This window comes from Chenopodium album, chromosome 12, assembly GCF_948465745.1.
Source record: "Chenopodium album chromosome 12, dcCheAlbu1.1, whole genome shotgun sequence".
Classification (NCBI taxonomy): Eukaryota; Viridiplantae; Streptophyta; class Magnoliopsida; order Caryophyllales; family Amaranthaceae; genus Chenopodium; species Chenopodium album.
The window spans coordinates 31,719,010-31,791,098 of NC_137845.1; the positions used below are offsets into that span (position 1 = coordinate 31,719,010).

The 72,089-nt window shown below is 40.5% G+C and overlaps 2 non-coding genes across 2 annotated transcripts; both read right to left on the bottom strand.

Annotated features, from left to right (window-relative positions):
• Positions 1-19,118: 19,118 nt before the first annotated feature.
• On the bottom strand, positions 19,119-19,224 carry LOC145573493 (small nucleolar RNA R71). The gene has a single exon (XR_014097500.1). It is a non-coding gene; the product is annotated as a small nucleolar RNA R71 (small nucleolar RNA).
• Positions 19,225-32,428: 13,204 nt separating this feature from the next.
• LOC145573494 (small nucleolar RNA R71) lies at positions 32,429-32,534 on the bottom strand. The gene has a single exon (XR_014097501.1). It is a non-coding gene; the product is annotated as a small nucleolar RNA R71 (small nucleolar RNA).
• Positions 32,535-72,089: the final 39,555 nt, after the last annotated feature.

Consider the following 72,089-nt stretch of genomic DNA (forward strand, 5'->3'; position numbering starts at 1 on the left):
ACCAAACTTGCTCCCCACTCTCACTCCCATAACCGGCCACCTCAACCCCATAGCCCACAATTAAATTGCTCCATGTGGCATCCACACTTGGGCACCAAGGCACCCAAGGTGGGCTGCCATGTGCTACGGCCCAACAGGCCACGCACCAAGTGCGGGCTGCTTGGCCGAGGCTAGCTGCCAGCACGTCGCGCAAGATGTGCAGGCTACTAGCTGCTACCTGCTAGCATGCCTCGCACATTGGTGCGGGCTACTAGCTGCGGCCTGCTAGCGTGCCTCGCACATTGGTGCGGGCTACTAGCTGCCACGGCCTAGCAAGCCACGCACCAATTGTGCGGACTGCTAGCTTCCGTATGCTAGCACAGCCACGCACACTAGTGTTGGCTGCTAGCTACGGTATGCTAGCCTAGCCCCGCACTTAGTGCGTGCTGCTAGCATTTTCCGTGCCCCTAGCACTCGGTTTTCCGATGCTAGGGGTACTTTGGTCATTGTTGATTTATTATTATTTTCACGTCTCGTCTTTTTACTATTTTCGACTCGCTTCCAACGCTCGATTTTGACGCTCCAAGCTCGAATTTCCGACGTCTAAATATTAATTACTCGGTCGACTTATTAATTGATTCCTAATTAATTCGTCGCTTCGGCTCGTTAGTTGCTTGGGTGTGACCCGAAGGGTTCAGTCAAGATTAAGCTGTAATAATAATTATGCATTAATATTATTGATCGGAAGCGGCCTCCACCCAGGCATTCCGATCAATTGACCTTACTAAAAAATTAGCTTTCTAATAATTTCGAACCCCCTATCGGAATAATACTCTTGTTCGAAGGACACTATTCCTTTCAGTACTTATGTGCGGCTGGTGCTGCTAGCCTAGATAGAGCCGCGCCAGCTGCATAGCCATGCACACCCAACACCCTTAGCTTGGTGTGGTGCGCATGCTAGCACCTCTTGCCCCTAGCATTTTGGTTTCTCGGGGCATTTCGATGCTAGGGGTATTTCTGTAATTGTTGATTAATTATTGATTTTAACGTATCGTCTTTTATTAATTCGACTCGACTTGTGACGCTCGGTTTCGACGCTCCTAGCTCGATATCCTACGTCTATGTTCATAATACTCGACTAATTCATTAATTCTTGCCGGATTAATTCGTCGTGTCGGGTCGTAAGTTTCTTGGGTGTGACCCGAAGGGTTCAGTCAAGATAAAGTTGTAATGTTAATTATACATTAATATCACTGATCGGAAGCGGCCTCTAACTAGGCATTTCGATTACTTGACCTTACTGAATAATTAACTTTCTAATAATTCCGAAACCTCTATTGGAATAATACACTTGTTCGAAGGACACCATTCCTATCAATCTCCCACTTGTCCTTCGAACAAGTGCGCTTTAAGTGTATAGCCTGTTTCCTATGTCACTTAATGTCTCTTTATGAAATCTAAGGTAAGATTATTCGTCATCGTTATCACGTCCAAATGTGTTTCTCAAAATTCAAGTTCGACTGTCAAGAAGCAGATGATTTCTAAAATCTATCTGAGCACGGGCATGCATTTTTACAGTCTCGCTCTTTGAGAGGCCTTATAAACAACAAAGACATGTTCCCTATTGTTAGTAGGGGGACATTCCCTATCTTGTACAGTCAGCGTCTCTTACTAAGAGGACCTAGCCTCCTGAGTGTTGCCGTTATAATCCCCATGTACGGCAGATGTTTGACGAACATCAAAACGGACTAGTACTCAAACAAGAGAACTGACAATACTCATGGTCGAGGAAAGAGGTTCCGATAACCATAATGAGAAGTGTACTTATGACGATTTTTAAATCTATTAATGTATTCTCATAGGTCGATCCGGTATGGTTCTAAACCAATACCCGTGCAAATGATTTATGACAATTATGTCCTTGTAGCACAATAAACGGTGTTATAAATCAAACTACACACTAATCTCAAGTGGTCATTAATCTTCCATCACTTAAATGACCTCGATTAGGGATAATTTCGATTACAATATTCAATGTTCACTTAATAGGTGTTTCTTTATCAAAGACTGGTCTTGATACCCTATTTTGAATATTCTCAAAATCGAATGGACTCATAATTTAATTCTAAACCACAGTTAAATAGTTTTGTAGAATAATTAGTAATAATTTTTATTCCACTATGAAACTTTACATCGTTTCATCTTATGATAAATGGTTTTCCCAAATGTTTTAAGAGTAATACTCTTTATAAAACATTTATAGAAATCACACCCATATTTAATATGCTTGATCTCTTTCGTGCAATTTTGAACGTTTTCATTCACTTATTGCATAGGTTTAGTTATAATTACTTTGTGAATCTCAGCATCTTCATTATTGATCACTTTCATAATAAGATGATAAAATTTTAGAGTGTTATGGATTATCTGTGATTTAGGATTTATTGTCCAAGTGATGGCTACCACTCATTTTCATGATTAAGATCTTCAACTTGACAACCTACAATCATCAACGTTCAATAACGAACTTTCCATTTAATATCTTCCTTATTATTGCCTTTAAGGCAACTTCTCAACATATATTTAGTAGACTTCCTGATGATGCTTTGCGTGGGTTTCACACCAAACGGCTCAAAATGATTTGGGATACCCTAATCACTTGTGATCGTGGAAATTTACCTTAAATTTCCCCACATTACACATGGATGCACATCCATGTTAGTATTCTCAAGCCACGACGCTTCTTAGCTCGTCTTTATAAATGGCATCCTTGTTAAGGATCTGATCCTTGTCAAGGTTTACCTTGCAACATCAATGCTCAGATTATATTTGTTTCCATGCATCAAGAACTCATCCTCATATTTAACCAAGTGCTTTGGATGTTCTTGATCATAATCTAACGATCTATTACATAGATTCAAGTTGATTGGTACTATATATATATTTCATATGCTCTAAGCAAGTAAGTCGTGTGACAATTCCATATCGCATGGTACATGATGAATTTAATTGTAGAGTGATTCTTAATCTTATTCCATCTATGTTACATTTTAACTCATCCAGTTTCACTAAGACTTGCTAAACTGTGTGCTATGTGATACGGTTAAAAGTCTCTACTAGAGTCTTTCTTGTTTGACTTAGTATTTAGCCTAACTTATACTTAGTTCAAACATTTATATAGTTTTATACATGTGGGTCGAAAGCCTTTCAAAGTCTTTCAATTCATGTTTAACACGGTAAATTCCTTTACTCGTTTAAACATTTTATTAAGTCTATACAACAGATCTTAATTCCCAATGTGTACTAAGTATCGTCTTTAGCTTAGTCCATTGTGGAAAATACTTTCAAATCTAAGCATTTGCTTTTGATAGTTATTTCACAATAGAGTTCATAAAATTCTTTTTGGACCTTACAAGATTGACTCTTGCTCCCACTAAACTTTTTATCCACAAGAATTTCTATATTTCTCCATAAGTCAATCATTTATTAACTTTATGAAAAAACACGTTCCAATTCCTTTATGCAATTCTTCCTTCAATCCCATAATGGATTTCTTGATTTTGCTTTCAAATCTAGAATTATTTAGATTTTCAAAACCCTTAGACTACTTTCATAGTAACTTCCAAAATCCTATTTTAGGAAGGCAGTTTTTGTATCTATTTTTCCATATTTCATATTTGCAATTTTGCTATAATAATTACGAAAAGACTTGAGCATTCGATTGGTGAATAGGTTTTTATGCATATACATTTCCACATTTGTTAGTTTTCTCTTTGAAAACTTATTTGCGATCGATGGGTCTTTCACCCTTCATGCAAATTAATCAAGTTTTAAACATGATTTTCAAACATGGAGTCTATTTTGGATTTTATGGCTTCTAACCATTATTCAGAATTTGGAATTTTCGTAGCTAGTTTACAAGACATTTATTCCCTTACTAACTAATAGTAAATAGTATGCTTGTAAGTCTTAGGTTTATTTCTAACTTAATATAAATTTATAGGATTCAATCCAAACCTTTGGTGAATTCTATGCCTATACGGGGCAATTGCATCAAACACTGAGTTTCAAGGCGCTTTCAAAGCCCTTTGATTATGTTGATCTTACTCTAACTTTTCTGAAGTTTTGTGAGTAATGAATTCTCTTTTAAGGCACTTGTAAAGTCCTTTTGAGTATTCTTGATCAAGTATTCTCACGAAGCCCTTTTAAGGTCTTCCGAGATTCTCAGTTTTAGTTTGTTGCTAATCTCGATGGTCATCGAGTTTATTTTCCTCCCACTAGTCATTTTGGAAATGTGTTATTTTCCAGAAAGACCACGTAGAGCAACAAACACTATGTTCTCAATTAGGTTGTGGAGGTAATGCCCGTAGTCTCACTTACAAAGAGACATGTATATTGTCTTTGGATAAAAGTTCGTTGTGAAACAAACAGTTAGCTCTCTCTTGAGCTATCTTAGCCTTTATTAAGCCCTTAAACTCCCACTGAGCCACCTAGCTCTTGCTAAGCCGGTGAGCTCCCACTGAGCCACTTAGCTCACACTGAGCAACTTAGCTCCCACTGAACAAGTGAGTTGCCACTGAGGCTAAGAGCCTTAGACATATACTTGAAAAGACGTTTAGAAGTTAATTCTATCCATAACTGAATATGGTGTCCTTTCTTCGCTTCGACATTTTATTTATGTAACATTAGTCTTTTGTGCAAATCTTTAAGAGTTTTATAGGAAGGGATCTGATTCATCATCGTTCGAGTCATTTTCAAATGGCATCGAGTCTCCGTGAAGACATACGATGATCTCTACAGAGTTATTTATGAAAATTTCCATTTCATAGCTTTGAGATAGTCACACTTGGCTCAAGCAAATATCACTTGATCTAATCTAGGCATTGTTTGATATCTTGCCAAGTCGATTCTATACTTCACTGAACTTTTGAGCTACTCAAGATCAACTTTGTTCACATTTGATGAATATAGCCATATTCTTTCAAATTCTTCGTGAAACGTTAAAGTGATTGAATCCTCTTTAGCTTTCGGAGTCAATTGTCTATACCAAGAACAATAGTTCTTTACTTTGTCGGTTTCAACAAGTAAGACTTGCTTGTCTTAAAACAATTCCGAATCGATCAACTGTCAAGAGCCTATGTAGCCTTGAGTACGATCTTGTTAATGTGACATTGCCAAAGATGTTCGGAACACAAATCATGCCAATGATTTGAACTTTGTGAGTTTTCATGTTAGGGAAATATTTGTTTATAATCAAGCATTCTTGACTCATGGTTTAGACAACCATGCCATTCAAATAAATTCGCAACTATTGCTCTTTAATTTGAATGTGAATCTTTCCGTGTGTTAACGGATTGGTTTGCTGATTATGGAACATAATAACCATTTATTTGTTCCAGCTTTAGCTTAAAAGGTTTTAAAAGAAAGCATACGACCTTATAACTGATCTAGCTCTTCTTGCTTCATTTTAAGCATGTTAGTTAATAACTTAGCTTTACTTAAATGGTTTAAGGTCACTTTCAAAGTGGAACACTCAAGCAGTATCTGATACTTGTGAAGATAATGACTTGCTAAGTTAACTAAAATAACATGAACTCTTTAGTAGAAATGGAGTCTTATCCCTTTTCCTTTTTCCTTGTTTCCTATATTTCTTATTTATTTATCATCTCATAACCTTTAAGAATCGTTTCTTTAAGTGTTTTGACTTTTATACTTTGTTAGGCATGATTAAGCATCTAGTGCGCCGTAAAACAAAGTTCCACCTTCTCCTTTAATTCGTACTAGAATTAATACATCAATGAGTTGTACTCATTAGTGTATGAAGCGAAAAGATATGTTGGTTGTCAACTTCTGACAATTTGAGTTCCCCACTCAATACTTCATGATTATAAAAACTACCTAGTATTTTGAATACATGATGTCCAACCATCCTTATGAACTTAGTTATAAAAGTAATTTTATGAGAATTGTATTTTAGAAATGCCTTTTCTTTCTTTGAGAACTATTCTCCAAGATTTCCTTTACCAATCATTGAAAACAATATAATTTGATTTGAGATTCTACAAATATAAGTGCAAATTATAACCATTTATCAAGAAAATAACGTAATAAGTTTGAAATTTAAAAGCATTCATGCAAACTTCCAATCTTATTAAGCGTCTTATCCACGCATTAAAATATGTCCCCATTTGGCGAGAATAAGGCAATTCCAAGATCCAAAGAATCAATGAGTGATTAAGCATGCTTTAGCTTGTCTTAACACTTATTACTCTAAGGTAAGCAACTCTTTGCTAATGGCTCCAAGCCACTCTTGGTTAGATGAATCGTCGCATCTAATGCTCTCTCAACAATTTATCCTCTTTGGCACGACATGTTAGGACTCCATCACTCATATCGTTAAGTATAACCAAAACCAACATGTATGCGATGTATTGCTTTGTCAAACCCATCAATATACCTTATGTTCCTAGGAGTAATAGTGATGCCTCGCTTTGGCGTAGCCCATCACTACTCTCATTAGGCCGGTAAGTGTTGTTTTGGAATAGCGAGTTTTACTTAATATTTTAGGGACCTAGGGTTTCTATGTTGGTTGATTTAAGTGAACTTAATTAATCATCACAACATTCGAAATCCTAGACATGCATCTAACATATTATTCATACATATAAGCATAAATATATATCGAAAACATAAGTAAATGATGTATTTCGCAACTAGCATGACCCCATGAGTCTTCAAGTCTTCAAGGGTCTTGAATTGCAACCTTATGGCTTTGTCTTCCAAGAAACACCGTCTTCAAGACATAACCAAAATAATGCAAATACTAGTATCTACGATTAGGACTAATCTAAATATTAAGGTACAAAAATACTCAACGGTTTGCAAACCGTATTTAGATTTACAAAAATACATGACGAAACGCGGTCCGTATTTTCTATCTAATCGGGCCCCACTAGTTGCCATTTCATAAAACCTGTGAGAGAATATACATTCCATTCATCCATCCACTAGATGTGAATGTCCCATGCATTTTACAACGATAATCAAGTAACAATGCACAAACACGCGTAAACTAGTAACTAATTTAGGTGGTTAATCCGATCAACTTGCCTAATTAAAACTTGTCAAAGTTGTTTAACCGATTATGTGATTAAGCGCAATTAAAATTTGAAGCTACCACTGAATTTCGCATCCAACTTAATTAATCCAATTAATTAAGTCGGTAAACTCAAAATTTTACCAAAATAAAATTGTGCAAGTGCCGCTCAAAACCGAGGCCTAGCCTCCAAAATTTAATTAAAATAATTTAAGCATAATTAAATAATTAAAACGGCAAAACCCAAAATTAAAACCCCGAGAGACAAAATGCATCGACTGTCCTAGGCTAGCACCCCTTAGCACTTATATGCACGCAAGTGGTGGGCGCTGCCTAGCAGCCCTGGCCTTGCATGCCGAGATGCTGTGAGGCACTGCCTGGAAGCGCGCACTCGATGCACGTCTAGCTGTAGTTTCTTAGCACTCCTGTTGCGCCTTGCATCCTATCACATGCCCCTCGCACACCAAGCCAGCACTCTCCTAGCACCACATGCACCAAGCGCACCAACCAACATCCTTCGGCAGCCACATATGGGCTGCGCGAGCAGCCCTGCTGCCCGAGAGAAGCTCGTGGCTATTGTGCCTTAGTTTGCGTGCTTGTGCCTCGGGATTTTTTTTCGATTTTGTGTGACGTTTCTAATCAATTCTAAATTAATTTTAGAATCAATTTATTAAGCAAAAATAAAAAATTATAACAAGTCCAACTTAATAAATTCATTCAAGTGCACAAAACCAAAATTATTTCCAAGAACTATTCTTTAATAAAATTGGTTCAACTTGATGCAACAAAATGAATAAGGGCTATTCTCATTATTAATTTAACCAACATAAATTAATCATGAGATTTGACAAAATTAAAAAAAAAGGGAGTTGGAATTATGAACATAAAAATTAAAATAAAGATTCCAACTTTAACTTGTGAATCCTTGAAAAGTTATATCTTCCAATATGAAGATTAATTAAAATTCTATCACAAGATTGAAACATTATGATTCCAATCAACTTAATAAATGATTAAATAAAAAAGGTTCAATAAACATACATGGAATTTAGTAACACAAAGTAATTATGCTCAAAAGTGGTTTAAAATTGCAGAAGCATAAAGGAAAGAACCATATGCATAATCACAATTAATATGCCATTAAGATTCAAGGTTTAAAAGATTTAAAATTTTTCGTTAAAACGAAAAATCCCTCGAACAGGCATTTCTGGGAAGAATTTGGCTTTTTCGCAACCTTGAAAGAATTAGAATGTTTCCAAAATATTGATTCCACCCAAATTCACTAGTCTTAGGCGAAAATCTGGGTTTTGGTGCCAAAGTTCTTAATAAAACGAGATTAAGATTAATAAAATTGAGCTACTAATCTAATTAATATCACAACCAAAAATTAAATCCATTTTTAAACCCTTGAAAATTTTTAGTTATAAAAATAAATGAGCAAGGCTCTGATACCACTTTTGGGTTTCGATGAGTCCAACTTACCGTGGAATAAAACTCGACCCCCAAGACCCGCTCACAATTAATATAACTAAATGACATTAATAAAAAGAGAGAAAAGACGATGATACCCTTGTCGCGTGCTTCGCTCACACCCGGAGCTCTTACTTCAAAGCCAAGTCTTGAAAGCGTAGAGACCTCCTACGGTATCCACCTGCAACTCGACCCGACCGGTCTCTTACTTGGAGTTTATCCATGTCAGACCAAAACACTACTCGAGTATTATATGAACTTAAAGGTTTTCTCTCAAGTGGAGATGCCTTATTGAGTTCCTACTCAAGTGACTTTCTCCAAATCCCAAGGTGGTTATTTATAGAGAATGTCATGAGAGCTTTCGGGCTGCTTGTGCACTTGTGTGCGGCTAGTGCTGCTAGCCTAGCTAGCGCCACGCCAGCTGCCTAGCCATGCGCACCCAGCACCCTTGGCTTGGTGCGATGCGCATGCTAGCACCTCTTTCCCCTAGCACTCGGTTTGCTCCGGGCGTTATGATGCTAGGGGTATTTTAGTAATTGTTGACTAATTATTGATTTTACCATCTCGTCTTTTATTAATACGACTCGAATCGCGACGCTCGGTTTCGACGCTCCTAGCTCGATATCCGACGTCTATGTTCATAGTACTGAGCGACTCATTAATTCCTTTCGGATTAATTCGTCGTGTCGAATCGTAAGTTGCTTGGGTGTGACCCGAAGGGTTCAGTCAAGATTAACATGTAATATTAATTATACATTAATATCACTGTTCGGAAGCGACCTTTAACTAGGCATTCCGATCACTTGACCTCACTGAATAATTAGCTTTCTAATAATTACGAACCCTCTATCGGAATAATACACTTGTTTGAAGGACACCATTCCTTTCAAGCCGGTGGAGGATGAGCAAGCGGCTCATATGCTGTTAAGTTCACTCCACTCGGGTTATGTTACATTGAAAATGTGGCTAACCGCCAATGTGAACAAACTCTCTTTGATGGAGGTTATCCATGAGCTTCAAAGAGCCGATTCTTGCGAAAGTACTAAGCTCAAACTTGCTCTAAGGGCAAAGAAGAGGGAGTTCAAGAACAAGGAAAAGATGCAATGCTTCTACTGTAGTAGGCAGGGTCACTACAAGAGAAAATGCAGAATTGTTGGGTTTCGAAAAGTTCGACTTTCCGGGGAACAAAACCCGACCCCAAGACCCGCTCACAATTAATATAACTAAAAGAAATAAATAACAAGATAGAGTAAAAAGACCATCTTACCCTTGACGCGTGATTTGCTTGTTCGACGAGCTCTTAATTCGAAAGCTGAGTCTCGCAAGCGTGTAGACCTCCAACGATAGTCCACCCGCAACCACGACCCGAAAACGGTCTCTAACTCGGAGTTTAGCCGAGTTCGGACTTAAAAAAACTACTCGAGTTTTATGTGAACTTAAAGTTTTCCTCACTATTATGGAGATGCCTTTTTGAATTCCAACTCAAGTGAATAATCCCAACTCCTAAGGTTGGTATTTATAGGCAAAGGCTCCCAAAAATTTCAAACATCTTTCCATGTGGGAGAAATGATAGTGTGAGAAAAATAAGCAATTAATTTAATTCTAAATTAAATTAAATAGTAACAAAAATACTCAAACAACACTTGGCAAGCACATGGGAGTGGTTAGGTGAGGACCACAAGGAGGACCACATGGTCAACTTGATCCCCAAGTAAAACCCCTTAACCAATCATGAGCAAGCATGACCGGTTCCCACTTAAACCAACGAGCATATGCCACGCTAGCACCCAGCCTTAGGCACCAAGGTGTGCCACTCCGGCGGCCAAGTGCTCGGATGGGCCTGGCAGCATTCCCATATGCTTGTGCGGCCCAGCAGGCATGCCACACATGCTTCCGGGCTGCTGCTGCTAGGCGCGGCATGCACAGCGAGGCCTAACGAGCCATGCTCTGATGTTGGCCTTGCTAGTGCGCTGCGCATATGTTGGCATGCCTAGAATTCGTGGCTAGAAACTATACCTTTGCGTTGCACACAAGGCATGCTCGGGCAGCATGCTCGGCCATGCTAATCATGCTGAGCTTGTGGCCGAGTCTTCCTTGCGGCATTTTCCTTGGCTAGTTATATTGCTCTAGCCCTCGGATTGCACGGGGCATTCCGAGGCTAGGGATATATTTATAAATTGTTGTTTGTTTGATTTCCCGACTCGTCGATTCCTAAAATCGACTCGACTTACGACGCTCGGTTTTGACGACCCTAGCTCGATTTCCGACGTCTATGTTCATAATACGCGAGCTACTCATTAATTCCTTCCGGATTAATTCGTCGTGTCGGATCGTTAATTGCTTGAGTGTGACCCGAAGGGTTCAGTCAAGATTAAGCTGTAATATTAATTATACATTAATATTACTGATCGGAATCGGGCTCCAACTAGGAATTTTGATCACTTGACCTCACTGAGTAATTAGCTTTCTAATAATTCTGAACCCTCTATCAGAATAAGACACTTGTTCGAAGGACATCATTCCTATCAAGCATGTAACTAGAAGATGAGGCAAAGGGAAGAGAAGCCTCTACCTCGGGTATCTTCTTTATAAACTTACACTTGAATACAAGCCATTCATAAGGTATTAGATACCATTAATGACTCACTATATGCTCCTATTTCAGGAACCAAGTGAGAAGAGCTTACCAAGTGGATGTGGATATACAAGCGGAAGAAGAAGACAATCTTTACGGAAAGGCTTGTAATCACATAGTTTGTCTTAGCATAGAACTTGTTTAAGTTTTATTGTCAACCATACATTGATCTTTCGACGTTGGACGTCGTTTTGTTTTGATCACAAGACTATTGTTTCAAAAGTCTTGCCTATATGTTTATGGCATGACACGTTTATCTAAAATACTACTAAGAAAGCTAAGACCATTGGGTCAGATGAAACATACTTGTGGCATTGTCGTCTTGGCCACATTAACAATCAAACGCATCATGAAACTTCTACAAGAAGGTGTTCTTGACTCATTCGATTTACAATCGTTTGAAAATTGCGAAGGATGTTTACTAGGCTAGATGATAAAGCAGCCATTCTCCAAGTTATGAGAAAGGGCAAGTGACTTGTTAAGCCTAATACACACCGTTGTATGTGGACCAATGACCACAACCATAAGAAACGACCATCGATATTTTATCACCTTCACAGACGACTATAGTAGATATTGATATATCTACCTTATGTCGTAGAAATCTGAATCGTTTGAGAAGTTTTAACAATTTCAGAGTGAAGTTGAAAACCAGCTTGGCAAGAAAATCAATGCCCTTCGATCAGATTGAGGTGGTGAGTACTTGAACCAAGAATTCGATGACCATCTGAAAGAAAAGGGTATACTTTCAGAATTGACACCTCCAGGAACTCCACAATGGAACGGAGTATCCGAAAGGAGAAATTGAACCTTGCTAGACATGGTGCGATTAACAATGGGTCTTCTAACCGCGGCACTAACACTGAACCGTGCTCCATCAAAAGCTGTAAAAAAGACTCCATAAGAATTATGGACGAAGAAACCTCCCAGGTTGTCTTTTATCAAGATATGGGGTTGCGAAGCATATGTCAAGAAATTAATTTCTGACAAAATTCACCCCAAATCTGACAAGGTCTTCTTTGTGGGCTACCCAAAAGAAACCAAAAGGTATTACTTCTACAACAAATCCGAGCACAAAGTGTTTGTTGCTCGTGATGGTGTCTTTTTGGAAAAGGAACACCTTTCCAAAATGACAAGCGGGAGGAAAATCGAACTCGATGAAGTTCGAGAGGACGAGTAACAAAACCAAATTGACAGTCAAAGTGCTCAAAAAGCATCTATTGAAGTTGGTCAAAACGTGCAAAGTTAAACCGACAATGAAATTTCTTAATCCATCACCCTACGTAGGTCGTAGAGGCCAAGGTCTCAACCTGATAGGTATCTTGGTATCATATTAACCGAGAATCAAGACATCCTATTAGTTTATGGAGACGAACCGGCAACCTACAAGCAAGCGATGGCGACCTCCGACTCCGCTAAATGGTAAGAGGCCATGAGATTTGAAATGGATTCCATGTTTGAAAATCAAGTATGGGACTTGGTTAACTTACCCGAAGGTTACACACCTATCGGATGTAAGTGGATTTTCAAATTGAAAACCGACAAAGATGGAAATTTATTCATTTACAAAGCTAGACTGGTAGCAAAAGGTTAAAGGGAAATTCATGGTATTGACTATGATGAAACCTTTTCTCCCGTCGCATTGCTTAAATCCGTTCGGATCATCCTAGCGATTGCTACATATTACAATTATGAAATATGGCAGATGGACGTCAAAACCACCTTCCTTAATAGAATTTTGGAAGAAATTGTATATATGACACAGCCTGAAGGTTTTGTTGACCAAAATAATACTGGGAAGGTATGCAAGCTTAAAACGTCCATCTATAGGCTAAAGCAAGCTAGTAGAAGTTGGAATCTGCAATTCGATGAAGCCATCAGTAAGTTGGCTTTATCAAGAATCTAGATGAGTCTTGTGTTTACAAGAAGGTCAATGGGGGTGACATCGCCTTCCTAATCTTATATGTCGATGACATATTGCTCATTGGAAATAGCATTTCGATGCTGGTGTCTGTAAAGGCCTGGCTTGGAAAATGTTTTTCAATGAAAGACTTGGGAGAGGCTTACTACATATTGGGCATCAAGATCTATAGGGATAGATCTAAGAGGATGATTAGATTAAGCCAGAGTACTTACATTGATAAGGAACTGGCTCGATTCAACATGTAGGAGGCCAAGTGAGGTCACCTGCCTATGTCACATGGCATAACCCTAAGCAAGAAGTAGTGTCCAAAGACACTTGATGAGTGGGAAAGGATGAATCAGATTCCATATGCTTCGCTTAGTGGATCGATCATGTATGCCATGATATGTACTAGGCCAAATGTATCGTATTCCTTGAGCGCTACGAGCCGATACCAATAAGACCTAGGAGAGGCGCATTGGACTGCGACCAAGAATATCCTAAAGTACCCGAAAAGGAACAAGGATAAATTCTTGGTATATGGTGGCTTAGATGAATTAGTTGTTGAAGGTTATACCGACGCAAGATTCCAAACAGACAGAGACAATTTCAAATCAAAGTCTGGATACGTATTCTATCTAAATGGAGGAGCATTTAGTTGGAAGAGTGCCAAGCAAAGCATAACTGCAGATTCTACAACTGAAGCCGAATACTTGGCAGCTGCTAAAGCAGCTAAGGAGGCAGTTCGGATTCGTAAGTTTGTTGGTTAACTTGATGTTGTACCCTCCATCAAGGGTCGAATAGCCCTCTATTATGACAACAATAGAGCTATTGCTCAGACCAGAGAGCCAATGGATTATCAGAAGGTCAGGCATGTCAAGCGGCGATTTTACATGATAAGGGAATGAAAGTTAGAGGGTGAAATCAAAATTTGTAAAGTTGGAACGGACGACGATGTAGCCGATCCACTTACTAAAACTCTACCTCAAGTGAAGCACTACAAGAACATTGAGGCAATGGGAATCAGACACGTTGGTGATTGGCTTTGAATTCCCTGTTAAGTGTTTTAATTAATTTTGAACATTTTAATGTAAGACACTACGATGAACCATTCAAGCTTTGGAGTAATTTAATTTCATGCAATTTTATCACTCTATTTCTATTTAATTGTGGTTTAGGATTAAATATTGAGTCCATTAGATTATGAGAATATTCAAAATAGGGTATCAAGACCAGTCTTGGATAAAGAAACACCTATTAAGTGAACATTGAATATTATAATCGAAAATTATCCCTAATCGAGGTTATTTAAATGATGGACGTAGGGAAAAGTAGGTCATTTTCTACCCTTTCCTAGAGCCAAACAAAATTTGTAAACACTCGACCAACCTAATACGAGTATATGGTAAGTCAAGGGTCAAACCCAAAGGAATGAGTAGGTGCAAGCTATAGCCTAGGTCAAGCTACTTCGAAGATTGTAGAAAGATAGGGTTGGTAACTAAGGTATCGAGAAAGCTAGATAAATCAAGAAATTCAATGTACTAAACACTAGGGATATAGGTTTCACATGCAAGCTCAATGATTATGCTAATTGAAGGATTACTCAATCAATTCAAACATTGCAAAGGACAAACAATAGTTTCAATTAATGGAATTCAAGAGCTATCCCCTACAAACCAAGCTAGGGTTCACTATGAATGGTTAACTAGGAAAAATCACAATTGAATTCAATTAATTAAAGCAATTCTCAAATCAAGGTTCATGTCATTGAAATTTGCAATGCAATATAGATTAATCTCATAGGTTGATCACTCCTAGTCTAATTAGTCACATGCACAACTATGTCAACCAATTTAATTGCAACAATTCAATCAATCAAGGATCATCAACTAGCAAAAATCATCAACCAAGCATGCTTCCCCTTCTCCCTAGCAACTAATCTACTCACTAATCATGGTGAAATTGAAAAACAAAACAAATTCAATCACAATCACATTCATTTCAAGTTTAATCAAGAAGAAAATCAATCACTCAACAAATTCTAAAGTAAATAATGAAATTCAAATCAAACATTCAAGAATTTAAAGGAAATTGCAAATAAAGTAAATTCAAAGGAAAGAAATCTCACAAACTTCATTTATGTGAAGAAGAAATCCAAGATCAAGTTGAAATCAAAGATCAAATTCAAGTACAATCAAGTAATCGTAAGCTTCTCTCTCTACTATTTCTGGAAAATAAGTGTCAAGTACAAATTAAGTCGTTTTTTCGAAAAAGGAAAAGTTTAAGGGTATAAATATAAAATCAAGCGAAGGAGAGCGGGGCGCCTTGTGCGTGCAAACCACCTGGCCGCGCGCGTGCACAGGTGGGTCTGCGCACACGCACCACCAATGCTACGCGCGGGCACCCCTGCTTGGTGCTCGTGGCCTTGCTTCGTTCGCTTTCTCGATCGATCTCCACGCTCCCTAGCGTCCTTATCATTAGTGCACTCGAGGCGATGCTCAAGAGAAGGGCAGCTCCTTTATCTTCCTAGCATTTAAACACTTCGAGCTAAAGCATGCTTTCAAGGTTCTCGTGCTCGCGGAGATAACTTGAATTGCATGCTTGGATTCCCGAACTTAGCTCCATCAACTTCCTTGAGCGCGCTCGAGCTTCCTTCTTGATAATTAAACCTCGGGAAACTCAACACACCTACAAAACAAGTCAAAGAAACGAAGAAGCGAGAAAAGATAACCGAGAAATGAATAAAATAGAAAGAAAACCTTCAAAAACACATATTTCTCTAAACTTACACACAAACATGCAAAACAAGCATTATTATGCAAAACCACGAGCATAAAACTGCAAAGAAACCTAGCCTAAGAGTGCCATAAAGGACACTCATCAAATTCCCCCAAGCTAAACCTTTGCTCGCCCTCGAGCAAAACAAAATCAAGGGGGAGTCCCTTCTCTCCACCACCCCCTTGAACAGGTCTTGGAACTCTGACTCGTATGGGTTGCCTAAAGGCTCGAAAGGAAAATGATGACCTTATTTAGGCAAGCAAGAAATGAGAAAGACTACAGAATAGAAGAATATACACTAACTCATTTTCGTAGAGATTAACCCATAACTCTTATGTAAAGAGAGGCAAAGCATAAACAGAGAAAAGAAAAAGTGGTGCTTATACAATGGACTTTTGCACATGGTCAAAACACGAGAGGATATCAAACCTTCTAAAACAACAAAGGTAAGCACGTTCTAAGATATCGAGGGTTGATTGAAACATAGGACATGCTAAGTATAGAGAACTACCAAAACGCAATTCATTTTCATCTAAAAATAATTTTAGCACATTTTCCCAATTGACCTCAGATCTTCTTTTAGCAAGCATCTCTATAGTTCCTCGAAGGAACCGGAAAAACAATAAATTTGAGGTTCTCTCGACATCTTGATTTTGCATCCCCTCTCCTTAGGCTTTAACTCATAATGCCCTCCCTCGGTATATGACTCAACCACTAGATCAAAAGGGCTTTCCCAAAGGTTGTAACATAAAGGCAAAAGGTTGACGGTAGGCTTAATTTTTAGAATTTGGTGGTACACCTAAGTTGTGAAGCAAAGATTGGCCAAATTTCAACACCAAAACAAAGTAGTCACCAAACAAAAACAAACTAATACCCCCAAGCTTATTCAAAGTGATGAGTGGTATTTATACCACCCTTTTACCCTTTTCTTTAAGGGTTTTTCCCTTCACTTGACACTTGTTTGAGCCTTTTCAAGCACTTTGTTTTAGATTTCTTTGCCTTGTTCCTTTTTGTGTTTTCCCCTCCTTTTTACTTTGTTTTTGGCCTTGCTTTGCCGCTTTCCCTCTTTTCTATGCTTATGTTTGTGTATGAGTGTTTGAGCAGGTTTGATGGAGTGCTCGCGTGGTCCTGCTCGAGGCTTAGTCAACCTTTTGAGTGCATTGGAATAGCGGAAGAGAGGAGCATGGATTTGGAGAAGAGTCCGGAGCTATAAAGAGGAGCGCCCGCTCACCATAGAGGAGCGCCCGCTCCATTTTCTCGTCTGATCTCCTGATTTCCAGACTTATGGAGCGCCCGCTCCACCAGAGAGGAGCGCCCGCTCCATTTCCTCTGCTGATCCCCTGTTTCCCAGACTTATGGAGCGTCCGCTCCATCAGAGAGGAGCGCCCGCTCCACACCGGGAGCGCCCGCTCCTGTCTGGGAGAGCGCCCGCTCCAGTAAGGCGGCTGTTTAGATTAATACCCTCTGGAGCGTCCGCTCATCCTCGATGGAGCGGCCGCTCTCGTGGGTATTTCCGTGCATTTTAACTCATCTTTAGAGTAATGTGAGGGGCATATTAAGACCCCTAGTTTTGTAATGAGAACATTATGTACATTTTAGCCCTAATCTAGAGAGAGAAACTTCATTAGTAGAGAGAGAAAGTGTGGATTTCCATTGATGAACTTGGATATTGAAGAAGGAGCTTGCTTGAACCTTTGTAAATCTTCATCTTCAATTAATGAGCAATTTCTTACTCTCTTTCTTTGCTTTTGTATTTAGTTTTATTTGCTTATTTTGATTTTCCTTAATTGCTTATTGATCATGTTGATGCTTATTGATTTGATGATTGATATTGCCTTCAATATGATTTGTGAGTAGTCCCCTAGCCAAGGGTGTGGGGATGGTGTAGTTGTTGATTGATTCATGCTTATGATGTTGGGGTTTTGTTAATGGTGATTAAAGTCTTTGTGTGTTTGATGTTCTTTAATCTTCTTGCAAGTGCACATTGTTAGTTGATTAAAGGTGAATCTTTGCTAACAAGAAACGGAAGTTGACTTAGTTAAGATTCATTACTATCGATAGTTCTTTGATTGCACCTTCTAATATATGGTTCTAGTGTGGAAACATAGAGGCTATGTTAGGAGAATTTGATTGACCCCGGAAGGCGGTTAGATTAAGCTTTAATTCGATATTCTTACATGCTTAGTTTACCACTGCCTTGCCTCCGTGTTATTGCATGATCAATTGGCCATTACATCTACCTACTCCCCTTGGTGCTTAGTTATTTTGGTTTTGATCATTCTTAATCTCTAGTTTAATTTCTTAACTTTTCACACTTCTTGTTCCGAGGTAGCTTAAGTATTGAGTAGTGAATGTGGTGTTTATGCATGTCTCCTTGTGGTTCGACCCCTATACTTGCCTTTTACTTGTATTAGGTTTGTTTAGGTGTATAAATTATATTTGATTGAGGTGTAGTCGTTTGACGACGCGATTATTACCTTGTCAAATTTGGCGCCGTTGCCGGGGAGCTGGCTTCCATTAATTTTTCACTACTTCATTTGAGACTATCTCATTCCTTGTCTTTTAGTATTTGTTACTTCTTGTTACTTGTCAGTGCTTACGTTCTCCTTAGCTTTGTTGTATGAACAGAGGACGAACTCGCTCAAGGTCTTTGGTTCCCATTGATCCGGAGTTAGAAAGATCTTTGTCCTTACTTCGAAGAGAAGCGAGAGCGAGGAGTAGAAATTCTTACACCCCAACGAAAGAAGGAGTAAGAGAATTGGAAGATACTCCACCATCTTCACCCTCAAGTGAAGACTTAGATAGCCCTAATTCGCTATCAAGTCCCGATATCAACCCCTTTTCAAACTTTAAGTCCGGAGGTGAAGACGGTCCTAAAATGGGAGAGAATACACCTTTGAGTCGTCTTGGGGCTCCCGAAGCCTTTAGAGCCCAAAGTGGGATCCTAACTCCTACCACTCAAGCCAACAACTTCGAAATCAAGCCCAATTTGATTGCTTTGATAGAGAGGAAACAATTCTCAGGTGGAAAATTTGAGAGCCCTCATGAGCATTTAAAAGAATTTGAGAAATATTGTGACACAATCAAAGCCAACGGGGTGACTCAAGAGTACATCCGTCTCAAGATGTTTCCATTTTCTTTAATTGGGAGAGGTCTAGAATGGCTAGAGAAGGAGGTGCCCCCTAACTCTCTCACAACTTGGGACCAAGTGACAATGGCTTTCTTGAGGAAATTTTATAACCATAGGAAGACCGCCGAGGCTCGATCGTTGATCCAAGGCTTTCGCCAAAAGAGTGGTGAGACTCTAAGTGCGGCATGGGACCGGTACAAGGAGCTTCAACGTCAATGCCCACATCATGGGATACCCAAGTATCAACACATCCACACTTTCTATGGAGGTCTCTCACCTCAAGGGAGAACAAGCCTAGATGCCGCCGCCGGCGGTCCAATCATGAACAAGGGAGAGGATGAAGTGGAATGCATCATAGAGGAGGCCGCAAAGCACTATGATGATTGGTACGAAGGAGAAAGGGAGGCCACTTCTAGCAAAGGTGTCTATGCATTAGAGCAAGCCAACGCAATCAACAACCTTTCTTCCCAAATCTCCAAGATGGCCAAGCAAATGGATGAAATGATGAAAGAAAGGTCCAATCCTCATGGTAATACCTCCCCTTCAACCAAGGGAGGCAATGGTATGGCCACTTCTTTCCCCTCTTCTTATAATAAAATGCCTCAAGGATGCATGTTTTGCTCAAAATGTGAAACCTATGATCATGATACCTCCCATTGTGTGTATGCTTGCGAAGTTCAACCCCCTCCCTATGAATATGATGATAATGTAGAAGATGTCAATGCTATGAATTTTGTTCCTAGAATGGAAAATGTAGGGAACTTGAGGCCAAACCCCAATCAAATGGGGAATTGGAATCAAGGTGGAAACCGTGGTTGGAACCAAAGTGGTGGTGGTTATGATAACCAATACCATGGTGGGGGAGGCCCTTCCAATTTCAATGGAAGAGGCTACTCTAACCAAAGAGGGTATGGCTACCAAAACCAACAACCCAACTCCCGATACCAAGACCATCAAAATCAAAATTTTGGTGATCAAGGTAACATGGGAAATAATCGACAAAGCAATGTTCCCAACCAAGGAACCGGAGGCAATAGGGGCCAAAATGTTTCTAACTATGCCCAAACCAATAGGCCTCCGGGTTTCCATCAATCCCAACTTCCTCCACCTCAACAACCTCTTCAAATTGAGGCCCCTCCTAATGATCCCGTGATGGCTAAGCTAGATGCCATCATGAAGATGCATGAGGAGGAAAAGAAGAGGAATGAGGAGGAAAAGAAGAGGAATGAGGAGGATAAAAAGCGAACCAATGCTCATATGAAAATGCTTGAAACCCAAATTGCCCAACTTGCTTCCAATTCTTCTTCTTCTTCTTCCTCTATCCCTAGTCAAGGAGTCAACCCAAAACCTTTGTATGCCATGACAACAAGGAGTGGAAAGGTAGTAGGGAGTGACCCCTTAGTTGAGGAAGAACCTCGAAATGAAGTAGAGTTGGAGAGGGGGAGTGAGAGAACCAAGGAACCTTCTAATGTTGAGAGGGAGAGGGATGTTGAGGTGCAAAAGGAAAAAGAGACCACCCCCTTGCCCCTAAATCTCCAACCTAGAGAGGAGAGGCTACCTTTTCCCCAAAGATTTGTGAGACCTAAGCTTGATGCTCAATTTGGGAAGTTTTTGGATGTGATCAAGAACTTGCATGTTTCCCTCCCTTTTATAGATGCTATGAAACAAATGCCCCATTACTCTAAGTTTTTGAAAGATCTTTTGAGTGGGAGAAGGGAGTGTGAAACGGTGAGCTTGACCGCCAATTGTAGTGCAATCCTTTCCAACAAACTTCCCACTAAGTTGAAGGATCCGGGTAGTTTTTCCATTCCTTGTTCTATCAATGGGATTGAGTTTGACAAAGCTTTATGTGATTTAGGAGCGAGTGTGAGCCTCATGCCCTACTCCGTCTACCAAAAGTTCAATGTAGGAACCCTTTCCCCCACCAACACCACTCTCCAACTAGCGGATCGGTCTATTAAATTTCCCATGAGGAAAGTGGAGGACATCCCCCTTAGGGTAGGGAAGTTTACATTCCCCGTGGATTTTTACGTGCTAGAAATGGATGAGGATGAAAGGATTCCTATTATCTTGGGTAGGCCGTTCTTAGCCACCTCTAGGGCCATTATTGATGTGAAGGAAGGCAAAATATCTTTGAAAATTGACAATGACTCAATTGAGTTTGATTTAAATAGTGTCATGCAACAACCTTCCTCAAGTAGTGAATGCTTTAGAGTAGATGTTCTAGATTCCATGCTTAGTGAATTCTCTCGTTCCCATTTGTATGCTTCTAACGATCCCCTAGAGAATGTATTGTTGAATGATTCTAAGCTAGGTGTTCGCAAGGACGACATTCAATTCTATGAGGATTTGCTAGAGGAAAGCAAGAGCAAGTGCATGGATGAGAGCATGGAGGAGGAGGCTTTTCACACCCATGACCTCTTTCAAGTTGAGGAAAGAGAAGAGAACACCAATGGTAAGGGAGCACCGAAGGTAGACTTGAAACCTCTACCTTTGGGCTTGAGGTATGTATTTCTTGGTTCTAATGAGTCTTTCCCCGTGATTGTTAATTCCAACCTAACGGAGGAGCAAACCTCCCTCTTGATCAATGTCTTGAAAAAACACAAGAAAGCTTTAGGCTATACCATTGATGACATCAAAGGTATAAGTCCTTCTTTATGAATGCACAAAATTGATCTAGAGGGAGATGCCAAACCCGTTAGGCAAAGGCAAAGGAAGCTTAACCCTTCCATGCAAGAGGTTGTGCGGAAGGAAGTGGCTAAGCTTCTTGATGCGGGAATTATATACCCAATTGCTCATAGTGATTGGGTATCTCCCGTGCAAGTTGTGCCTAAGAAAGGGGGAATGACGGTGGTGAAAAATGATCATGATCAACTAGTCCCCACTAGGCTTGTAACCGGTTGGCGCATGTGCATTGACTATCGCCAACTCAACACAAGTACATGCAAAGATCATTTTCCATTACCGTTCATTGATCAAATGTTGGAGAGGCTTACAAAGCATTCCTTCTATTGTTTTCTTGATGGCTATTCGGGATTCTTCCAAATCCCGATTGACCCCAAGGATCAAGAGAAGACGACTTTCACTTGTCCCTACGGTACTTATGCGTATCGTAGGATGCCTTTTGGGCTTTGTAATGCTCCCGCAACATTCCAACGTTGTATGATGTCCATTTTTAGTGATATGATTGAGGATGAGATAGAGGTCTTTATGGATGACTTCTCCGTTGGAGGGGCCACCTATGAAGATTGTCTATCTAATTTATCTCGTTGCTTAGAAAGATGTGAGAGGGCTAACCTCGTGCTAAATTGGGAAAAGTGCCATTTTATGGTAGAAAGTGGGATTGTTCTTGGGCACAAAATTTCCCATGCCGGCATTGAGGTTGATAGAGCCAAGGTAGAGGTCATTGAGAAACTTCCTCCCCCCACCAACGTGAGGGAAGTGAGGTCTTTCCTTGGCCATGCCGGGTTCTATCGGCGTTTCATAAAAGACTTTTCTTTGATTGCAAAGCCTCTCACATCCCTATTGCAACAAGATAAAGAGTTTATATTTGATGATGCTTGTCATGAGTCTTTTTGTAGGTTGAAAGAGGCCCTTTGCACCGCCCCTATTGTCCAAGGCCCGGATTGGTCTCTTCCATTTGAGCTCATGTGCGATGCAAGCGACGAGGCTATTGGTTCGGTTCTTGGGCAACAAAAGGATGGGAAGCTTCATGTCATACATTATTTGTCCAAAACTCTCAACGACGCTCAACGAAACTACACAACCACCGAGAAGGAATTCTTAACGGTTATTCACTCATTTGAGAAGTTTAGAACCTACCTCATTGGTTCTAGGACAATTGTGTACACCGACCATTTGGCTCTCAAATATTTGATAGGGAAGAAGGAAGCTAAACCAAGGTTGTTGAGATGGGTTTTAGTTCTCCAAGACTTTGACTATGAAATGAGAGATAAAAAGGGTGCCGAGAACGTGGTGGCGGATCACCTTTCAAGGTTAGGCGGTGCAAGGTTCAAGGATGATGGTTTGCCAATTGAGGATGCTTTAAGGGATGATGTGCTATACGTTCTTGAGGTGAAGTCGGCTCCATGGTATGCGGATATTGTGAATTACTTGGCTTGTGGTGCCATACCTCCGGATTTCACTTCACAACAACGTCGAAAACTCAAGCACGAGGCAAAGAGATATATTTGGGATGAACCGATTTTGTTGAAGAGAGGGGTTGATGGGTTATGGAGGAGATGCGTTCCCGATGATGAGTTTCAAAGTGTTCTCCACATGTGCCACTCCTCTCCTTGTGGTGGGCATATGAGTGCTCAGAAAACCGCCTCAAAAGTTCTCCAATCAATGCTCTTTTGGCCTTCCTTATTCAAGGACTCATGGATATTTGTCAAGACCTGCGATAGATGTCAAAGGGTGGGGAATATTTCGAGAAGGGATGAAATGCCACAAAACCCCATCCTTGAGCTTGAAGTTTTCGATGTGTGGGCGATAGATTTCATGGGGCCTTTTATCTCCTCAAATGGGAACAAATATATTTTGGTAGCTGTTGACTACGTGTCCAAATGGGCGGAGGCCGTAGCTTCTCCAACAAATGACTCAAAAGTGGTGGTCAACCTCTTCAAGAAAGTGATTTTCCCAAGATTCGGTGTTCCGAGGGCAATCATTAGTGATGGGGGGTCACATTTCAAACACCACACCTTCGTGCGACTACTTGAGAAATATGGGGTATCTCACAAGCGGGGGCTTGCTTATCACCCCCAAACAAGTGGTCAAGCGGAGGTCACAAATAGAGAGCTCAAAGTGATCTTGGAGAAAACAGTTGCCAGAACGAGGAAGGATTGGTCCTCTAAGCTCATTGATTCTCTATGGGCTTATAGGACCGCTTTCAAGACGCCAATTGGGACTACCCCCTACAAACTTGTATATGGGAAGAATTGCCATTTGCCCGTGGAGATGGAGCATCGTGCTCATTGGGCGATCAAGCAAATCAACCTTGATCTCCATAGTGCGGGGGAGCAAAGGCTTTTAGAGTTACATGAGCTAGAGGAATTGAGGTTGAGTGCTTATGAGAATGCAAGCATGTATAAGGCAAGATCAAAAGCGTGGCACGACGCTCAAATCATTAAGAAAGATTTTGTCAAAGGGCAAAAGGTGCTCCTCTTCAACTCAAGGTTGAAACTCTTCCCGGGCAAGCTCCGATCAAGATGGAGTGGGCCATACATTGTTACGGAGGTGTTTCCATATGGTGCTTATGAAATTTCCCAAGAGGGCCACTCCCCTTTTAAAGTCAACGGCCACCGCCTCAAGCCTTATTTTGAAGGATCCCCAAGTGATGAACCGGTTTCAGTTACTCTAAGTGACGTGCATCGTCAATACAACCCTCCTTGATCAACCCGAGGAACGTCGAGCTAACGACGTTAACCAAAAGCGCTTCCGGGAGGCAACCCGAGTTTCTCGTTATTTTCTTTAGTCTTTTGATTTGTGGATTTGGATTAATTTGGATATTTGGTTACTTGGATTGTTGTTGTTTGATGTTGTAGGGTAGGAATGGAGTAGAATATGAGGCTAAGTGAAGGAAAGGAGTTCAAATTCCAAGGAATTAGAGGGCAAAACCAGTTGAATGGTGCGCCCGCTCCACCCAAGTGGAGCGTCCGCACCATTCCAGCAGCTCAGGTAAGTTTCAGACTAATGGAGCGTCCGCTCCACTAGAGGGGAGCGCCCGCTCCATATATGTGGAGCGCCCGCTCCATATATGTGGAGCGCCCGCTCCACATTGTGGAGCGTCCGCACCATAACCCCCAAAAAAAAATCAGAGCCTTTTCTCAGAAAAATGGAGCGTCCGCTCCACCCTTATGGAGCGCCTGCTCCTATCAGTAGGGAGCGTCCGCTCCCCCTCGTGGAGCGCCCGCTCCTTACGATTTTCCGAAAAAAAAACGAGCTTAAAGCTCGTTTTTCCCCCTTTCCTCTTCATTTTTCCCTCATTTCATACTCTCACTCAAACCCTAAGAAATCCACTTCCCTCATTCCTCACAATTTCTCACTTTAAATCACCCTCACACAATCAAAATCACAAATTTCACTCCAAATTTCACCTCAAAATCAACTCTTCATCTTTTAGTGTCGAGATCGGCGAATTTCATCCAATTTGGGTCTTTGTTCTTTGAGTTTGTTTGAAGCAATTTGGTATGAATTTCTTACTCTACTTCACTTAATTGTTGATTTTGTAAGTATAATTAGCCATCTTGTTTTTTTTAATTTGTGTATTGGAGACTCGAATTTGTTTAAATTTCATGACTACTTGTTCATTCATGTACTACTAGTTTATGGTGTTTGAATAGGTTGAAATTGAGTAGTATGTGTTTGAAATTGTCATGTTTGGGCTTTAACGTTGTTTGGATGAAGTTTGTAGTTGGTTTTGTTTGCAAATTTTCATACTTGTATCATGGGATAAATTTCGCTCATGCTAGCATAATTCTTGTTCTTGATGTTTAATTCAAGCTACACTACAACTATTCATGCTAGTATTGTTTGATTTGATATGATATTGGTATTTGTATGATTTTTGCCAAGATGAATTGTTCTATTGAGCATTGTGTTATTTGGATGACTACTCCTATTTCAACATGCTAAATCAAGCATTTAGATAGTGTTAATGCTTCCATCACCTTGTTTTGAATGTACAAATGTTTTGAAGTGATGATTGAACCCCTCTCACATGTCCTAATTTTTCCTAGTCTTTGTTCGTTGAGTGGTTTCCATTTCACTATTTAATGCCTTTTTTTTGGCTAGTTGTCTTGATTGTGGATGATTTATGTTCATGAGATGAGTATTTGAAGTTGGATTCTTTGTTGTTTGTAGGTACCTATCCTTTGTACTCCTTCTTGTTGCAAGCTCTTAGCATAAGTCATGTCTCGCCGATTAAGAGATATGTTGCCCGGGTCTTCCTCCCGCAAATCACAAAAGGGTTCATCCTCTCAAGCCGCATCTAGCTCCGCGGCGGTGCCCAGTACACCTCCTCAACCCTATAAGGTGAAGTTTGCTTCACCTTATCAAGAAAAGTGCTATAACGAGCTTTCCAAGCGGGCCGTTCGATCCACCCGTTTCTATGACAAGGAATGTTGTCAGGCTTTGGGCATCGATGCCGATGTCCGGGATATGGCCGAGTCCTTCGGGTGGCAAACCTTCCTCAACATCAAGGTTCCATCAAAATTCACCCACAACCCGGAGGCCGAGCCCAAGGCACCATTCACTTACCGGGAGCTCACCCTCGAATTCCTCTCTTCATTCAACCTTCAATCCATCGAGAGGCGAGGGGTGAAAGAACTTGAGCTTAACTTCCGTATGTTCAACAACCCGCGGAAGGTTCCAATGAGTGAGCTCAACCGGATGTTCGGGTGGGATCCCGAGGCCCCAGTGCATAGAGCCTATGACAACGAGAGGATGTGGCAAGGCTACGACGAGCAAGAGTGGTGGGGCACCATCACCCAAGGCAACACCAAATTCAAATCAAGATCGGCAAAGGCGTCGGAAATCATCCATCCCCGCCCTCCGGTACTTTCACAGGCTAATGGTGTATGCCTTATTTTCTCGCCAAGAGCTCGGGAAAATCAACCAAGAAGAGCTCGTTCTACTGTGGTTGGCCACCGACGGGTACATCAACTACGACCATGGGATGAATTTCGGGGGCCTCCTCACTGACCGCTTCCATGAGACGCAACTTGGTGTCTCCCTCACTGGTGATATTCAGTTGGGGGGATGATTACATGGATAGCCTACAAGTTAGGCTATGGAGCGGAGCTAGCCAAGCTTACCCCAGTCGATGAGCAGCCCTACTTGAACCTAGGGGCCCTCAAGACGGCCGGGATGATCCGCGAGGTGCCTACTCGCGTTGGGGGAGATGAGCGGGTTTGGATGGTCCGCGATTCTTCTTGGTGCCTCCTCCCGAACGACTACATCACCAACCCGCCGGAAGATGAAAATCAATGGCGCGTTCCTCGAGATAACCTTGAGGAGGGTAGCTTGTCGTTGAGGGAGAGAGCTCCCCGGGCCCCAAGGCAAAGGCGGCAACAAGACCAACAACAATTTCAAGAACAACAATTTCAACAACAACAATTTCAAGAACAACAATTTCAGCAACAACAACAAGGTTTTCAACATTTCGAGCATCAATCCTTCCACTATGGGGAAGGGTCTCAACAAGTGAACGTCCCCCCCTTTAGCGGGGGAGGTATGGCTTCTTCTTCCTCTTCCTCATTTAACATCGAGTCAGCTTTTCAGAATTTGTCTATGCAAGTAAACCGGTTGACGGAAGTCGCCGATGGGAACTCGGTTTACAACGCCAACATTTATGATTGGCATGTAAACCAAGGACATTTTGACCCACCGGTGAACTACCCGTATTTTCCGCCCCAACAGGGGCCGGTTCCTTCATACGAGGAACCGCATTCTGACGGCACTCCCCGTCAACCGGTTTGGCCCTATTGGTCCGGGCCGTCATCTCAAGGGACCCCCCGAGTGAACTACCCCACCTCTGAGGGGTATGATTACAAAGCACCGGGGGGGGGGGGGTGTGATTACCGTGGGGACCCCAACTACCCCATGTACACATCCGAGCCCCTTGTGATGCCCCATCCCTATGACCCTCTTCCGGACTACCAACAAGAGTTGTACCGGAACCGTGGTTTTCCACCGGGTTATACCGGTGGTTGGGACCCCCATGGCCCTCCTATCGACGTCGACTACGAGTGGCGTCCATATGGAGAGGGCTCTAGTTCTCACATGGAGGACTAGGGCCCTCGGGCCAAGTTTAGCCCTTCCTCCCACCTATTTCCCAATTTTGATCAAACCGAGGACGGTTTTCGTTCAAGTGTGGGGGGGGTGCCTATTCATTGTTTCATTTAAGGGCTTTGTTCTATGGGGCATATTCATGGCCAATAGGTGTCTCTTGCATATGTTTTTTTTTTCTTTTTTTTTTCTCGGTGTTGGTTGATGCTCACCTTCTATGTTCTCTGATTTGATGATAGCCTTGTGTTGTTTTGCTCCCATTTTCAAAAATCCAAATTTCCCCTTTAATCCAAACTCTTTTCTTCTTTTCTTTGTCCTTTTTCTTTAGTAGTTTTTGCTTTTATTTATTTTATTTATTTTATTTTTATTTTGCTTTCTTTTCTTCTTATTTTCCTTTTTCTCTTGCTACTAACCGAATATTTGCCGAGTTGTGTTGGATTTTGACATTTTGTAGGGCTTATTGGCGCGTCCCTCAAATTTTTCCAAGCAATGGAGCTTCATTGATAGTGGACTTGCGTTTTCTAAGCATATTTGGGTGACAAATTTCCCTTCTCAACTCTTTAAATATTTGAATGGTTGCATAGTTTAGTTTAGATTAGGAAGAAGTTGAATGGTTCGAGGTTGTTTGATTTGGTTCTAAGGAACCTGGGATCGTTGATGTTGTATTCAACGATCATTGTATGTCGATTGGGATTTATGTGATTTACATGCCTCTCTTTTGAACCGTTTTGATTTCTTCCTTTTTCCTTTGTGGGTTGCTTTTCTTCTTTCTTTTTGTGACATTCATAATCATGACAAGAGAAAATTTTTGAAAATTGAGAATTTGCTCCTTCATTTGGAAATGTGGACCTATATGCCTTTGTTATGACATATTTTTGAATGCTTACCTTCCTAGTTGAAGAGGGTCTTCACGGTCTGAGAGTGCTTAGGGTTGAACTAGACACATTTTAAGCTAAGGTAGCCCGGTTTAGAACTCTTGAGGACGTTTGAACCCCTAGTTCACGGGAAAGTGGTAAGATGGTGTTGCTCTCCGTAGTGAATAGGATTCTTTTGGTTGGTAATTGCTTAAATTCATATCCCATGTGAGCGTTTATTGTTCAAGCCTTCATCACTTTTGTCGAGCGGCATTTTGGATCCTTAACTATGTGTGTCTCAATCCTTGTGTTGGTATCTAGCTCCCAAGACCGTGATCATATAACTCTAGAGGAGGAAGAGGGCATCTCTTCTCATTTTTCTTTGTTTTCCTTGTGTTTTGTTACAAATTTGGTTTTTATTTTGCATGTACCTTCTTGCTAGCCATGTTGAGCCTTTTTCCCCTTTCTTGGTTAAACCACATTACAAACCTAGCGGCCTATGTCTTACCAACCCTTGTAGTTAGTGAAGCATCGGCTTGTGAGGTTCGGGTTTGAGAGTCTTTATTTTAAACAAGAAAGTTGTGCAATTTGGTTCGAATGAGGTCTTGAAAGTCTATTCGTGAAAAAAAAAAAAAAAATGTATGCAAAAGGTTCGGCAAGGAAGTTGTAATCTATGAAAACCAAGCATCTCCAAAAAAAAAAAAAAAAAAAAAAAAAAAAAAAAAATAATAAGAATTTGAAAAAATTTTGAGTGAAATGAAAATCTTGAAAAAAAGGAGAGTAGTATTGTCGTGTAATTTGTATTGAAGGTTGTGATTTGAAACTTAGGTTGGATTCTTATGTTGTTATTGAGAGATGGCCACTCTTATGCTTCACTTAGGAGTCTCCACCAAAGTTTTCAAATTAATTCCCTACCTTAACCTTTAGCCATGACATTGCAACCCTAACTAAGACCTTTGGACTCTAGAGGGGCGTGGTCAAGGAAACGGTGGAGGGAGATGGATTTCAACCCTATGGAGAGAGTACGCATAGTTGAGATGTCGGGATAACCTCATTATTCCACATAGAATTATTTTTTCCGGTTCCCTCGCGGAATCATGAGGAGCCAATTAGGGGATGAATTGAAGCTAGCGGAGAGAACGTGGACCGTCTTGGATGGGGCTAGGGTGGAGGATGAAATCATTAGTTCTCTATGCTTAGCTTAGGTTTGTCTTTTTCAACCTTGAGCATCTTAAAGCGTGTTTTCCCTCTTGAATTGAGAAAGGTAGGTATTCTTTGATCAATGTCATTATATTTGAGCCCGAATTGAGCATTTCTCACCGTGGTATTTGATCGATTGTCGTAAGCCTTGTCATGTTATGTTTGTTGTGTTTGCTCGTTGTTTTGATTCATCTTGCTTGAGGACAAGCAAGAGGCAAGTGTGGGGGATTTTGATGAGTGGTATTTATACCACCCTTTTACCCTTTTCTTTAAGGGTTTTTCCCTTCACTTGACACTTGTTTGAGCCTTTTCAAGCACTTTGTTTTAGATTTCTTTGCCTTGTTCCTTTTTGTGTTTTCCCCTCCTTTTTACTTTGTTTTTGGCCTTGCTTTGCCGCTTTCCCTCTTTTCTATGCTTATGTTTGTGTATGAGTGTTTGAGCAGGTTTGATGGAGTGCTCGCGTGGTCCTGCTCGAGGCTTAGTCAACCTTTTGAGTGCATTGGAATAGCGGAAGAGAGGAGCATGGATTTGGAGAAGAGTCCGGAGCTATAAAGAGGAGCGCCCGCTCACCATAGAGGAGCGCCCGCTCCATTTTCTCGTCTGATCTCCTGATTTCCAGACTTATGGAGCGCCCGCTCCACCAGAGAGGAGCGCCCGCTCCATTTCCTCTGCTGATCCCCTGTTTCCCAGACTTATGGAGCGTCCGCTCCATCAGAGAGGAGCGCCCGCTCCACACCGGGAGCGCCCGCTCCTGTCTGGGAGAGCGCCCGCTCCAGTAAGGCGGCTGTTTAGATTAATACCCTCTGGAGCGTCCGCTCATCCTCGATGGAGCGGCCGCTCTCGTGGGTATTTCCGTGCATTTTAACTCATCTTTAGAGTAATGTGAGGGGCATATTAAGACCCCTAGTTTTGTAATGAGAACATTATGTACATTTTAGCCCTAATCTAGAGAGAGAAACTTCATTAGTAGAGAGAGAAAGTGTGGATTTCCATTGATGAACTTGGATATTGAAGAAGGAGCTTGCTTGAACCTTTGTAAATCTTCATCTTCAATTAATGAGCAATTTCTTACTCTCTTTCTTTGCTTTTGTATTTAGTTTTATTTGCTTATTTTGATTTTCCTTAATTGCTTATTGATCATGTTGATGCTTATTGATTTGATGATTGATATTGCCTTCAATATGATTTGTGAGTAGTCCCCTAGCCAAGGGTGTGGGGATGGTGTAGTTGTTGATTGATTCATGCTTATGATGTTGGGGTTTTGTTAATGGTGATTAAAGTCTTTGTGTGTTTGATGTTCTTTAATCTTCTTGCAAGTGCACATTGTTAGTTGATTAAAGGTGAATCTTTGCTAACAAGAAACGGAAGTTGACTTAGTTAAGATTCATTACTATCGATAGTTCTTTGATTGCACCTTCTAATATATGGTTCTAGTGTGGAAACATAGAGGCTATGTTAGGAGAATTTGATTGACCCCGGAAGGCGGTTAGATTAAGCTTTAATTCGATATTCTTACATGCTTAGTTTACCACTGCCTTGCCTCCGTGTTATTGCATGATCAATTGGCCATTACATCTACCTACTCCCCTTGGTGCTTAGTTATTTTGGTTTTGATCATTCTTAATCTCTAGTTTAATTTCTTAACTTTTCACACTTCTTGTTCCGAGGTAGCTTAAGTATTGAGTAGTGAATGTGGTGTTTATGCATGTCTCCTTGTGGTTCGACCCCTATACTTGCCTTTTACTTGTATTAGGTTTGTTTAGGTGTATAAATTATATTTGATTGAGGTGTAGTCGTTTGACGACGCGATTATTACCTTGTCAAATTTGGCGCCGTTGCCGGGGAGCTGGCTTCCATTAATTTTTCACTACTTCATTTGAGACTATCTCATTCCTTGTCTTTTAGTATTTGTTACTTCTTGTTACTTGTCAGTGCTTACGTTCTCCTTAGCTTTGTTGTATGAACAGAGGACGAACTCGCTCAAGGTCTTTGGTTCCCATTGATCCGGAGTTAGAAAGATCTTTGTCCTTACTTCGAAGAGAAGCGAGAGCGAGGAGTAGAAATTCTTACACCCCAACGAAAGAAGGAGTAAGAGAATTGGAAGATACTCCACCATCTTCACCCTCAAGTGAAGACTTAGATAGCCCTAATTCTCTATCAAGTCCCGATATCAACCCCTTTTCAAACTTTAAGTCCGGAGGTGAAGACGGTCCTAAAATGGGAGAGAATACACCTTTGAGTCGTCTTGGGGCTCCCGAAGCCTTTAGAGCCCAAAGTGGGATCCTAACTCCTACCACTCAAGCCAACAACTTCGAAATCAAGCCCAATTTGATTGCTTTGATAGAGAGGAAACAATTCTCAGGTGGAAAATTTGAGAGCCCTCATGAGCATTTAAAAGAATTTGAGAAATATTGTGACACAATCAAAGCCAACGGGGTGACTCAAGAGTACATCCGTCTCAAGATGTTTCCATTTTCTTTAATTGGGAGAGGTCTAGAATGGCTAGAGAAGGAGGTGCCCCCTAACTCTCTCACAACTTGGGACCAAGTGACAATGGCTTTCTTGAGGAAATTTTATAACCATAGGAAGACCGCCGAGGCTCGATCGTTGATCCAAGGCTTTCGCCAAAAGAGTGGTGAGACTCTAAGTGCGGCATGGGACCGGTACAAGGAGCTTCAACGTCAATGCCCACATCATGGGATACCCAAGTATCAACACATCCACACTTTCTATGGAGGTCTCTCACCTCAAGGGAGAACAAGCCTAGATGCCGCCGCCGGCGGTCCAATCATGAACAAGGGAGAGGATGAAGTGGAATGCATCATAGAGGAGGCCGCAAAGCACTATGATGATTGGTACGAAGGAGAAAGGGAGGCCACTTCTAGCAAAGGTGTCTATGCATTAGAGCAAGCCAACGCAATCAACAACCTTTCTTCCCAAATCTCCAAGATGGCCAAGCAAATGGATGAAATGATGAAAGAAAGGTCCAATCCTCATGGTAATACCTCCCCTTCAACCAAGGGAGGCAATGGTATGGCCACTTCTTTCCCCTCTTCTTATAATAAAATGCCTCAAGGATGCATGTTTTGCTCAAAATGTGAAACCTATGATCATGATACCTCCCATTGTGTGTATGCTTGCGAAGTTCAACCCCCTCCCTATGAATATGATGATAATGTAGAAGATGTCAATGCTATGAATTTTGTTCCTAGAATGGAAAATGTAGGGAACTTGAGGCCAAACCCCAATCAAATGGGGAATTGGAATCAAGGTGGAAACCGTGGTTGGAACCAAAGTGGTGGTGGTTATGATAACCAATACCATGGTGGGGGAGGCCCTTCCAATTTCAATGGAAGAGGCTACTCTAACCAAAGAGGGTATGGCTACCAAAACCAACAACCCAACTCCCGATACCAAGACCATCAAAATCAAAATTTTGGTGATCAAGGTAACATGGGAAATAATCGACAAAGCAATGTTCCCAACCAAGGAACCGGAGGCAATAGGGGCCAAAATGTTTCTAACTATGCCCAAACCAATAGGCCTCCGGGTTTCCATCAATCCCAACTTCCTCCACCTCAACAACCTCTTCAAATTGAGGCCCCTCCTAATGATCCCGTGATGGCTAAGCTAGATGCCATCATGAAGATGCATGAGGAGGAAAAGAAGAGGAATGAGGAGGAAAAGAAGAGGAATGAGGAGGATAAAAAGCGAACCAATGCTCATATGAAAATGCTTGAAACCCAAATTGCCCAACTTGCTTCCAATTCTTCTTCTTCTTCTTCCTCTATCCCTAGTCAAGGAGTCAACCCAAAACCTTTGTATGCCATGACAACAAGGAGTGGAAAGGTAGTAGGGAGTGACCCCTTAGTTGAGGAAGAACCTCGAAATGAAGTAGAGTTGGAGAGGGGGAGTGAGAGAACCAAGGAACCTTCTAATGTTGAGAGGGAGAGGGATGTTGAGGTGCAAAAGGAAAAAGAGACCACCCCCTTGCCCCTAAATCTCCAACCTAGAGAGGAGAGGCTACCTTTTCCCCAAAGATTTGTGAGACCTAAGCTTGATGCTCAATTTGGGAAGTTTTTGGATGTGATCAAGAACTTGCATGTTTCCCTCCCTTTTATAGATGCTATGAAACAAATGCCCCATTACTCTAAGTTTTTGAAAGATCTTTTGAGTGGGAGAAGGGAGTGTGAAACGGTGAGCTTGACCGCCAATTGTAGTGCAATCCTTTCCAACAAACTTCCCACTAAGTTGAAGGATCCGGGTAGTTTTTCCATTCCTTGTTCTATCAATGGGATTGAGTTTGACAAAGCTTTATGTGATTTAGGAGCGAGTGTGAGCCTCATGCCCTACTCCGTCTACCAAAAGTTCAATGTAGGAACCCTTTCCCCCACCAACACCACTCTCCAACTAGCGGATCGGTCTATTAAATTTCCCATGAGGAAAGTGGAGGACATCCCCCTTAGGGTAGGGAAGTTTACATTCCCCGTGGATTTTTACGTGCTAGAAATGGATGAGGATGAAAGGATTCCTATTATCTTGGGTAGGCCGTTCTTAGCCACCTCTAGGGCCATTATTGATGTGAAGGAAGGCAAAATATCTTTGAAAATTGACAATGACTCAATTGAGTTTGATTTAAATAGTGTCATGCAACAACCTTCCTCAAGTAGTGAATGCTTTAGAGTAGATGTTCTAGATTCCATGCTTAGTGAATTCTCTCGTTCCCATTTGTATGCTTCTAACGATCCCCTAGAGAATGTATTGTTGAATGATTCTAAGCTAGGTGTTCGCAAGGACGACATTCAATTCTATGAGGATTTGCTAGAGGAAAGCAAGAGCAAGTGCATGGATGAGAGCATGGAGGAGGAGGCTTTTCACACCCATGACCTCTTTCAAGTTGAGGAAAGAGAAGAGAACACCAATGGTAAGGGAGCACCGAAGGTAGACTTGAAACCTCTACCTTTGGGCTTGAGGTATGTATTTCTTGGTTCTAATGAGTCTTTCCCCGTGATTGTTAATTCCAACCTAACGGAGGAGCAAACCTCCCTCTTGATCAATGTCTTGAAAAAACACAAGAAAGCTTTAGGCTATACCATTGATGACATCAAAGGTATAAGTCCTTCTTTATGCATGCACAAAATTGATCTAGAGGGAGATGCCAAACCCGTTAGGCAAAGGCAAAGGAAGCTTAACCCTTCCATGCAAGAGGTTGTGCGGAAGGAAGTGGCTAAGCTTCTTGATGCGGGAATTATATACCCAATTGCTCATAGTGATTGGGTATCTCCCGTGCAAGTTGTGCCTAAGAAAGGGGGAATGACGGTGGTGAAAAATGATCATGATCAACTAGTCCCCACTAGGCTTGTAACCGGTTGGCGCATGTGCATTGACTATCGCCAACTCAACACAAGTACATGCAAAGATCATTTTCCATTACCGTTCATTGATCAAATGTTGGAGAGGCTTACAAAGCATTCCTTCTATTGTTTTCTTGATGGCTATTCGGGATTCTTCCAAATCCCGATTGACCCCAAGGATCAAGAGAAGACGACTTTCACTTGTCCCTACGGTACTTATGCGTATCGTAGGATGCCTTTTGGGCTTTGTAATGCTCCCGCAACATTCCAACGTTGTATGATGTCCATTTTTAGTGATATGATTGAGGATGAGATAGAGGTCTTTATGGATGACTTCTCCGTTGGAGGGGCCACCTATGAAGATTGTCTATCTAATTTATCTCGTTGCTTAGAAAGATGTGAGAGGGCTAACCTCGTGCTAAATTGGGAAAAGTGCCATTTTATGGTAGAAAGTGGGATTGTTCTTGGGCACAAAATTTCCCATGCCGGCATTGAGGTTGATAGAGCCAAGGTAGAGGTCATTGAGAAACTTCCTCCCCCCACCAACGTGAGGGAAGTGAGGTCTTTCCTTGGCCATGCCGGGTTCTATCGGCGTTTCATAAAAGACTTTTCTTTGATTGCAAAGCCTCTCACATCCCTATTGCAACAAGATAAAGAGTTTATATTTGATGATGCTTGTCATGAGTCTTTTTGTAGGTTGAAAGAGGCCCTTTGCACCGCCCCTATTGTCCAAGGCCCGGATTGGTCTCTTCCATTTGAGCTCATGTGCGATGCAAGCGACGAGGCTATTGGTTCGGTTCTTGGGCAACAAAAGGATGGGAAGCTTCATGTCATACATTATTTGTCCAAAACTCTCAACGACGCTCAACGAAACTACACAACCACCGAGAAGGAATTCTTAACGGTTATTCACTCATTTGAGAAGTTTAGAACCTACCTCATTGGTTCTAGGACAATTGTGTACACCGACCATTTGGCTCTCAAATATTTGATAGGGAAGAAGGAAGCTAAACCAAGGTTGTTGAGATGGGTTTTAGTTCTCCAAGACTTTGACTATGAAATGAGAGATAAAAAGGGTGCCGAGAACGTGGTGGCGGATCACCTTTCAAGGTTAGGCGGTGCAAGGTTCAAGGATGATGGTTTGCCAATTGAGGATGCTTTAAGGGATGATGTGCTATACGTTCTTGAGGTGAAGTCGGCTCCATGGTATGCGGATATTGTGAATTACTTGGCTTGTGGTGCCATACCTCCGGATTTCACTTCACAACAACGTCGAAAACTCAAGCACGAGGCAAAGAGATATATTTGGGATGAACCGATTTTGTTGAAGAGAGGGGTTGATGGGTTATGGAGGAGATGCGTTCCCGATGATGAGTTTCAAAGTGTTCTCCACATGTGCCACTCCTCTCCTTGTGGTGGGCATATGAGTGCTCAGAAAACCGCCTCAAAAGTTCTCCAATCAATGCTCTTTTGGCCTTCCTTATTCAAGGACTCATGGATATTTGTCAAGACCTGCGATAGATGTCAAAGGGTGGGGAATATTTCGAGAAGGGATGAAATGCCACAAAACCCCATCCTTGAGCTTGAAGTTTTCGATGTGTGGGCGATAGATTTCATGGGGCCTTTTATCTCCTCAAATGGGAACAAATATATTTTGGTAGCTGTTGACTACGTGTCCAAATGGGCGGAGGCCGTAGCTTCTCCAACAAATGACTCAAAAGTGGTGGTCAACCTCTTCAAGAAAGTGATTTTCCCAAGATTCGGTGTTCCGAGGGCAATCATTAGTGATGGGGGGTCACATTTCAAACACCACACCTTCGTGCGACTACTTGAGAAATATGGGGTATCTCACAAGCGGGGGCTTGCTTATCACCCCCAAACAAGTGGTCAAGCGGAGGTCACAAATAGAGAGCTCAAAGTGATCTTGGAGAAAACAGTTGCCAGAACGAGGAAGGATTGGTCCTCTAAGCTCATTGATTCTCTATGGGCTTATAGGACCGCTTTCAAGACGCCAATTGGGACTACCCCCTACAAACTTGTATATGGGAAGAATTGCCATTTGCCCGTGGAGATGGAGCATCGTGCTCATTGGGCGATCAAGCAAATCAACCTTGATCTCCATAGTGCGGGGGAGCAAAGGCTTTTAGAGTTACATGAGCTAGAGGAATTGAGGTTGAGTGCTTATGAGAATGCAAGCATGTATAAGGCAAGATCAAAAGCGTGGCACGACGCTCAAATAATTAAGAAAGATTTTGTCAAAGGGCAAAAGGTGCTCCTCTTCAACTCAAGGTTGAAACTCTTCCCGGGCAAGCTCCGATCAAGATGGAGTGGGCCATACATTGTTACGGAGGTGTTTCCATATGGTGCTTATGAAATTTCCCAAGAGGGCCACTCCCCTTTTAAAGTCAACGGCCACCGCCTCAAGCCTTATTTTGAAGGATCCCCAAGTGATGAACCGGTTTCAGTTACTCTAAGTGACGTGCATCGTCAATACAACCCTCCTTAATCAACCCGAGGAACGTCGAGCTAACGACGTTAACCAAAAGCGCTTCCGGGAGGCAACCCGAGTTTCTCGTTATTTTCTTTAGTCTTTTGATTTGTGGATTTGGATTAATTTGGATATTTGGTTACTTGGATTGTTGTTGTTTGATGTTGTAGGGTAGGAATGGAGTAGAATATGAGGCTAAGTGAAGGAAAGGAGTTCAAATTCCAAGGAATTAGAGGGCAAAACCAGTTGAATGGTGCGCCCGCTCCACCCAAGTGGAGCGTCCGCACCATTCCAGCAGCTCAGGTAAGTTTCAGACTAATGGAGCGTCCGCTCCACTAGAGGGGAGCGCCCGCTCCATATATGTGGAGCGCCCGCTCCACATTGTGGAGCGTCCGCACCATAACCCCCAAAAAAAAATCAGAGCCTTTTCTCAGAAAAATGGAGCGTCCGCTCCACCCTTATGGAGCGCCCGCTCCTATCAGTAGGGAGCGTCCGCTCCCCCTCGTGGAGCGCCCGCTCCTTACGATTTTCCGAAAAAAAAACGAGCTTAAAGCTCGTTTTTCCCCCTTTCCTCTTCATTTTTCCCTCATTTCATACTCTCACTCAAACCCTAAGAAATCCACTTCCCTCATTCCTCACAATTTCTCACTTTAAATCACCCTCACACAATCAAAATCACAAATTTCACTCCAAATTTCACCTCAAAATCAACTCTTCATCTTTTAGTGTCGAGATCGGCGAATTTCATCCAATTTGGGTCTTTGTTCTTTGAGTTTGTTTGAAGCAATTTGGTATGAATTTCTTACTCTACTTCACTTAATTGTTGATTTTGTAAGTATAATTAGCCATCTTGTTTTTTTTAATTTGTGTATTGGAGACTCGAATTTGTTTAAATTTCATGACTACTTGTTCATTCATGTACTACTAGTTTATGGTGTTTGAATAGGTTGAAATTGAGTAGTATGTGTTTGAAATTGTCATGTTTGGGCTTTAACGTTGTTTGGATGAAGTTTGTAGTTGGTTTTGTTTGCAAATTTTCATACTTGTATCATGGGATAAATTTCGCTCATGCTAGCATAATTCTTGTTCTTGATGTTTAATTCAAGCTACACTACAACTATTCATGCTAGTATTGTTTGATTTGATATGATATTGGTATTTGTATGATTTTTGCCAAGATGAATTGTTCTATTGAGCATTGTGTTATTTGGATGACTACTCCTATTTCAACATGCTAAATCAAGCATTTAGATAGTGTTAATGCTTCCATCACCTTGTTTTGAATGTACAAATGTTTTGAAGTGATGATTGAACCCCTCTCACATGTCCTAATTTTTCCTAGTCTTTGTTCGTTGAGTGGTTTCCATTTCACTATTTAATGCCTTTTTTTTGGCTAGTTGTCTTGATTGTGGATGATTTATGTTCATGAGATGAGTATTTGAAGTTGGATTCTTTGTTGTTTGTAGGTACCTATCCTTTGTACTCCTTCTTGTTGCAAGCTCTTAGCATAAGTCATGTCTCGCCGATTAAGAGATATGTTGCCCGGGTCTTCCTCCCGCAAATCACAAAAGGGTTCATCCTCTCAAGCCGCATCTAGCTCCGCGGCGGTGCCCAGTACACCTCCTCAACCCTATAAGGTGAAGTTTGCTTCACCTTATCAAGAAAAGTGCTATAACGAGCTTTCCAAGCGGGCCGTTCGATCCACCCGTTTCTATGACAAGGAATGTTGTCAGGCTTTGGGCATCGATGCCGATGTCCGGGACATGGCCGAGTCCTTCGGGTGGCAAACCTTCCTCAACATCAAGGTTCCATCAAAATTCACCCACAACCCGGAGGCCGAGCCCAAGGCACCATTCACTTACCGGGAGCTCACCCTCGAATTCCTCTCTTCATTCAACCTTCAATCCATCGAGAGGCGAGGGGTGAAAGAACTTGAGCTTAACTTCCGTATGTTCAACAACCCGCGGAAGGTTCCAATGAGTGAGCTCAACTGGATGTTCGGGTGGGATCCCGAGGCCCCAGTGCATAGAGCCTATGACAACGAGAGGATGTGGCAAGGCTACGACGAGCAAGAGTGGTGGGGCACCATCACCCAAGGCAACACCAAATTCAAATCAAGATCGGCAAAGGCGTCGGAAATCATCCATCCGGCCCTCCGGTACTTTCACAGGCTAATGGTGTATGCCTTATTTTCTCGCCAAGAGCTCGGGAAAATCAACCAAGAAGAGCTCGTTCTACTGTGGTTGGCCACCGACGGGTACATCAACTACGACCATGGGATGAATTTCGGGGGCCTCCTCACTGACCGCTTCCATGAGACGCAACTTGGTGTCTCCCTCACTGGTGATATTCAGTTGGGGGGATGATTACATGGATAGCCTACAAGTTAGGCTATGGAGCGGAGCTAGCCAAGCTTACCCCAGTCGATGAGCAGCCCTACTTGAACCTAGGGGCCCTCAAGACGGCCGGGATGATCCGCGAGGTGCCTACTCGCGTTGGGGGAGATGAGCGGGTTTGGATGGTCCGCGATTCTTCTTGGTGCCTCCTCCCGAACGACTACATCACCAACCCGCCGGAAGATGAAAATCAATGGCGCGTTCCTCGAGATAACCTTGAGGAGGGTAGCTTGTCGTTGAGGGAGAGAGCTCCCCGGGCCCCAAGGCAAAGGCGGCAACAAGACCAACAACAATTTCAAGAACAACAATTTCAACAACAACAATTTCAAGAACAACAATTTCAGCAACAACAACAAGGTTTTCAACATTTCGAGCATCAATCCTTCCACTATGGGGAAGGGTCTCAACAAGTGAACGTCCCCCCCTTTAGCGGGGGAGGTATGGCTTCTTCTTCCTCTTCCTCATTTAACATCGAGTCAGCTTTTCAGAATTTGTCTATGCAAGTAAACCGGTTGACGGAAGTCGCCGATGGGAACTCGGTTTACAACGCCAACATTTATGATTGGCATGTAAACCAAGGACATTTTGACCCACCGGTGAACTACCCGTATTTTCCGCCCCAACAGGGGCCGGTTCCTTCATACGAGGAACCGCATTCTGACGGCACTCCCCGTCAACCGGTTTGGCCCTATTGGTCCGGGCCGTCATCTCAAGGGACCCCCCGAGTGAACTACCCCACCTCTGAGGGGTATGATTACAAAGCACCGGGGGGGGGGGGGTGTGATTACCGTGGGGACCCCAACTACCCCATGTACACATCCGAGCCCCTTGTGATGCCCCATCCCTATGACCCTCTTCCGGACTACCAACAAGAGTTGTACCGGAACCGTGGTTTTCCACCGGGTTATACCGGTGGTTGGGACCCCCATGGCCCTCCTATCGACGTCGACTACGAGTGGCGTCCATATGGAGAGGGCTCTAGTTCTCACATGGAGGACTAGGGCCCTCGGGCCAAGTTTAGCCCTTCCTCCCACCTATTTTCCAATTTTGATCAAACCGAGGACGGTTTTCGTTCAAGTGTGGGGGGGGTGCCTATTCATTGTTTCATTTAAGGGCTTTGTTCTAAGGGGCATATTCATGGCCAATAGGTGTCTCTTGCATATGTTTTTTTTTTCTTTTTTTTTTCTCGGTGTTGGTTGATGCTCACCTTCTATGTTCTCTGATTTGATGATAGCATTGTGTTGTTTTGCTCCCATTTTCAAAAATCCAAATTTCCCCTTTAATCCAAACTCTTTTCTTCTTTTCTTTGTCCTTTTTCTTTAGTAGTTTTTGCTTTTATTTATTTTATTTTTATTTTGCTTTCTTTTCTTCTTATTTTCCTTTTTCTCTTGCTACTAACCGAATATTTGCCGAGTTGTGTTGGATTTTGACATTTTGTAGGGCTTATTGGCGCGTCCCTCAAATTTTTCCAAGCAATGGAGCTTCATTGATAGTGGACTTGCGTTTTCTAAGCATATTTGGGTGACAAATTTCCCTTCTCAACTCTTTAAATATTTGAATGGTTGCATAGTTTAGTTTAGATTAGGAAGAAGTTGAATGGTTCGAGGTTGTTTGATTTGGTTCTAAGGAACCTGGGATCGTTGATGTTGTATTCAACGATCATTGTATGTCGATTGGGATTTATGTGATTTACATGCCTCTCTTTTGAACCGTTTTGATTTCTTCCTTTTTCCTTTGTGGGTTGCTTTTCTTCTTTCTTTTTGTGACATTCATAATCATGACAAGAGAAAATTTTTGAAAATTGAGAATTTGCTCCTTCATTTGGAAATGTGGACCTATATGCCTTTGTTATGACATATTTTTGAATGCTTACCTTCCTAGTTGAAGAGGGTCTTCACGGTCTGAGAGTGCTTAGGGTTGAACTAGACACATTTTAAGCTAAGGTAGCCCGGTTTAGAACTCTTGAGGACGTTTGAACCCCTAGTTCACGGGAAAGTGGTAAGATGGTGTTGCTCTCCGTAGTGAATAGGATTCTTTTGGTTGGTAATTGCTTAAATTCATATCCCATGTGAGCGTTTATTGTTCAAGCCTTCATCACTTTTGTCGAGCGGCATTTTGGATCCTTAACTATGTGTGTCTCAATCCTTGTGTTGGTATCTAGCTCCCAAGACCGTGATCATATAACTCTAGAGGAGGAAGAGGGCATCTCTTCTCATTTTTCTTTGTTTTCCTTGTGTTTTGTTACAAATTTGGTTTTTATTTTGCATGTACCTTCTTGCTAGCCATGTTGAGCCTTTTTCCCCTTTCTTGGTTAAACCACATTACAAACCTAGCGGCCTATGTCTTACCAACCCTTGTAGTTAGTGAAGCATCGGCTTGTGAGGTTCGGGTTTGAGAGTCTTTATTTTAAACAAGAAAGTTGTGCAATTTGGTTCGAATGAGGTCTTGAAAGTCTATTCGTGAAAAAAAAAAAATGTATGCAAAAGGTTCGGCAAGGAAGTTGTAATCTATGAAAACCAAGCATCTCCAAAAAAAAAAAAAAAAAAAAAAAAAAAAAAAATAATAAGAATTTGAAAAAATTTTGAGTGAAATGAAAATCTTGAAAAAAAGGAGAGTAGTATTGTCGTGTAATTTGTATTGAAGGTTGTGATTTGAAACTTAGGTTGGATTCTTATGTTGTTATTGAGAGATGGCCACTCTTATGCTTCACTTAGGAGTCTCCACCAAAGTTTTCAAATTAATTCCCTACCTTAACCTTTAGCCATGACATTGCAACCCTAACTAAGACCTTTGGACTCTAGAGGGGCGTGGTCAAGGAAACGGTGGAGGGAGATGGATTTCAACCCTATGGAGAGAGTACGCATAGTTGAGATGTCGGGATAACCTCATTATTCCACATAGAATTATTTTTTCCGGTTCCCTCGCGGAATCATGAGGAGCCAATTAGGGGATGAATTGAAGCTAGCGGAGAGAACGTGGACCGTCTTGGATGGGGCTAGGGTGGAGGATGAAATCATTAGTTCTCTATGCTTAGCTTAGGTTTGTCTTTTTCAACCTTGAGCATCTTAAAGCGTGTTTTCCCTCTTGAATTGAGAAAGGTAGGTATTCTTTGATCAATGTCATTATATTTGAGCCCGAATTGAGCATTTCTCACCGTGGTATTTGATCGATTGTCGTAAGCCTTGTCATGTTATGTTTGTTGTGTTTGCTCGTTGTTTTGATTCATCTTGCTTGAGGACAAGCAAGAGGCAAGTGTGGGGGATTTTGATGAGTGGTATTTATACCACCCTTTTACCCTTTTCTTTAAGGGTTTTTCCCTTCACTTGACACTTGTTTGAGCCTTTTCAAGCACTTTGTTTTAGATTTCTTTGCCTTGTTCCTTTTTGTGTTTTCCCCTCCTTTTTACTTTGTTTTTGGCCTTGCTTTGCCGCTTTCCCTCTTTTCTATGCTTATGTTTGTGTATGAGTGTTTGAGCAGGTTTGATGGAGTGCTCGTGTGGTCCTGCTCGAGGCTTAGTCAACCTTTTGAGTGCATTGGAATAGCGGAAGAGAGGAGCATGGATTTGGAGAAGAGTCCGGAGCTATAAAGAGGAGCGCCCGCTCACCATAGAGGAGCGCCCGCTCCATTTTCTCGTCTGATCTCCTGATTTCCAGACTTATGGAGCGCCCGCTCCACCAGAGAGGAGCGCCCGCTCCATTTCCTCTGCTGATCCCCTGTTTCCCAGACTTATGGAGCGTCCGCTCCATCAGAGAGGAGCGCCCGCTCCACACCGGGAGCGCCCGCTCCTGTCTGGGAGAGCGCCCGCTCCAGTAAGGCGGCTGTTTAGATTAATACCCTCTGGAGCGTCCGCTCATCCTCGATGGAGCGGCCGCTCTCGTGGGTATTTCCGTGCATTTTAACTCATCTTTAGAGTAATGTGAGGGGCATATTAAGACCCCTAGTTTTGTAATGAGAACATTATGTACATTTTAGCCCTAATCTAGAGAGAGAAACTTCATTAGTAGAGAGAGAAAGTGTGGATTTCCATTGATGAACTTGGATATTGAAGAAGGAGCTTGCTTGAACCTTTGTAAATCTTCATCTTCAATTAATGAGCAATTTCTTACTCTCTTTCTTTGCTTTTGTATTTAGTTTTATTTGCTTATTTTGATTTTCCTTAATTGCTTATTGATCATGTTGATGCTTATTGATTTGATGATTGATATTGCCTTCAATATGATTTGTGAGTAGTCCCCTAGCCAAGGGTGTGGGGATGGTGTAGTTGTTGATTGATTCATGCTTATGATGTTGGGGTTTTGTTAATGGTGATTAAAGTCTTTGTGTGTTTGATGTTCTTTAATCTTCTTGCAAGTGCACATTGTTAGTTGATTAAAGGTGAATCTTTGCTAACAAGAAACGGAAGTTGACTTAGTTAAGATTCATTACTATCGATAGTTCTTTGATTGCACCTTCTAATATATGGTTCTAGTGTGGAAACATAGAGGCTATGTTAGGAGAATTTTATTGACCCCGGAAGGCGGTTAGATTAAGCTTTAATTCGATATTCTTACATGCTTAGTTTACCACTGCCTTGCCTCCGTGTTATTGCATGATCAATTGGCCATTACATCTACCTACTCCCCTTGGTGCTTAGTTATTTTGGTTTTGATCATTCTTAATCTCTAGTTTAATTTCTTAACTTTTCACACTTCTTGTTCCGAGGTAGCTTAAGTATTGAGTAGTGAATGTGGTGTTTATGCATGTCTCCTTGTGGTTCGACCCCTATACTTGCCTTTTACTTGTATTAGGTTTGTTTAGGTGTATAAATTATATTTGATTGAGGTGTAGTCGTTTGACGACGCGATTATTACCTTGTCACAAAGCTATAACCACAATCATATATACAAAAAGCGTAAAACGCTTCCCCCCAAGCTTGAACAAAGCATTTTCCTTAATGCGTAAGATAGGAAGAAGAATTTACATCAAAAAATTTTTGTATGTTTTAATTTTTCACTTTTTTTTATCAATTTTTGCCAAAGCTTTTTGAATTTGCTTTGCTTTTTCTCCTTTCTTCAATTTTTCATTTTTCACTTTATTCATTGTCCTCGCCTCTTTTAACTATGGACGGTTTTTTCATTTAATCGCTTGCCATTATTCACAAGATATACAAAACACAAGCTTGCTTACAAATAAGAACCAATATCCAAACTCAAATACCACAATCTCCAAGAACATGATCATTTTCTTCACAAAAACCAAAAATGGAACAAAAAGAAACAAAAGGCTCAAAGTTCTAAAGGTGTGGCTTGAAAAAGAAGGGAAAATGCTCAAATGGTTAGAAAGTAGGAAAATGTAATCCCAAGAAATAAAAATTATGAAGATTATCCTAAAAAAGAAAAATTACCACCCCGAAAAGATGTCTTTGTCCTCCCTAGATGGTTCAGTCTCGTGTTTGAGTATGAGTCAAGATTCAAGATTATGTCCGCAATAGTCAAGGATCCATGCCGCTCATGCAAGTGATTGTAGAAGGCTTGAAAAATATGAAACCTCGTAAGGATGTGGCAAAAACTCACCAAAAGCTTCAAATTCACCAAAGGGGAACGATTGCGATTTTTCAAAAACAAAAGAATCCGGCTTCAAGGTCCCAATAGTTCTTAAACGACTACCTTAGCATGTTCTATCCTAGAGTCAACCAAAGATACTCTCAAACCGTGCAAACCATTTTTCTTAGGAAGAATGATAGCCAATGTGCAAGTCCAAGTGGTACTAAGTCCAAAACAAAAGCAAAATCATTAAGAAAGAAAAGCAATGCCTCAAAAACATTTTATTTTTATTTACAAACCTCTTTTTTTTTTCTTTTTTTTCTTTTTTTTTTAAAGGAAAGAAAAGTTTAAAATCAAAACATATGAAAGAAAAATACAAAAAGGAAAGTAGAAGAAAAGAGAAAAAGGAAACAAAAAGAAAAAGGAAAACCATAAGAAAATAGAAAATGAGGAAAAAGATATAAAATGAAAAATAGAAAATCATAGGAGAAGTAGAAATGCAACAAGGAAGTAATACAAACGCATTAGTCCCAATCGACAAACAAGTGAACATTCGGCCACAACGCCAATGTTCCCAAACACATTAAGGTGTTAAAAAGCAAACATCCTCGAACCGTTTAATTTTTCCTAATCTAAACCTAAACTAAGCTACCAAGAAAAGAAGAATAAAGAGAAGAAGATTAGAAGGATATCATTAGGCCTCAAAGCTATACTAAATCATACAAAGTGAAAGAGCACCTTAATGAAGCATCAATATCCAAAGCATAAGCGACGAAGCAAATTGAGAAAGGAATGGACTATATACAAAGAAAGTTGTTAGTAACTTCAATATAAAAGAAAGGAAAGAAAAAGAGAAAATGTTTGCAAATAGGGAAAAAACAATATAAGATAGCATCAGGAATAGGGTCAAGAAATGAAGTCAAGAAACAGAATCATCAGATAGAAGCAGAGTCAGGAAACAAGATATCAAAAAATCATCATCAGGAAGCATAATCATAAAGAAGCAGATACACAGTAGACAATGATCAGCAAAACAAACAACAATACCAAGAAATAGACAGAGAAATCAACAGAAGTACATCATCATCATCATCAAAGAAGCAAGAGATACACAGAGATCAATACGAGAAGCAAAAGAGACCAAGAGTGAACTACAAAAGCGAGGAGGGAAACAGTGAAGCACACAATCAACATAAATCACCCCCAAGCTCAGAATGAACTACCCCCAAACTTTAAACCTAATAACATATAAGCAAAAGGGAATATCATATAAAGCACATAAGAAAAGGGGGGTAGCCACAATAGTCTCACTCCGCACTATGGTTAGGGGTAGAGTAAGAACTCACCTCACCGGTCTCTAAGACATGAACCGAGCTAGCCATCTCACTCACCTCTATGGGAGCTTTCCCCTTTAACCTCCCCTCCCTCCTAGCATGGTCTATCGCGAAGAAATGAGACCAATCATCCAAAACCGGCTCTCCCGATAATCCCCACCTACCAAAAGTCTCGGGATTCGGGAAAGGCATAGGGTTCGCGGGATCATATGTATAATCGTATCCACCGGGCCGCTTACAGTCGTAAGTGGTCGGGGTGGTGCCCATGATAGCACTAGGAGGGATATGAGGACCCTCCTAATAGGGGTAACAAGGTCTAGGACCCACGGTAGGGTCAAAGGGTTCCCATTGAGGGATAGGTCCTTGTTGGACCGGGAGGTATGGGTAGTTCAAGCAAGGTTCAATCTCCCCCCTCCTAACATGGTAGTCGTACAATTGAGTAGCATGAAAATCATAGCCAAGAGAAGAATCCCGCCCCAAAGGAATGGGAAACAAGACATTAGTGATGGAATCTAACTTGGCATGAATAGTAGATAAATCAAATGTAAAAGAAGAAGAAGAAGGACGGATAGGAGTACCTCCCCGTTCAACCGGGGGTAAAGCTTGGAAGTCCGTCGAGAGAGCATCATTAGAGGTGGTTCTTTTATGATTAGTCTTCTTCCGAAGAGAGGGGTCGATGTTGCATCTTTGAGGTCTCCAAGTCGAAGAATCCGTCTTTGTCTTACGGTTTGTAGCCTCCTTACTCGGAATCAAGAACCAATCCTTCACTCGGAACACCTTCCATATGAAAATATTATGCTTCTTGGTACGATCAAGGAATTTTTGGTTTATGAGGGCATAAAAATTGAGGAAATGAGAAGGTGTCCTCTCCTGAAGGTCGACTATCGGAGGGAGCTCGCATAGCAAATCTTTATAAGAGTAATTGAAGCAAAGTGCAAGGATAGAGATCATGCCTCCAATTTGGATGCTCCCCAAAAGCGAAACACCATCTCGGATGTCTATAAATCGGTTGTATCAAATGTTGAGTGAAATCTACAAGCTCGATCTCATGCGACTCTTGGTCGACAATCCATAGCAAAAAAAGTTCCTCACGGGAAATAGCTCCCAAAGAGTCTTTAAAGCATAGGGCATAGGTGAGAATACGATTAAAGTATCTCATAGCCGGATGAACGACCGATGCGGACATGGAAGTTTGAGGCTCATATTTCCTTTCATCGAAGATACGCTGCCACCACTTGAGTTCATCATATCCATGGTCGCTAGTCATTTTACCATTGGCCGGACAGACAAGATGGTCTTCATCGACGGCCCAAGGAAAACGGAAGTAGGAACAAAGTTGTGACTCCGATAACCGATGATCATAGTTGAAAAGTTGAAAGGTCAAAGTTCTTGAAGAGTCACCACTTGACTCTCGGACCACTTCAAGGGATGATAGAAACTCATACGTCACCCTAGCATAGGTAGGGGCACTCAAATCCAAGAACTCTAAGAGACCGAGGTTCTTGGCTAGGTAGAGAACGTCATCATCAATTCCAAGTAGCTTGGTTGTTGTTTGATCGTAGAATCTTGTTAACTTGAGCTTCCTCTTGGATAGTTGCTTGAACCGATCCCAATGTAATTCCTTAGAGAATTCAATGCCGTATGTTTCTACCACCTCGGGAGGAGCACGCTTCTTATGACGGATAGGGGCCATCTACAAGAAGCAAAGCAATTCATGAGCAATTCATTTACAATTATCATTGTTCAAGAAGATTCAAAAGAAATTGCTCTAAAGTCAAGCACAAACATTATTTATTCAAAAATGAAACAAGAAATGGTCACACATGAACTATGCCATGAATATTGAGACATAAGCTTGAAGCAACTAGTCATGAAGTAAAGGCAAAATTGGACACAAGAGACCAAATAATGAATCATTATGAGCAAATTAATCCCAAAACTTGTCAGATATTTTTTGCTGTTTTTGAAAAGATTTGATTATAGTTTAATGTAATTTGTGAATAAATGAAAATAAAAAGGTGTATATGATTGAAATTGCAAAGGGTTTGGAAGGGATTGAAGAGAGAAAAGGGAGTGGTGCAATGAAGGGAAAGTCAAGGAGAGAGAAAATGAAGTGAAAAGGGTGAGTTTGGGAGAAGAGGGGCACGAAAAAGGGGGCGGGACTGCTGTGGCTGGTGCGTGCGCGCAGCTGGGTTGGTGCGTGCGCACCAGCTACGTCAAGGGGCTGGGTTTTCTTGCTCGGAATTGCGCAACAAAAGTGAAATTGCTGATCTACCTGGTGCGTGCGCACCAGGTAGTGTCTCGGGGGCTGAAATTTGGCTTGAGACGCACCAAAACAAGGCTAAAAATTCTAACCCCCTTGGTGCGCGCACGCAACCTATGATACGTGTGTAGCAAACAAAGACTAGGGGGAGAAAAATTCCGCTCTTAAAAATACTCTCGTGCTTGCGCTCTCATCGGAGCTAACGAGCGTCCTTATCGAGTGCTTAAAAATCACACAAAAAAATAGTTCGAAAATCACTCGATCATAAATAAAAATCCATGAAAACCCAAACACGAGAGCATCAAACTCCTTCACCGAAGATTAACCAAACCTCAAGAAACCTAGAATTAATCACCGAAATAGTTGGAAATCATCATTGATCCAATCTCATGGTACCTAAAATCAAGAAAACGAAAAAAAATAAGAAGTGTTCTCAAAAATAAAAGAAATATAAAGAATTGAAAAATCAAAAGAAAAGGGTTAGAAAACCGGGTTGCCACCCGGGAAGCGCTTGTTTAACGTCATAGCTCGACGTTCTCCACCTATTAAAGTGGTTGTTGTTTAGGGTAAAAATAACCCCAAAAACGTGGTCCAATCCCGTAGTGACACGTGGCCCAGTCAAAGGGCAACACGTGTCCCTAGAGGAAGATGATGCGTGTTAGATGCCCTAAAGAGCACCTGAAATCAGCAAGAGAAAGGGCCCTTATTAAATCAGGGCTCAAATCCCGAGGAAAGTTAATGAAAGCCGCAAAGCGGCGCCCCCATGTGACACGTGGCACTCTTTGATTGCGCAGCCAATCATGTCACGGAATTTTAGGGTACAAACCCTACAGGGGCACATACTCCCACCCTTATAAATACCCCAATCATTTATTATGGGAGGGGTGGATGATGACATAACCTTAAAAAGAGCATAAAAGAGCTCCAACTTCTCTTTACTTTCTCTCTCTAAACTTTCTATTTCCCGATCTCTAACTTGATCGTCGGAGGCGAATATTCCGGTAAAGGAATATTCGTTGTTTTGCAGGTGTCTCAGTCTCGTTGCCAGAAGAGCGCGACCAGTATCCTAGGAGATCACAAAAAACCTCAAAACAGTTGTCAGAGAAGCAATATGTGAATAAGGCCAACAAAAGCACCATCGAAATACTTCTTGAGTCGATGGTCATTGACCTTAAACGGAGACAAAGAATCCATCATTAAACCTCTACAACACCACTAGGAAAGACATTCTTAACCGAGTAAGGACCGCTCCATCTTTACATGAGCTTTCCGGGAAACAACTTCATTTTCGAATTGTAGAGAAGAACTTTATCACCAACACATAACTCTTTCTTCTCGATAAGCTTATCATGAGTTTCCTTGGAACGAGCTTTGTAAATACTAGCACAATCATACGCATCAAATCGAAGCTCCTCTAACTCATGAAGATCTAACCACCTTTTCTCCCCCGTACTTGCCAAATCAAAGTTTATCTTCTTGATTGCCCACAAAGCACGGTGTTCGAGCTCTACCGAGAGATGGCATGATTTATCATAGTCTAGGCGGTATGGAGTGGTACTTATAGATGTCTTGAAATCCGTTCTATAAGCCCAAAGAGCATCATCCAACTGGTCCAACCAATCCTTCCTATTTCTTGCGACCGTCTTTTCAAGGATTAACTTGATTTGACGATTGGAAACCTCAACTTGGCCGCTTGTTTGAGGATGATATGGAAGGCCAAATCGTTGATAAATCGATGCTTTCGCCACATCTTTTGAAAGGCATTGTGAATAAAATGAGAACCATTATTGCTTATCACCGCCTTTGGTATACCAAACCTTGGAAAAATGACCTTCTTGAAAAAATTCATTACCACCTTGTGGTCATTAGTTGGGGAAGCAATGGCCTTAACCCATTTAGACACGTAATCCACCGCCACAAGAATATATTGATTTCCAAAAGATGAGGTAAACGGTCCCATAAAATCAATTCCCCACACATCAAATACCTCTAATTCAAGAATGGGTTGTTGAGGCATCTCATTTCGCTTGGAGATATTTCCAACTCGTTGACAACGGTCGAATGTCTTAACAAAACCCCATGAATCCTTGAAGAGATATGGCCACCATAAACCGCTTTGAAGAATCTTGGTGGCGGTTTTAGAAACACCCATATGGCCACCACTCTGAGTGGCACATCTTCAAAACACTAGGCACCTCTTCATTTAGAACACAACGCCTAAGTAAGCCATCGACTCCTCGCTTGTACAAGACAGAATCAACCTAGGCTTGGATTTTTTCTTATCAAAAAGGTACTTGAGAGTTGCATGATCCGTGAAGACAATGGTCTTAGAACCTAACAAATAACAACTGAACTTTTCAAAAGCATGAACAATAGCCAAAAACTCCTTTTCCGTTGTGGTGTAGTTTCTTTGAGCACCATTTAGAGTCTTAGACATATAATAGATCACATGTAGCTTCTTTTCAACTGTTTGACCCAAGACACCTCCAATTGCCGAATCACTTGCATCGCACATCAACTCAAAAGGTAAATCCTATCTTGGGGCTTGAATAATAGGAGTAGAGATTAGATCCTTCATCAATTCATTGAATGCCTCCAAACACTTATCATCAAATACAAACTCGGAATCCTTTTGAAGAAGATCATTGAGGGGCTTGCAATGAGCGAGAAATCCTTGATGAATCTTCTATAAAACCCGGCATGTCCTAAGAAAGATCTCACTCCTTTCACATTGACCGGAGGTGGAAGCTTTTCAATAACCTCAATTTTTTCTTTGTCCACCTCTATCCCCTTGTGAGAAATCTTGTGGCCAAGGACTATGCCTTCTTCCACCATGAAGTGACACTTCTCCCAATTCAAAACCAAGTTCACCTTCTCACACCTTGCCAAACATTTCTCAAAGTTTTCAAGACATGCCTCAAATGAAACACTGCCTACGGAGAAGTCATCCATAAACACTTCCATTTCCTCCTCCAACATATCTCCAAATATACTCATTATACATCTTTGAAATGTTACGGGAGCATTACAAAGGCCAAACATCATTCTCCTGTAAGCAAATGTTCCATAGGGATAAGTGAAGGTCGCTTTCTCTTGGTTATCCAGGTAGATAGGGATTTGGAAATATCCTGAAAAACCATCAAGAAAAAAATAGAACTTGTGCCTCGTGAGTCTCTCAAGCATTTGATCAATGAAAGGAAGGGGGAAGTGATATTTCTTGGTGGATGTGTTTAGACGTCTATAGTCTATACACATCCTCCATCCCGTGACCGTCCTTGTCGGAATGAGCTCACCTCTCTCATTCTCGACAACAGTCATGCCTCCCTTCTTTGGGACAACATGAACGGGGGAGACCCACCTAGAACTCGAGATGGGGAATATAATTCCCGCATCCAAAAGTTTGGTGATCTCCTTCTACACTACCTCTCCCATTTGGGGGTGTAACTTTCGTTGTCTCTCAATAGAAGGTAGAGCACCCTCCTCAAAGGTTATGTGATGTGTACATAAATTAGGGCTTATACGTTTGAGGCCATCAATGGTATAACCCAAAGCACCTTGGTGTTTTCTCAAAACATCACACAACTCTTGAGCTTGGCGCTCACTCAAAGAAGAGCTAACAATCACGGGATAGGTGGAGTTGGGTCCCAAGAATTCATACCTAAGGTGTGATGGAAGAGTTTTGAGCTCAACCATTGGCACACCTTTACCTTCCTTTGATGTAGCGACTTGCAACGCTTCTTGGTTAGAAATGCTCATACACATTTGCTCTTCAACATCCTCAAGGCTTCCATTGAGCACATCTTCATACAAAGCCATCTCTTTGCTAGGAGCACCTATCTTTTTTTTTATTCAACAAAACATTCTCAAGAGCATCGTTAGAAGTGTGCAATTGCTCATGCATGGAAGACACAACATGATCAAGAGAATCAGTCAACATGCAATTTTCTAAAGAAGAACTTAGATACCTCATACTATCATTCGAGTAAAATTCTATCACCTCATCCCCTACTTTGAGTGAAATTTTAGTGCTTTTCACATCTATCATAGCACCCGAAGTAGCAATGAATGGTCTCCCTAGAATGATAGGAATATTAGCATCTTCGTCCATCTCAAGCACCACAAAATTCACCGGAATAAAAAATTTCTCAACCCTCAAAGGGACATCCTCTACCTTACCCTTAGGAAACTTAATTGACCTATCGGACAATTGCAAAGTAATGTTAGTAGGTAAGAGTTTCCCTAGCTCAAGTCTTTGGTACACCGAATATGGCATAAGGCTAACACTAGCTCCTAGGTCACACAAGGCATTCTCGATTTGCATTTTATAAATGGCACAAGGGATGGAAAAGTTTTCGGGATCTTTTAGCTTAGGTGGCATCTTGTTCATTATGATTGCACTACAATTCTCGGTCAAGTTCACCCTCTCTACACCATCAAAGTCCTCCTACCGCTCAAAATGTCTCTGAGGAATTTTGCGTAGTTGGGCATTTGGGTGACAACTTCGGTAAATGGTAGAGAAAGGTGAAGTTGCTTGAGCATGTTAATAAATCTTCCAAATTGTTCATCTAACTTGTGTCTCATGAATTTTTGGGGATAAGGAAGCTTGGGTTTCACAATTTCTTTCTCTACTCTCACCTCACTAGGCTTCTCAATCTCAACCTCACTCAAAGATGCACCATCTCTCTTATCTTCTACTTAAACATCTTTTGTGGCCTCTTTGGTCTCACTCTTCCTAGGAAAACTCTCTTCAAGAACCTTACCACTCCTTGTGACAATATCATTGACCGGTCTCTTGGGATCTAGGCCTTGGGAAGGTAAAGAAGAAGGACTAGCATGGTCTTTCAAAGCATTAGCAAGTTGAGGAATTTGGTTTTCAAGCATCTTATTATGAGTCATCATTTCATTAAATTTCTTATCACTTACGGCCATGTAAGTGTTCAATAACTTTGTTTTGTTTTCAATGATTTCTTCCCAATTGGTTCTATGAGAGGAAGAAGATGTTTGAACATAGGAATTATCATTTTGGGTCTTTGGAGCAAAACCGGGTAGAGGACCCCTTTGAGAGTTATTTTGAAAATTTCCCCTATTTTGATTGTTCCAATTACCTCTACCTTGATTATGATTACCATAACCTTTGTTTTGATTACCATAATTTTGGTTATGATTTTGGCTACTATAACCTTGGTTGTTATAGTTACCTCGGAAATTTTGGTTCCCATGGTTCCTATTACCTCCACCTTGGTTGTAATTGTCAAAATTTCCATGGTTGTTGTAATTCCTATTCCATTGACCTCTTTGATTCTCAAACCTAGAATCATTATTATTTGACAATAGTTCACATGCTCATTCACATTTCCATCTTGATGATCACAAACATCCATACATGCATGAGGGCAATTAGAAACATCATGATCATACGATCCACAATCATCACAAAACAAGCATCCACTAGGCATGTTACTAGAAGAGGGAGGGGGTTGAGAATTAGAATACATACCTCTCCCCTTAGATTGGGAGGGAAGACTTGAAACTTGGTAGGTAGCACTTTCCAACTTCGCCTTGATAGTAAACATCTCCTTCCCCAAATTTGTCATTTGTGATTGCATTTAGATGATCAACCAAGTACACCGAAGAGCTACTCTTGCTAGTTGACTCTCTTTCTCCATCTTGCCAATCTCTATAATACCTCACTACGTCTTCAATTATGTGAAGTATTATAGACATAATTGAAGACTTGGTTAAGAATGTCCTTACTTGGTTAAGAATGTCTTTCCTAGTGGTGCTGTAGAGGTTTCAATGATGGATTCTTCGTCTCCGTTTAAGGTCAATGGCCATCAACTCAAGAAGTATTTTGATGGTGCTTTTGTTGGCCTTATTCACATATTGCTTCTCCGACAACCACCTTAATAGGTGGAGAACATCATGCTATGACGTTAAACAAGCGCTTCCCGGGAGGCAACCCGGCTTTCTAACCCTTTTCTTTTGATTTTTCAATTCTCTATATTTCTTTTATTTTTTAGAACACTTCTTATTTTTCTTTGTTTTCTTGATTTTAGGTACGATGAGATTGGATCAATGATGATTTCCAACTATTTCAATGATTAATTCAAGGTTTTTTGAGGTTTGGTTAATCTTAGGTGAAGGAGTTTGATTAGGGATACATGCTCTCGTGTTTGGGTTTTCATGGATTTTTATTTATGATCGAGTGATTTTCGAACTATTTTTTGTGTGATTTTTAAGCACTCGATCATGATGCTCGTTAGAGCCGATGAGAGCGCAAGCACGAGAGTATGTTCAAGAGCGGAATTTTTCTCCCCTAGTCTTTATTTGGTGTGCACGCATCATAGGCTGCGCGCGCGCGCCAAGGGGGTCAGAATTTTTGGCCTTGTTTTGGTGCGTCTCAAGCCAAATTTCAGCCCCCCAAGACACTACCTGGTGCGCGCGCACGCACCATGTAGGTCAGCAATTACGCTTTTGTTGCGCAATTCCGTGCAAGCAAACCCAGCCCCCTGCCATAGCTGGTGCGCATGCACTAGCCACAGCAGCCCCGCCCCCTTTTTCGTGCCCCTCTTCTCCCAAACTCACCCTTTTCACTCTATTTTCTCTCCCCCCGACTTTCCCTTCATTGCACCACTCCCTTTTCTCTCCTCAATCCCTTCCAAACCCTTTGCAATTTCAATCAAATACACCTTTTTATTTTCATTTATTCACAAATTGCATTACACCATAATCAAATCTTTTCAAAACCAACAAAAAAAATCTGAAATTTTCGAATTGAAATTCGAAATTTTGGGCTCAAATTCGACTTTTGAAGGTTTTGTTTAGGTGCTTGGAACTTGTCTTTGGGTGTTCTAATTGTTCTATATTCTTCAATTTCGGCAATTTGCAAGTAACTCAAAGATACATTGAGGTATAATTTCTCACTTTCTAGTCATCTTCTTCCTCATTTTTGAAGCTTGAAACCCTTGTTTTTGCTTCCATGGTAGTACTCCATTGTTAGTTCTTTTAGCTTGTAATTTGTTTTGGATGATGGTATTGGATGTTAAATTGAAGCTTTTTTATGATGAATTTGTATACCTTGCTTGAATCCTTGAATCACCATTGTTGGTCATTTTCTTTCTCATGGGTATTCTATATGATAGTTTCATTTCTTTGATAATTCAATGTTTTGGGATTAATTTTCTCATAATGATTCATTATTTAGTCTCTTATGTCCAATTTTGCCTTTAATTAATGACTAGTTGCTTCAAGCTTATGTCTCAATATTCATGGCATAGTTCATGTGTGACCATTTCTTGTTTCATTTTTGAATAAATAATGTTTGCGCTTGACTTTAGAGTAATTTCTTTTGAATCTTCTTGAACAAGGATAATTGTAAATGAATTGCTCATGAATTGCTTTGCTTCTTGTAGATGGCCCCTATCCGTCTTAAGAAGCGTGCTAGATCAAGTTCAAGCAAAGCTAGGCACGTTGTTCCACCTCCTCCCGAGGTGGTAGAAACATACGACATTGAATTCTCTAAGGAATTACATTGAGATCGGTTCAAGCAACTATCCAAGAGGAAGCTCAAGTCAACAAGATTCTATGTTAGGGTTCTTGGAACAACCAAGCTACTTGGAATTGATGATGACGTTCGCTACCTAGCCAAGAACCTCGGTCTCTTAGAGTTCTTGGATTTAAGTGCCCTTACCTATGCTAGGGTGACGTATGAGTTTCTATCATCCCTTGAAGTGATCCAAGAGTCAAGTGGTGACTCTTCAAGAACTTTGACCTTTCAACTTTTCAACAATGATCATCGGTTGTCGGAGTCACAACTTTGTTCCTACTTTCGGTTTCCTTGGGCCGTCGATGAAGACCATCTTGTCCGTCCGGCCAATGGTAAAATGACTAGCGACCATGGATATGATGAACTCAAGTGGTGGCAGCGTATCTTCGATGAAAGGAAATATGAGCCTCAAATTTCCAAGTCCGCATCGGTCGTTCATCCGGCTATGAGATACTTTAATCGTATTCTCACCTATGCCCTATGCTCTAAAGACTCTTTGGGAGCTATTTTCCGTGAGGAACGTTTTTGGCTATGGATTGTCGACCAAGAGTCGAATGAGATCAAGCTTGTAGATTTCACTCAACATTTGATCAACCGATTTCTAGACATCCGAGATGGTGTTTCGCTTTCGGGGAGCATCTAAATTGGAGGCATGATCTCTATCCTCGCACTTTGCCTCAATGACTCTTATAAAGATTTGCTATGCGAGCTGCCTCCGATAGTCGACCCTCGGGAGAGGACACCTTCTCATTTCCTCAATGTTTATGCCCTCGTGATTCCGAGTGAAGGATTGGTTCTTGATTCCGAGTAAGGAGGCTACAAACCGTAAGACAAAGACGGATTCTTTGACTTGGAGACCTCAAAGATGCACCATCGGCCCCTCTCTTTGGAAGAAGACTAATCATACAAGAACCGCCTCTAATGATGCTCTCTCGATGGATTTTCAAGCTTTACACCCGATTGAACGGGGAAGTACTCCTATCCCTCCTTCTTCTTCTTCTTTTACATTTGATTTATCTACTATTCATGACAAGTTAGATTCCATCACTAATGTCTTGTTTCCCATGCCTTTGGGGCGGGATTCTTCTCTTGGCTATGATTTCCATGCTAATCAATTGTATAACTACCATGTGAGGAAGCTAGGGGGAGATTGAACCTTACTTGAACTACCCATACCTCCCGGTCCAACAAGGACCTATCCCTCAATGGGAACCCTTTGACCCTACCGTGGGTCCTAAACCTTGTTACCCCTATTAGGAGGGTCCTCATATCCCTCCTAGTGCTATCATGGGCACCACCCCGACCACTTACGATTGTAAGCGGCCCGGTGGATGCGATTATACATATTATCCCGCGAACCCTATGCCTTTCCCGAATCCCGAGACTTTTGGTAGGTGGGGATTATCGGGAGAGCCGGTTTTGGATGATTGGTCTCATTTCTTCGCGATAGACCATTATAGGAGGGAGGGGAGGTTAAAGGGGAAAGCTCCCATAGAGGTGAGTGAAAAGGCTAGCTCGGTTCATGTCTTAGAGACCGGTGAGGGGAGTTCTCACTCTACCCCTTACCATAGTGCGGAGTGAGACTATTGTGGCTAACCCCCTTTTCTTATGTGCTTTATATGATATTCCCTTTTGCCTATATGTTATTAGGTTTAAAGTTTGGGAGGTAGTTCATTATGAGCTTGGGGGTGATTTATGTTTATTGTGTGCTTCACTGTTTCCCTCCTCGCTTTTGTAGTTCACTCTTGGTCTCTTTTGCTTCTGGTATTGATCTCTGTGTATCTCTTGCTTCTTTGATGATGATGATGATGATGTACTTCTGTTGATTTCTCTGTCTATTTCTTGGTATTATTGTTTGTTTTGCTGATCATTGTCTACTGTGTATCTGCTTCTTTATGATTATGCTTCCTGATGATGATTGTTTGATATCTTGTTTCCTGACTCTGCTTCTATCTGATGATTCTGTTTCCTGATTTCATTTCTTGACCCTATTCCTGATGTTATCTTATATTTCTTTTTCCTTATTTGAAAACATTTTCTCTTTTATATTTTTTTCTTTTCTTTTGTATTGAAGTTACTAACAATTTTCTTTGTATATAGTCCATTCCTTTCTCACTTTGCTTTGTCGCTTATTCTTTGGATATTGATGCTTCATTAAGGAGCTCTTTCACTTTGTTTGATGTAGCATAGCTTTGACGCCTGGTGATATCCTTCTAATCTTCTTCTCTTTATTCTTCTTTTCTTGGTAGCTTTATTTAGGTTTAGATTAGGAAAAGTTGAACTATTCGAGGATGTTTGCTTTTTAACACATTAGTGTGTTTGGGAACATTGGCGTTGTGGCCGAATGTGCACTTGTTTATCGATTGGGACTTATGCGTTTGCATTACTTCCTTGTTGCATTTCTACTTCTCCTTTGATTTTCTATTTTTCATTTTATGTCTTTTTCCTCATTTTCTATTTTCTTATGGTTTTCCTTTTTCTTTTTGTTTCCTTTTTCTCTTTTCTTCTACTTTCCTTTTTGTATTTTGCTTTCATATGTTTTGATTTTAAACTTTTCTTTCCTTTGAAAAAAAAAGAAAAAAAAGAGGTTTTGTAAATAAAAATAAAATGTTTTTGTGGCATTGCTTTTCTTTCTTAATGATTTTGCTTTTGCTTTGGACTTAGTACCACTTGGACTTGCACATTGGCTATCATTTTTCCTAAGAACAATCGTTTGCACGGTCTGAGAGTATCTTATGTTGACTCTAGGATAGAACATGCTAAGGTAGTCGTTTAAGAACTATTGGGACCTTGAAGCCGGATTCATTTGTTTTTGAAAAATCCCAATCGTTCCCCTTTGGTGAATTTGAAGCTTTTAGTGAGTTTTTGCCACATCCTTGCGAGGTTTCATATTTTTTAAGCCTTCTACAATCACTTGCATGAGCGGCATGGATCCTTGACTATTGCGGACATAATCTTGAATCTTGACTCATACTCAAACACAAGACCGAACCATCTAGGGAGGACAAAGGAATCTTTTCGGGGTGGTAATTTTTCTTTTTTAGGATAATCTTCATAATTTTTAGTTCTTGGGATTACATTTGCCTACTTACTAACCATTTGAGCCTTTTCCCTTCTTTTCAAGCCACACCTTTAGAACTTTGAGCCTTTTGTTTCTTTTTGTTCCATTTTTGGTTTTTGTGAAGCAAATGATCATGTTCTTGGAGATTGTGGTATATGAGTTTGGATATTGGTTCTTATTTGTAAGCAAGCTTGTGTTTTGTATATCTTGTGAATAATGGCAAGCGATTAAATGAAAAAGCCGTCCATAGTTAAAAGAGGCGAAGATAATGAATAAAGTGAAAAATGAAAAATTGAAGAAATGAGAAAAAGCAAAGCAAATTCAAAAAGCTTTGGCAAAAATTGATAAAAAAAAGTGAAAAATGAAAACATACAAAAACATTTTGATGTAAATGCTTCTTCCTATCTTACGCATTGAGGATAATGCTTTGTTCAAGCTTGGGGGGGAGCGTTTTACGCTTTTTGTATATATTGATTGTGGTTATAGCTTTGAATAAGCTTAGGGGTATTAGTTTGTTTTTGTTTGGTGACTACTTTGTTTTGGTGTTGAGATTTGTCTTCACAACTTAGGTGTACCACCAAATTCTAAAAATTAAGCCTACCCTCAACCTTTTGCCTTTACGTTACAACCTTTGGGAAAGCCCTTTTGATCTAGTGGTTGAGTCATATACCGAGGGAGGGCATTATGAGTCAAAGCCTAAGGAGAGGGGATGCAAAGTCAAGATGTCGAGAAAACCTCAAATTTATTGTTTTTCCTGTTCCTTCGAGGAACTATAGAGATTCTTGTTAAAAGAAGATATGAGGCCAATTGGGAAAATGTGCTAAAATTGTTTTTAGATGAAAATGAATTGCGTTTTGGTAGTTCTCTATACTTAGCATGTCCTATGTTTCAATCAACCCTCGATATCTTAGAACGTGCTTACCTTTGTTGTTTTAGAAGGTTTGATATCCTCTCGTGTTTTGACCATGTGCAAAAGTCCATTGTATAAGCACCACTTTTCCTTTTAAGTTTTAACTTTTTCTTTTCTCTGATTATGCTTTGCCTCCTTTTACTTAAGAGTTATGGGTTAATCTCTACGAAAATGAGTTAGTGCATATTCTTCTATTCTCTAGTCTTTCTCATTTCTGGCTTGCCTAAATAAGGTCGTCATTTTCCTTTAAGCTTGATTTTGTTTTGCTCGAGGACGAGCAAAGGTTTAGCTTGGGGGAATTTGATGAGTGTCATTTATGGCACTCTTAGGCTAGGTTTTCTTTGCAGTTTTATGCTCGTTTTTAGTCTTCTATGTCATGGTTTTTCATAATAATGCTTGTTTTGCATGTTTGTGCGTAAGTTTAGAGTAATGTGTGTTTTTGATGGTTTTCTTTCTATTTTATTCATTTCTCGGTTATCTTTTCTCGCTTCTTCGTTTCTTTGACTTGGTTTTTAGGTGTGTTGAGTTTCCCCAGGTTTAATTATCAAGAAGGAAGCTCGAGCGCGTTTAAGGAAGTTGATGGAGCTAAGTTCAGGAATCCAAGCATGCAATTTAAGTTAGCTCCGCGAGCACGAGAACCTTGGAAGCAATGCTTTGGCTCGAAGTGTTCAAATGCTTGGAAGATAAAGGAGTTGCCCTTCTCACAAGCATCGCCTCGAGTGCACCAATGATAGGGCTGCTCGGGAGCGTAGAGATCGGTCGAGCAAGCGAACAAGGAAAGGCCACGAGCACCAAGCAGGGGGTTGCACGCGCGCAGCATAGGTGGTACGTGCGCGCAGACCCACCTGTGCGCTCGCGCGGCCTCGTGGTGCGCACGCACTAGGCTCCCCGCTCTCCTTCGCTCAATTTTCTATTTATACCCTTAGACTTTTCCTTTTTCGAAAAAACAACTTAATTTGTACTTGACACTTATTTTCCAGAAATAGTAGAGAGAGAAAGTAGAGAGAGAAGCTTAAGATTACTTGATTGTACTTAAATTTGATCTTTGATTTCAACTTGATCTTGGATTTCTTCTTCACATCAATGAAAGTTTGTGAGATTTCTTTCCTTTGAATTTACTCTTTTTGTAATTTCCTTTAAATTCTTGAATGTTTGATTTGAATTCCATTCTTTGCTTTAGAATTTATTGAGTGATTGATTTTCTTCTTGATTAAACTTGGAATGAATATGATTGTGATTGAATTTGTTTTGTTTTTCAATTTCACCATGATTAGTGAGTAGATTAGTTGCTAGGGAGAAGGGGATGCATGCTTGATTGATGATTTTTGCTAGTTGATGATCCTTGATTGATTGAATTGTTGCAATTAAATTGGTTGACATAATTGTGCATCTATTGTAATATATAAAGAGAAAGGGCATCTTGGGTGATAAATTTGTGTTTTCTCAAAATGCCCTTCTCAATTTACTAATTTACGTTTTTTTTCTAAGAAATTTACATATTTAAAAAAAAAGAAAAAAGAAAAAAAAACTTAACTGCTCACACTGAGCTTTTTTTTTTAAAAAAAAAAGTTTCACAGCATATTTTCAGTTGGTTTTATCTTCGAAAAAATTACAAAAAAAACAGTTATTTGGTTTTTTTAGTTATAAAAAAAATTAAAAAAAAATAAATACTAAAAAATCCCCATAACTCACAACCCACGTTTAGTTGGTTTTTCCTTCAGAAAAAAAGTTATTTGAATTTTTTTAAAAATTGATCTATGTTTACTTTGTTCACAGTTGTAAAAAAAAAAAAAAAGTTGTTGATATATCATAGTCATCCATGATTTCACGTAGTCCACATTCATCAAACTTTCTACAATTTTTTCTTTGTAGTATAACTGTATACTCCAATTCCTAATTCACATTTTTTAAAAACACAATTTTTTTAAAATAACACTTTATTTTGTTCTTTTTTTCCCTCCCTCAAAAAAAAGTTGTTAACTGCTATAATTAAATATTAAATATTTTTGTTTCAAAAAAAAAATTAAATATTTTCTTAAATAACTACCCCTAATTCCAGGTTTCAAAAAAAAAACTACCCCTTATTCCTATTAAGAAAAAAAAAAAAACCTACCCTTAACACTAACTACTCCTGCGACAGAGAAAAATAATAACCACCAATAAAAACTGTTTTTTTATCAACAAATATATATATATATATATATATATATATATATATATATCAACGTACAAAAACTGTTTTTGTTTTTAGTTAAAATGAAACATCTTTTTTTTAAAAAAATAATAATAATAATAATAACTACTCTCTTAAATCATACATATATATCTTTGCCTTTGTCAAAAAAGGAAAAAAAATATATATCTTAGAAACAAAGATAATCTGGTTCAAAACAAAAAGGAACATTGATGATCTTTTAGTCATGGTTATTATTTATATTTTATCATCAAAAAAATTATTGATTTCTTTTTATATAGGCATTAGGCACTATTAATTACAAAAAAAAAATTATAAATTACGGATAAATTAAATCATTAAATTTTTATACTGTACGCGCGTAGCGTGTACCTCTTAACTTGTGTGATTAATTAGACTAGGAGCGATCAACCTATCAGATTAATCTAGATTGCATTGCAAATTTCAATGACATGAACCCTTGATTTGAGAATTGCTTTAATTGATTGAATTCGATTGTGATTTTTCCTAGTTAACCATTCATAGTGAACCCTAGATTGGTTTGTAGGGGATAGCTCTTGAATTCCATTGATTGCAACTATTGTTTGTCCTTTGCAATGTTTTAATTGATTGAGTAATCCTTCAATTAGCATAATCATTGAGCTTGCATGTGGAACCTATATCCCTAGTGTTTAGTATATTGAATTTCTCGATTTATCTAGCTTTCTCGATACCTTAGTTACCAACCCTATATTTTTACAATCTTCGAAGTAGCTTGACCTAGGCTATAGCTTGCACCTACTCATTCCTTTAGGTTCGACCCTTGACTTACCATATACTCGTATTAGGTTGGTCGAGTGTTTACAAATTTTGTTTGGCTCTAGGAAAGGGTAGAAAACGACGTGCTTTTACCTACGTCAACAATTAATGACCACTTAAGAAGTGTGTAGTTTGATTTATAGCGCCGTTTCTTGTGCTACAAGGACATAATTGTCATATATCATTTACACGGCTATTGGTTTAGAACCATACTGGATCGACCTATGAGAATACTTTAAGTGATTTAAAAATCGTCATAAGTATACATCTCATTATTGCTATCGGAACCTCTTTCCTCGACCATGAGTATTGTGAGTTCTCTTGTTTGAGTACTAGTCCGCTTTGATGTTCGTCAAAAGTCTGTCGTACATAGGAAACCATAGGGAACCTTTCTTTGTAAGAGAAGCAAGACTCGGGCGGCTAGGTCCTCATAGTAAGAGAAGCTGACAGTTCAAGACTGGGAAGTCCCCCTATCAACCACAGGGAACCTATCTTTGTTGTTTACAAGGCCTCTCGAAGAATGAGACTGTAAAATGCATGGCCGTGCTCACATGGATTTTAAGAAATTATCTGCATATTAACAGTCGAACTCGGATTTTGAGAAACACTTCTGGGCGTAATAAGGATGACGATTAATCTTACCTTATAGTTCATGAAGAGACATTAAGTGCATAGGAAACAAGCTATACACAAAAACCACACTTGTCCGGAAGGACAAGTGGGAGATTAATTGGAATGGTGTCCTTTTAACAAGTGTATTATTCCGATAAAGGGTTCGAAAATATTAGAAAGCTAATTATTTAGTGAGGTCAAGTGATCGGAATGCCTAGTTGGAGGCCGCTTCCGATCAGTAATATTAATGTATAATTAATATTACAACTTAATCTTGACTTAACCTTCGGGTCACACCCAAGCAACTAACGATTCGACACGACGAATAAATCCGGAAGGAATTAATGAGACGTCAGAAATCGAGCTAGGAGCATCGAGACAGAGCGTCACAAGTCGAGTCGAATTAATAAAAGACGAGACGGTAAAAATCAATTAATCAACAATTACCAAAATACCCTTGCATCGGAATGCCCCAACTAAACCAAGTGCTAGGGGCACTTGGGATAGCATGGTGGCTAGCATGCGCCCCGCACCGAGCCTAGGCAGCTAGTAGCGCTGGTTGGTGCGTGGCGCAGCGGCTAGCGCACCAGTGCTAACAATGCTAGCATCGCTGCTAGCATGCGTGCAGCGCGCCAGTAGTAGGCTAGCAGCACTGCAAGCTAGCAACATGCTAGCACTGCTAGCAATGGGCGCACAAGGGCCTCGACCAGCTGCTTGCAAGCATGCGCGGCATGCTCGGCCGAGGCAGCAACAATGGCGCGCAGCAGCAGGCCCAGCTGAGGGCACCAAGTGCCAGCAAGGCAGCCTTGGCGCCCAAGGCAAGGCCTGCTATGTGGCGGCAGCTCATTGGAGCCGAGAGATTGTGAGTGGCGGCTTGCAGAAGCTTGGGGATCAAGCTTTGGTCCCTCCCTTCTCCCTATGGTCCTCAGCTACCCTTTCCCTCCTTGTGACACTTGTTGATTAATTATTGTTTTGAGATTTTCTTTTATTTTTGATTTAAAAATAAAATGAAAAATTGATTTTTAACCAAATCTCCCACATTAATGGGAGAGTGGATTCCTCATATGAAATTCTCTATAAATACCCACCTTGGGAATTAGAGAACTTTACTTGAGTTGGAAATCAAAAAGGCATCTCCATAATTGTGAGAAAACCTTTAACTTCACATAAAACTCGAGTAGTTGTTTTTGGTTCGAACTCGGCTAAACTCCGAGTAAGAGACCGTTCGGGTCGTGGTTGCGGTTGGACTATCATTGGAGTTTACGCGCTTACGAGACTCGGCTTTCGATGTAAGAGCTCGTCGAACGAGCGACGCACGCGACAAGGGTAAGATGATCCTTTTATTCTATCTTGTTATTTATGTCTTTTACTTATATTAATCGTGAGCGGGTCTTGGGGTCGGGTTTTGTTCAGCAGAAAGTCGGAGTTTCCAAAACCCAAAAAATACCAATTTTACATGAAAATTGCATTAAACTCAAACAATTCCAACAACATTGCTCAATTCACATAAGCATTGCATCAAATTCAATCAATTCAAACAACAATGTTCCAAAACCACACAATTATACACCAAAATACAACAATTTAAAACAATAATATTCAAAATAACACAAATTCCATACTTAAGCTAAAACATGCTTAATAACTCAAGAACTCTGCATAATCTAGTAAATTGAACAACAAAGTAACAAAGTAGAGAGTTATACCACAAGAAGGAAGCTTGAAATCAACCACAAACAACCACGAGAACCACCGTCGACCAAGCTTCTTCAACCACGAAAACAGAGAAAATTGGTATTTTGGAGAGAGAAAGTGAGGAATTTTGTGAAAAGAGTGGAGAAATGTGATGGATTTGGTAAAAAATCAAGACAAATTATGAGTTATGGATGAGATTTATTGAATTTGAGAAGTTAGGATTTGAGTTTTTGAGGAGAAAGAAGAAGAATTGAGCTTAAGGTTGGTGAAATGAGGGAAAAATCATGGGAAAAGAGGGGAAAAAGCTCCGTGAAACCCAGCGATGCGCGCCCGCGCAACAGGCCTGCGAGCCCACGCACATGCTGGCCGCGCGCCCGCACACAAGGCACACACAAGGTGCGCAAATCTTCCTGCCTCAATTTTTCTTTGAGTATTTCCTTGTACATGCTTGCACTGTCATAGGCATTCTCAACTCTTCCAACTCATGAAGCTCTAGAAGTCTTTGCTCACCCGTACTATGGTGATCAAAGTTGATTTGCTTGATATCCCAATGAGTTCGGTGCTCATCTCTACGAGTAAATGACAATTTTTTCCATAAACAAGCATATAGGGGGTAGTCCCTATTGGAGTCTTGAAAGCGGTCCTATATGCCCACAAAGAGTCAATAAGCTTTGAGGACCAATCTTTCCTTGTTCTCGCCACCGTCTTCTTCAAGATGACCTTGAGCTCCCTATTTTTTATCTCTGCTTGACCACTCATTTGAGGGTGGTAAGCAAGCCCTCGCTTGTGAGATAAACCATACTTATCGAGAAGTCTAGTAAAGGTGTGATGCTTGAAATGCGACCCCCTGTCACTGATGAGAGCTCTAAGGACACCAAACCTTGGAAAGATCACCTTCTTGAATAAATTGAAAACCACCTTGGAATCATTTGTAGGAGAAGCCACGGCTTCCGCCCATTTAGAGACATAATCAACGGCTACCAAGATGTACTTGTTTCCATGAGAAGAAATGAAGGGACCCATGAAGTCTAAAGCCTAAACATCAAAAACCTCAAGCTCAAGGATAGGGTTTTAAGTCATTTCGTCCTTCCTAGAGATGTTCCCCATCCTCTAACATCTATCACAAGTCTTGACAAATTGTCAAGCATCTTTGAATAGAGAGGGCTAAAAGAGCATAGATTGTAAAACCTTAGAAGCGGTCTTTTGAGCACTCATATGCCCACCACAAGGAGAGGAGTGGCACATATGGAGGACACTTTTAACCTCATCGTTGGGGACGCATCTTCTCAATAACCATCAACCCCTCTCTTCAACAAAATGGGGTCATCCCATATATATCTCTTGGCGTCATGCTTGAGTCGACGTTGTTGGGAAGTAAAGTCCAGAGATATGCAACTACAAGCCAAATAGTTCACAATATCCGCATACCATGGCTCCGTTTTCACCTCAAGAGCATATAGAACATCATCCCTTAAAGCATCTTCTATTGTCAAACCTTCTACATGAATTCTTGCACCACCCAACCTAGAAAGGTGATCCGCCACCACGTTCTCGGCCCCCTTTTTATCACTCCTTTCATAATCAAAATCTTGAAGGACCTTAACCCATCTCAACAATTTGGGTTTAGCCTCCTTCTTGCTTATCAAATACTTGAGAGCCGAGTGGTCGGTGTACACTATTGTCCTAGAACCAATGAGGTAGGTTCTAAATTCCTCAAATGAATGGATAACGGCGAAGAATTCCTTCTCGGTAGTTGTATAATTCCGTTGAGCATCGTTGAGAGTCTTGGACAAGTAATGTATGACATGAAGGTTCCCTCCCTTTCGTTTTCCAAGGACCAATGCAATGGCCTCATCGCTTGCATCACACAAGAGTTTGAATGGTAGAGATTAATCCGGTCCTTGGACTATAGGGATGGTGCAAAGTCCTTCTTTCAACCTATAAAATGATTCTTGACAAGCATCATCAAACACAAATTCTTTATCTTGTTGCAAGAGAGATGTGAGAGGTTTGGCAATCAATGAAAAATCTTTTATAAAACGCCGATAGAACCCGGCGTGGCCAAGAAAAGATCTCACATCCTTCACATTAGTAGGTGGAGGAAGCATAGGGGTGTCCATTATTCGGATAAAAACCGAAATCCAATCCAATCTAAATCGAATTATCAATTCGGATCGGATCCAAACTTTAAATTGGATCGTATCGGATTTACTTGTTGAGATAAAAGGAGATAAAAGAGATGTAAAAACAATGAAAATAATCCTAAAAGAAGCTAAATGAATGCCATAAATGACACTCATCAAACTCCCCCAAGCTAGATTTTTGCTCATCCTCGAGCAAAACAAAGCAAGAAGAATTAGGATGAAAGACTTATTCAAACAAAGAAAAAGATAAGAATATTCACTAAGACTCACTTTCGTAGGAATCACGATCAATTTTAGCAACTAAAGACAAGCCATTTAAACCCCTAGATCACCCTAGAGGACGAGTGATGCTCTCATAAGGGTTTCCTAAGAGATTAACCCATAACTCTCACAAACCAAACAAACAAGGCAAAGCATGAAAAAGAAGCAAAAAGAAAAGAAAAGAAAACAAATGTTCGTGAGTGGACTTTTGCAAATGAACAAGCACAAATGGATATAATTCTTTCTAAACAAGTAAGGGAGTGCACGTTTTAAGATATCCAAGGTTGATTGAAACAAAGGATATGCTAAGCACAGAGAACTAATGAAATACAATTCACCTTCATCTCAAAACATTTTTAACACATTCTCCCAATTAGCTTCAAATCCACCTCTAGCGAGCATCTCAAAGATTCCTCGAAGGAACCGAAAAAAAAAGAGATTTAAGGCTACTCGACATCTCGACTATTGCACACCACTCTATAGGTTTGACTCACATCTCCCTCCACCGACTTGTGACTCAACCAAAAAGGTCAAAAGGTCTTGAAAAGGGTTATAATATTAGGGTGAAAAGGGTGAAGGTAGGCTAAAATTTAAAATTTGGTGGTATACCTAAATTGTGAAGCAAATATTGGCCAAATCTTAACACCGAAACCAAGTAATCACTAAACAAAAACACCAACACCCCCAAGCTTATTCAAAGCCAAAATCACAAACATACAAACAAAAAGTGTAAGAACGCTTTCCCCCAAGCTTGAATAAAGCATTGTCTTCAATGCTTAAAATAGGGAGAAATACACTAACATCAAAATATTTTTGGATTTTTCAATTTTCACATTTTTATCACTTTTGCCAAAGCATTTGAATTTGCTTTGCTTTTTCTCATATTTTTTTTCATTTTTTCAACTTTCACTTTATTTCATTGTCCTCGCCTCTTTTAACTATGGACGGCTTTATTCAACTTTGCATTTGCTTTTTATTTACAAGATATACACAATACAAACTTGCATTCATTATAAGAACCAATATACAACTCATCCACCATATACTCCAACAAAATGATCAATTGCTTCACAAAAACCAATATTGGAAACAAGAATGAAACAAAAGGCACAAAATCTAAATATATGGCTTGAAAAGAAGGTTTATGGCTCAAATGGTTAACAAGAAGGCAAACGTAAAACCAAAACAAAGAAATAGAAAACTATCCTAGAAAAAGAAAATCACCACCCTAAAAAGATGCCTTTGTCCTTCGTAAATGGCTCCGTCGCGATCTCGAGAGACAAGAGTCAAATTCTAGATAAAGCATACCATAGTCAAGGATCCATGTGCCGCTTATGTAAGATATGTAGAAGGCTTGAAAAGCATGAAACCTCACATGGTTATAGAAATAACTCACTATTAGTTTCATATTCACCAAAAGGGAGAAATTGAAAATTTTCAAAAACAAATAGAATCCGCTTTAAGGTCCCAACAGTTCTAAACATACTACCTTAACATACTCTATCCTAGAATCAACCAAAGATACTCTCAAACCATGTACACCGTTACCATTTAAGAAGAAGAGCATTCAACTATACAAGTCCAAAAGTATTATGTCCAAAGCAAGAACAAAACAAAACACATTGTAAAATTGCCTTGAAAGAAACAAAAATCTTTTTGGAGTTTTTCAAAATAAAGAACATGGAAATGCATATACGAATGTGCATGACATATATGAATCAACATCCCACTAAACATGATAGAATACCCTCCCCCAAGTTTGAATGAGACAACATGCTTAAACATATATTAAAGAATCCATGGGAGGGAAAAAGAAAGAAATCAAACCAACAATACCATCATATGTCTAACAAGTCACCAACCATTGAGGAAGAGCAAGGAAAGATATTGCTGGATGTTGGTGGGTGTAAATACCCGTAAATGACCCAATTAAATTTTTCAAAACTACTTTCCTCTAGAATTGAATCTCGCCTTCCATATGCTAGCAAATATGAGTCATACTTCCTTAAATCTTAATTTAAATCGATGCACCAAAGAATATCAAGTCATGTACCTAGCAAAAGGCACACAAACATTTCCATGAGAGAAAATCTATTCTAAAAAGAAAAGAAAATGAAAGCAATAAAACACGGGCTACTTCCCGAGAAAGGCTTGCTTAAGGTCCAAGCTTGACTGCTCTAGAAAATAATATTGCAATGAACGTAAGACTTGTCAAATGCACTACTACACATCTCATAAGCATGTAAGTATGCACATGACAAAATGAAGGCATGCAACAAGCTTAGTGCACACCTATAGAGTTAAGAAGAGGTATGCCAAGAAGGGGAAGAAGAGAAGGGAAAAACAAGAATGTAAGAAAAAGGAAGAGAAATAAAAGAAAAAAAAGACGGCATTCTCTTCTCAACAAAGTATTTTTGGTTGGAAATCCCACCATTATCCTCAAAAGTCATCAAATGAGGCACTTGGGGAACTAAAGGCTCTTCAAAAGGAGGGGATATGAGAAAAGAAGGTAATGACATGGGATATGAGGGAACAAGATCAAGCTTTCTTGAAAATGAGGTGTAAGGTGAAGGAATAGGAATTGATTGCTCACTTACACCACTATCCATTGAAACATAAGCTCTCTCATCCAAAGAACTCACATCCAAAGGGCTCTCCTCTAACTCATCATCATTCAAATTAAGCTCATTCTCAATCTCATTCTCCTCATAAACTTCACACCCTAAATGAGCTCTCAAAAGCTTTAAATCATCATCAAGGTTCAAAGGAAGCTCATCAAAAGGGTTGAGGGTCGAACATGGGAGAAAGCTCAAGATAAACATGAGAAGTAAAATCTCCCTCTAAAAAGGCCTCATCCGTCTCATTGGTGGAAAATGTAGAAGAGAAGGGATCATCAAAGGTGAAAGAGGAAGGCAATGGTTGAAGATTTGAGATAGAAGTTGGAGACTCAACCTCACTAAACACTTCACTCTCATCTTCATAATCATCAAAAGTAAGCTCTACCTCCTCAATCCTCTCATATTGAACCTCATCTACATCAAAATCATTTAAGCTCAAGGCCTCACCCTCAAAGAAACCATGGTTATCATGCAAAGGAGATGGGGTGGAAGAAGATAGATTTTCAAAATAAAGGAATGGGGGAATGAAATCACCATCAAGGGAGGTGGGTGGGGGAATTGACTCACCAATTGGTTTTTCAACACTTAAAACCTCTTGGTCCTCATCACCCTCAAACATCCAATCTCGCATGGAAATTACTTCATCCTCCTCATCATTTTTCTCTTTCTTTACAACTTCTCCACGCTTCAAAAATTGCAATGTCCCATCCTTCATAACTTGAATTACCATTTCCTCAACATTAAGAGAAGCAAACATTTTTAGTTTCTCTTCAACTCCATCTAAAGGCTCTATGGAACGAAATTCAAATTGGAAAGGAGGTTAAAAATACAAACTCTCTTTAGGATCATCCATATCTAAACCCTTTTTCTCACTCATAGAATCTCTAACATTCTCCTCACACACTTTGGAGCTCTCAAAACTATCATCATCATCATCTTCTATATCTACCAAATTTGTAGAAACTTCATTTACATTCAACATAGATGACAATTGACTTTTCATCTCATTATTTCTCCTACAATCTTCCTCATTTTTCTCTTCCATCTTTTTCAACATTTCC